This window comes from Hemiscyllium ocellatum, unplaced genomic scaffold (genome assembly GCF_020745735.1).
Source record: "Hemiscyllium ocellatum isolate sHemOce1 unplaced genomic scaffold, sHemOce1.pat.X.cur. R4, whole genome shotgun sequence".
NCBI lineage: Eukaryota > Metazoa > Chordata > Chondrichthyes > Orectolobiformes > Hemiscylliidae > Hemiscyllium > Hemiscyllium ocellatum.
The window spans coordinates 1,044,536-1,116,624 of record NW_026867631.1 but is presented as its reverse complement, the minus strand read 5'-3'; positions in this window follow the sequence as shown (position 1 = coordinate 1,116,624).

Below are 72,089 nucleotides of genomic sequence, written 5' to 3'. Positions count from 1 at the left end.
GATGCATGCTTGGGTGGGGAGCAGAGAGATCCGAATGCTTAGGAATTGTGCGATAGGTTTCGACAGTGGATTTGCATCGGTTCAGGCTTGCAGTGACGGAGGGCCGGTTCCTGGGCTGTATTTTTTCTTTGTTCTTTGTTTTATTTTTACCTGGGACTCCACTTTCGAGGATCAATAAACCTGCACTCCAAGTCTCTTTGTTTCGCAACACACCCCAGGACCTTATCACGAAATATATAAATCCTGCTCTGTTATCCCTTGTGAAAATGCACCATCTCATATTTATCTAAATTTCACTCCACCTACAACTCTTCGGCACATTGGTCCATCTGATCAAGGTCCCACGTCATTCGAGGTAACGTTATTGTATGTCCACTACACTTCGAATTTTGGTGTCATCTGAAAACTTACGAACTATGCGTCCGATGGTCATATCCAAGTGGTTTATGTAAATGAAGCAATGCACTGGAACCAGCACCCGTCCTGGTTGTGCACTATTGGTCACAGACCTCCAATCTGAAACGCAGCCCTCCATCACTATCCTTTGCGTTCTAAATTCGAGCCTGTTCTGTATCCAAATAACTAGTTCTCCCTGTATTCCAAATGATCCTACCTTGCTAACCATACTTCCATTGGAAGCCTGTCGAACACACTTGGACTATTGCGTGTATTTCTGCTTCCAGCATTAGAGGAAGGATGTAGAAGCTTTTGAAAAGCTTCAGTGGAGATTTACTGGGATGTTTTCTCGTGTGGAGGGAGGATGTTCCGACGAAAGTTTGTGGGGCTTGGACTTGTTTTCGTCAGAGAGAATGTTGAGAGGTCACTTAATTGAGACATATTAGAATATCAGAGAGTTAGATCGGGTGGACAGTGAGAGCCTTTCTCCGCGGATAGTGATGACTATTTCGAAGAGGCATAGCTTTATCTTGAGGGATGATAGACAGAGGAACGATGTCAGAGTTAATTTCTTTACTCAGACAGTGGTAGGAGAGTGGTACACCCTGAATGCAACAATTGTCGACTCGCCAAATTCACGAAAATTTGAATAGTCTTTGGATAGGGATATGGAAGAGATTGGCATGGTATAAGTTAGATGGATATCAGATTGGTTTCAAAGCGTCAAATTGAGAGCCGAAGGGCCTGCAATGCGCTGGAATGTTCTATTATCCATGTATGGCCTGACCGAAGTACACATAGATCACGTCCTCTGCCTCTAGCCTCTTTGTTACTTCTTCAAACAAAATTTAATCATATCAGTGAGACATTATTTCCCATGCACAAAGGAATGTTGACTATCACTAATCAGTCCTTGTCTTTCCAAATACATGTAAATCCTTTCTGTCAGGACCCCCGCCAATAAATGTCCCACCGCCAATGTCAGGATCACCGGACTATAGTTTGCTGGGTTTTCCTTAGCACCTTCCTTAAATATTGGTACCAGATTAGCCAACCACCAGTCTTCCAGTAGGTCACCTTTGACTACGGATGATGCAAATATCTCAGCAACGGCCACATCAATCACTTCCTTCTCTCCCCACTAATTTGTATTACAAGTGTTCAGTTACTTGAGTTTTATCCATTCTTGTGCATTTTAAGAAACCCAAAACTTCTTCCTCTTCCATGCCCTTCTCCCCAGTAAACAATGATGCAAAATACACTTGCAGTATCTCCCTCATCTCCTGCAGTTGCAGAATATGCTACCTTACTTATCTTTGTTGGCCACTATTCTCTCGTGTGAACCCCTTTGTTCTTTATATATTCATAGTATGCGTTTGGATTATCATTAACCCTATTTGGAAAGGCTACTTAATTTTCTTTTTTTTTGCCCTTTTCATTTCCTGTAACTTATGCTGCGACGACCATTATCCTGTTTTCAGGATGCGGTAGATCACTGCTGTCTACATCTAATATTGTATCCTTCGTATTCTTAAACAAAACCTCAATTTCTCGAGCCATCCAGCTTTCCCGACACCTATTTTCTTTCCTTTCAGCCCAACAGGAGTACACTGTGTCTGGACTCTCGCTATCTCAGTTTTGAAGGCCTCCCATTCTCCAGCTATACCCTTACCTGCGAATTTCATCGCTCAATCAATTTTTGAAAGTTGTAGCCTAATAAGTCACAATGGACCTTCTTCCAATTTAGAACTTAGACTTTTAGGTCTAGTTTCCATAATTATTTCAAAATTTTGAATTATGGGTCACTGTTCCCCCACTCTCACCTGACCTGACTTATTTTCCAAATGTCGTTCAACTTTTTACCTTAGCTCGTCGGTACATCCAAAACTGAATCAGAAAATCTCCTTGACACACTGAACATGTTCTTCTCCATCCAAACCCTAAACCCTCTGGCAGTCCTCGTCGATGTTCACGAATTTTAAATCCGCCACCATAACCTCCTTAATACTCTTTCAGATAATTAAGATCTCCTTACAAATGTGTTACTCAATATCCGACTAATTCGGGAGGTCTATAATACAATCCCAAAATGGCGATCATTCCATTCTTATTCCTCAGTTAATGCAAATAATTTGTTTCTATTCATTCCCAGGAGTATTCTTCCTCAGGGCAGCAGTAAAACCACCCCTTATCAGAAAACGACACACCATCTCCTCTCTTACCCCACTTTCCTATCACATTTGTATTCTAACATTAAGCTGCAAGCCCTGTCCTGGTCCATATAATTGCTATGATATCCACGTCTCATGTATGTAACCATACCCCGAGCTCATCTGCCTTCTCTGTTCGGACTCTTGCATTGAAATAAATGCAGATTACTTTATCAGTCCTACATTGTTCTCTCTTTTGTGCCTTATTGTCTTGATTTTTTTAGGTACTTTATCCATATGTAGCAGTTTATGTTTGCCTCACGACTTCCTTTGGCATCACCCAGACCACCTTTCCCTCTCCATTTTAGTAATTTAAAACCACATGAGCCTCTCGACCAAATCTCCCTGCCATAATTTATCTTTCCAATTCAGATGCAATATGAAGATCCTATAAAGGTGACTTCTAACCTGAAGAAGTTCCATTGATCCAGAATGTGTGAACCGTTCTACATTGCATTAGCTCATCAGCCATGCATTTGTTTGATGCATGTATCTCACTAGTTTGTATTACCGATAGTAATTCACATGGAAAACCCTATAAAACATAATTTTGAATTTTCTTCCGAACCTTTTTTTAAATATTCCTTCAGAAACTCATTATTTTCCCTTCCGATACCTTTGGTTCCAATGACTTCCTGCTGGTCCTCCTGCTCTTTGAGAACATTCTGCATCCTTTGAGAGATGCCTTTGATCCTTGCACTCAGAAAGCTACACTCCATTCTGATTTTTCGCTGCTCGCCGCAGAAAAGTCCGTATGCATCTCTGAGACCTGCACTACCTGTCTCCTTCTCCTAAATTTCGTGGTGCTAACCCATCAACATGACGGTACCTGTGTTCTATCTCGCTTCCTTTAACTGCTACATTTCTCACACCCAGATCCTGTGAATTCCTCATTGCCTCAAACTGCAGCCTCAACCGATCCATGTGATCTGATAGGGTTTGCAACAAAACAAACATTCTGCAGACATGATCTTCAATGACATAGAGACTCTCCCTTATTTAGAATCCATCAGGAAGTGGACATCACTGAACTAAAGGTCATCTTTGCTCCTTCGGAAGCCACAACCCAGGAAGTAGCACCATCTTATTGGTCTAAAAAAAACACTGCACCAGGTTCACTTAGTACTTATGGTTTATGTATTTACCATAAAATTAATCGACAGATCTCATCCATAAAGAACACATTCTGTCCATTATTTTAGATTTGCAGACATTTTACAATTAAAACCAACGCATGTACCTTCTCCTGGGATGTGTGAGCTCAGAGGTTCCTCCAAAGTCAGCCTGTGAATTTCGCTGTTTGTTATTTTTGTTTTAGATTTATTCTGATGTCCAGAAACGCTTGAACTCAAGCAGCAAATTCAGCACTCTGCACATTCATTGCTGTGTCAGACAGCAGTGTAAGACTATTTCTCTGACATGGTGGTCGCTGCCTTTGTCTCTCCTGTTTTTAAAGTTCTGGTGTTTTGAAAACAATGTGACATCTTCTTTATGAAGAATTGCTGCTCTTGAAATTCGAAGAAATAATCTCCATTACACGTAAAATACTTCAATAAAGCAGCTCTTTCAATCAAATGTTTTCCCTTTACCCATCTTTTATTCATTCAACGTCCTGCAGTTTGTCGAGTATCATAAAAAAAATACAGCCCTTCAAAACATTCCCAGAAAATCTACTGCCTCTTGCAGCTGTCAAATGTCATTAACGTTTACCGCTTTGGCCTATCCTACACATTGCACACTTTTGATTTATGGCTTGTTTGATTGATGATTTATTGATTTGATACGACAATATCAAATGCTGACACAAATCAGTGACAGCTCCGCAACACTCTGGAACCTTCGCAAGGAGATTAAAACTACAGTAAAATAACTAAAATCAATATGAATATCACAACATTAAAGTGTGTCATCGCAGTGGCGTTTTGGGACCTAACCGTGAATCTTCCCCAAACCTGTTGCACGTTTAATGTTGTGATGTAACCAATGAGTCGTGCCAAGTGCCTGTCTTCTTGCGATGGGATCAAAATTGAAACACACCCACAAATGATTAGCATTTTTATGCTTATGCTAACATCAGTATCACCAATAATTACAGTCATTGTGCGACAGCAGCGTCACATATATTGAACTGCGGCCTCAATATGTCTCCCATACCAACCTGAGGTGTGGATCCCCTTCTCGATGAGGGCTATTGAAACCTGAAAATGTCTGAGAGAATAGAAATGAAAGTGTCATACTAACTGGTTTTAGTCAATTCCTTTTATTATGACGCTTGGATTGTTCACTGGACTTTAATTTTATTTACTGATTCAGGTTTGTTAATTTGTCTTTTGTTTTACCCCTCCCGATCACGCAGATTAGTTCATCACCTAGCAGTAAAATAGCATCATACATGGATTGAATCTTTCCGCTGCTCTCTTTTTCTGTATCCGTTGTGTGCATAGCTCTTCATTAAGTTTCTCTTCTTGACAATTTTATGAATGGCTGTATCATTGAGCGCTAACTTTTTGCCAAAGCAAGTATCCACTTTTCAGTTACAAGGGACATTCTGTTAAACAATACAACACACACGTTCAGCGGGCTTTACTTTCAACATGTTGTTCCTGCATTTTATTCCCTTACCACAGACTGCGAAACTACCTGGGTCTCAGTCAGACGTTTTTCACATACACTAAATACATTACAATTTCACGTACTGGTCTAATCATTCAAATATGCAAGATGGGGACGAGCAGGGGAATCAGTACGTTATCCGAGGAGCTTCATCAACTAGTCCACCAGTCATCCTCCCAAACTGCATATTCTTTCGTTTCTGTAACATTTTGACCGAATGGCCAATAACACTTATTGTCTTGATTGTAATTATTTTGCATCCCCTTCACTTATACTATAGTCATTGCTTTAATGTCAGTTTCTTGACAGATTTTGTGTCAGTGTCGCTTTTTTTAAACTATGCATTTGCTCACTTCCGATACACATTTATCCTTTTGTCAAGTAGGTAAAAATGTCTGTAAAATGGGCTTCTGTTCATGTTTTCTACTGTAGCATGTTTGTTACCACCGAGATTACATTCATTGTTGCACACTTACATGGGATCAGCGACCATGTCACGCATTTTTGACCACAGCATGACCTCATCAAATGTTCAGATGGTTCAAAATATGTCTCCAAATGTGGTCCGCTCGCCTCAGATAGTGGTTTGATCACCAATTCAATGTTGCTTGTAAAGAAAGACAATGACACAAACATCACCGAAAGAAACTGGTCAGTTTGTTTTTCTCATCTAAACTTCCTTTTCGCTACAATTCATTCTAACTTTCATTAGATTTTAGCGCATTATTCTGATTTTTTTCCCACTGCCACGACTCTCCACACCGAATTACTTCATCTGAAACAATTTTGCAACTTAATTGTTGCCACCATATCAAATCTCTGAGATCTGTATGTATTCGTAGTCGGTGGAATATTTCTTAATAATATTTTAAAATAGAAATCAAACATTCATTTTGGATTCAGGCACAATATATATTACTTGCTCTTTCGACATGATGACCCACTTGGTTTTCTGGTTACCAAACAGTTCATTGACGATATTTGAAATGTCCGTTTGCAAATTTGTCCAAATACAATATTGTGCAGATTAAATCATTGATCCTGTGTGTATGTACATTATCATCTTCCAGAATCCCTTCAAATTATCAGGTAACTCTTCCACATAAATGTTTTAGAATGACATGACACGTGACACTCCTTTTTATGACCAAGTGTACCTATGTTAATTGGTTTCGATATTTCTGATATTGACGACAATTAATGCTTGTTTATTAATTCTCAACACTGAAATGCATTATTAATAAATGGCTTGATATGTTAAGATTGTCACATCCATCGTTGAATGTCTGCAAATGGGATTAGTCTTCATTGTTTCCAGTTCATGAAAAAAAAGACAAGTTCCTTCCACTCCTCGTCAGACAAAGTGGCTTAATTTGTTTTCAGTTAACACTGATTCAGAGAAAAAGGGAATCGGATGTATACTCCTGCATACAATTTCTTCATCCGTCTGTTTAGCCCATCCGTTTGTTAAATTTGGATTTCGCATTCTTGTTCCACATTAGAACATTTTCAATATCCCAGTGTCCCTATCACTTGGATATTTACAATGAGTCAATCATACCTTCAGGAAATAAAGATTCCCTCGTGTTCAAATAGTATTTGGAAATTATCGTTGGCCAATAAATGAAATTCCAAACATGGTAATTCACGGAATAAAAGTGTACCAATGTCCAAAACACCACTCAACCAATACAAAAAGATTATTTCTTTACCAATCATTACCAACCAAATTCTTGAGTCAACATTTCGCAGGGTTTTTTTTGCTTGAGCTGACGACTGATGATTTGTTCTCAGGACATTTCATCAACCACACATGTTTCACACTGATAAAGACACACAACACAATTTCAAATCATCAACATTCCCAAATTACATACTTTCTTAAAGGTATTGAGCTCCAGCGGACAAAACATTCAAGTTGTACATGCGAAATTTAGCACCAACAACAAAATGTGCATTCAAACCAGACCATAAACATTTCTCATTTTTCTCGGGTTCAATGCAATTGTGCAGCACCGAAAACTATGCGCAGTATTCTCTTGCTCCAATTCTAACTGTCCACCATTCTTTCACTGGTCCTAATTGTGATAACATATTTGATGCAGACACGAATCCAGTGCCCGTTATTCCATCCTGGAGTACGGAAGCTCTCTGACACCTATTTCCGAATTTCATACTCGTTGGCAAAACTATTTTGGATCACACGATGTATCGACGGTTCCGTTCAAATTCGGTTAAATCTATTGAACAAGACTCAGCAATAACAATTTGTGTCAACATGAATATTCACTGTGTTTCTGTGAAAGACAAGAAAATAAAGGAACATTAAAAGACTGAACAATGAACATCCATTAACTAAGAAAAACGCAAGTAAACGAAGGAAAAGAAAGAAACAAGTCACAAGTCCATCTTGCACGTTCGGGACCCGTCAACTAACAGTTGGTCAAGGGGGTGAGGTTTTTCGTGAAGCCGTTTTACGATCGGGTCTAAGGTGAAGTCCAGTTATTGGTGGAAACCTATCTCTCTGTCCCTTATATTTCGTAACAAACAGATTTTGCCAGTACAGAACATAAGTGCAGATTCACAGGACAACTTCAAGATCGTGCAGCGTGTCGAGTGTCATTAGTAACTTATGCATTTCAGCACAACCCAGAAAATCTATTGTCTCATACAGCTGCCAAACATCACCATTATTTTTTCACCCTCCGCTCATCCTACTCACTGACAAGGACCACAATTACCACTCTGCCATAACTGCCCAGAGAGCTGGTTAGAGACATGAGGGTTGTTATGGATGTTCAATCACATGGAGACAGACCAGGTGTTTATGACTGATTGTTCCACCCACATCTCCAAAAGTACTAATAAATGTAATTTTTCTTTCGTCATTATACTCTAACAAATGGCAACTGCAGCATAATCATTATCGGACACGAGAAGTCTTGATTTGAATTGAAATTACACTGTCTGCTCGGCTGGCGATCAGACCTGGATCTACAGTACATTACCGAGCTTTTGTCGTGACAATGCTGCTCTTTGAGAAGATTAATTTGCCCTTGGTTATTATTCAAAAAGAGTTGGAGAGGAAGAGGTGCTTCAATGGCTGAACTGGCTAATTGAATGGTGGCATACAGTATTCCACTATTTTTTTAGAACACTTGCACAATTAAAGAGAAGTTGCCATTTTCCCCATTTCCTGCTGTTTTCTCGGCTTCGATTAGTTTCAGCTGGGGACACAAAAATGCAGTTCCATTCTGATATCTCCCTCGCTGACATCTCCATCATGTATGAACCTCTGTTTCTATTTAACTTTTTGCGAAGTGATGTGGTTACCGGATGTTGCAGGAAATTGGAACAGCACTTTGTTCAGTTAAAAATCACACAACACCAGGCTATAGTCCAACAGGTTTAATTGGAAGCACATTAGATTTCGGAGGGACGCTCCTTCATCAGGTGATAGTGGAGGGCTCGATTGTAACACAGGCTGTATAGCAAAAATTTCCAGTGTAATGAAACTGAAATTATGCATTGAAAAAATGGTTGTCTGTTAAGCCTTTCATCTGTTAGAATACGTGACAGTTTCACTTCTTTCATATGTAAATCACAAAACTTTTTTTTTAAGTTGCCTTCCCGGGTTAGCTGTTAACAATGGTGATAGCTGGACAATATGTTCAACATGTCAACATATTGTCTAGTTATCACCACTGTTAACAGCTAAACCGGGAATGCAACTTTTTTAAAAAAGTGTTCAGATTTGCACATGAAAGAAGTGAAACTATCACTGTATTCAAACAGATGAAAGGCTTAACAGACAATCAATTTTTCAATGTATAATTTCAGTTACATTACATTATAAATTTTTGCTATAAATTCCTTGGGTCACAATCGAGCCCTCCACTATCACCAAATGAAGTAGAGTCGCTCCGAAAGCCAGTGTGCTTCCAAATAATCCCGTTCGACTGTAATCTGGTGTTGTGTGAGTTTTAACTTTGTACGCACAAGTGCAACACCAGCATCTCCAAACCATGTTTGTTAAGTTAGTTTTCATGTCAGTTCAGTTTTCAAATATCTGTGTTATTCTAAATTCAGTTTTCTTTTGTCTGTGTGTAAATGCATTCTGTGCTGTTTACAACCCAATGGTTTGACTAGCTGTGTCGCCCTTGGCGAATTCATTTCACATCTGTTGAAAGCTGAGAAAAATTAAGTTAAGCAATAAATTCATGAAATATTTTGAGGGGGTCGGGCCTGGTCCATAACATACTGGTGTTCCTTGCGGGATTAGTTCCGAAGTTCCGATTTGGGATTTGGAATGTTGGGTTCGAAGGAAACGAATAGCGTGTGTGAGTGTCTTTTGTTCCAGTTGGTGAATTTGTTTGGTCTGAACAGTAATTGTTGTAGTAATGCCTCTTTTAGACACTCTGAGATTTCGGAGGGAGGATGAAATGATGCTGGGTGTTTACAAAAGGTGAACAAAGCGAAACTGCTGGAAATGGTAGTTAAGCTGCAATTTGACTTACCTTCTTAACTTCATCCGTAAGACAAGGAGAGCTAATGAAAACAATATCACAGCATTTATATTTGCTGGAAATGCTGTCAACTAATTTGGAGGTGCCTAAACAACTATTGAAAATGGCGCAGATTGAGTCAAGACAAAAGAAAAAGGAAGAGTAAAATAAATTTAACTGCTTAAATTATGATGAGGAACAGAGTAAAGAAAAAGAACACAACCTAGTTTTCCAAACAGAATATGACAGAACCACGTTAGCAGTACGGACAGAAAAGGAGAGAGAAGATAGAGAAAAGAAGAGAGGGCAAACGCAAAAAGGCGAGCATTGGACTTCATAAGTTGTCACTTAGACATGAAAAATTGCAGGAATGGATCGAGATGAAGGCTGAATGCAAGCTCAGTGAAGAAGAGAGTGAAGATGACTAAAGCCCTGGTTGCCAAGATCGTTGTCTAATTTTGTTGAGAAGGGTGAAGAAGTCTTTTTCAGCTTCTTTGTGATGATGGCCGATCAAATGAAGTGGCCAGGGACCATGTGGGCTTTGTTGATGCAAACATAACTTCTAAATAAAAGTAATGAAGTATTTGAATTACTGTCAGACGAGGTGTCTGGACAGTATGAGCAGGTGAAGAAAGATATTTAGTTGCATATGATCTTGTACCAGAACCTACAGGCAAGGTTTCAGTAATCTCAGGAAGGGAACCTGACCAAACCTGTACTGAGTTTGAAAGGATCAATCAAAATAATTTTAACGGATGGATAAGCGCTTTATAATATAACAAATTGATGATACATTAAGAGAAAACATTATTTTTGAAAACTTAAGCATTCATTTCCTGGGGTAATGATAAATTTTATGGAAACGCAGAGCGTTAAAACGGCATGGCTAGCAGCAAAGATGGCTGATGATTATGAGTTGCTTCATGAATCAGAGATTGGCTTCCAACACCAACTTCAGTCAGTGAAATATAGGAATTGGCGTAAAGAGGAATCCTCAAGTTGTAAGGAAAAGTAGATCACGGTGAAGATCATAAGGGTAACAACACAGGTTTAAAACTAAACACTTGAAGCAGAAAACGAAATTATGAAGTTCTGCTATTTTAACTGCTCTGGAGCAGGTGATGTGAAATTGCAGTGTTTGTTGATGAGAAAAAATACATTGGAAAGACAAATGTAGGAAAATAGAATACGTCAGTGAACTCTGCTGGAATAATAACAGAATGCATATTGTAGGTGAAACATCTGCAGCAGAATGTACATCTGATGGAGGCTGATGAAAGAGCAAGTGCAAGAACTTAGAAAATAGAACATTACAGCGCAGTACAGGCCCTTCGGCCCTCGATGTTGCGCCAACCTGTCATACCAATCTGAAGCCCATCTAACTACACTATTCCATGTTCAATGACGACTTAAATGTACTTAAAGTTGGCGAATCTTCTACCATTGCAGGCAAACCCTTCCATACCCTTACAAATCTCTGAGTAAAGAAACGGCCACTGAGATCTGTCCTATATCTGTCACCCTTCAATTAAAAGCTATGTCCCCTCCTGATCGCGGTCACCATTCCTGGAAAAAGTCTCTACCTGCCCTCCCTATCTAACCCACTGATTATCTTATATCTCTCTATTGAGTCACCACTCAACCTTCTTCTCTTTGACGGAAACAGCCTCAAGTGCCTCAGTCATTCCTCGTAAGACCTTCCCTCCATACCAGAAAACATCCTAGTAAATCTCCTATGCACACTTTCCAAAGCTTCCACATCCTTCTGAAAATGTGGTGACCCGAACTGTACACGATATTCCAAGTGCACAGAGTTTTGTAAAGCTGCAGCATAACCTCATGGTTCCAGAACTCGATCCTTCTATTAATAAAAGCTCAAATACTGGATGCCTTCTTACCATCCCTGTCAAGCTGGGTGGCAACTTTCAAGGATCTGTGTACCTAGACACCAAGATCTCTCAGCTCATCGACTCTACCAAGAATCTTACCATTAGACCAGTACTTTGCATTCCGGTTACTCTGATCAATGTGAATCACCTCACACGTGCCCCATTAAACTCCAATTGCTACCTCTCAGCCCAGCTCGGCAGTTTATCTATGTCTCTCTGGAAGTTACTACATCCTTCGTCACTATTCACAACTGCACCGACATTAGTGCCGTCTGCAAATTTAATAACCCACCTTTCTACGCCCCCATCTAAGTTCTTTATAAAAATTACGAATAGCAGTGGACCCAACACCGACCCTTGCGGTATACCACTCTTACCTGGAATTCACGATGAACATTTCCCATCAACCAACACCCTCTTTCTTCTTTCAGCAAGCCAATTACTGATCCAAACTGCTATATCTCCCACAAACCCATTCTTCCGCATTATGTACAATAACCTACAGTGGGGAAACTTATCGAACGCCTTGGTGAAATCCATATACATCACATCAACCGGTTTACTCTCATCTACCTGTTTGGTCATCTTCTCAAACAACTCAATAAGGATTGTGAGGCACGATCTATCCTTCACAAAACCGTACTGACTATCCCTAATCAAATTATTATTGTCTAGATGATTATAAATCCTACTCCTTATAACTTTTCCAACAATTTACCAACAACTGAAGTGAGTCTCACTGGTCTATAATTACCAGGATTGCCTCTACTCCCCTTCTTGAACAGGGGAAATACGTTTGCTATCCTTCTGGACTATTCCTGTAGACAGTGACGATTTAATGATCAATGCCAAAGGCTCGCCAACCTCCTCCCTGTCCTCCCAGAGGATCCTAAGCTACATCCTTTCTGGCCCGGAGGACTGATCTACTTTCACACTGATTTCTAATACCTCCTCCTTGTGGACCTCAATCACATCTAGTCTAGTAGCCTGTGTCTCTTCGATATCATGTTTGTTTCCTGTTGAAAAGTATTCATTTAGTGCTTCCCCTATCTCCTCTGACTCCATACACAACTTCACACTACTATCCTTGATTGGCGGTATTCTTATTCTCGTCATTCTCTTCTTCCCTAAATATCTATAGAAAGCATCAGAGTTTATCCTGATCTTATTCGCCAACAACTTTCCACGTCTCCTCATGGCTCTTCTGAGCTCTCTCTTTAGGTCTTTCCTGGCTACCTTTTAACCCTCAAGCGCCCTAACTGAGCCTTCACACATCATCCTCACATAAGCCATCTTCTTCCTCTTCACCAGAGATTCCACTTCCTTCATAAACCACGGCTCATGCTCTCCGCAGTTTTCTCCCTGCCTAATAAGTATATGCTTACCTCAGACACATAGTAGATTTTACTTGAATAAGCTCCACATTTCTCATGTGCCTCTTCCCTGCAGTTTCCCTTGTTATCCTGTGCTTCCTAAATCTTGCCTAATCGCATCGTAAATGCCTTTGCCTCAGCTGTAACTCTTGCCCAGTGGTATGTACATATCCCTTTCTATCACTAAAGTAAACATAACAGACTTGTGATCGCTATCACCAAAGTGTTTACCTACTTCAAAGTCTAACACCTGACCGGTCTCATTACCCAGTACCAAATCTAATGTGGCTTCACTCCTTGCTGGCTTGTCTTATACTGTGACGAAAATGTGTTGCTGGAGAAGCGCAGCAGGTCAGGCAGCATCGAAGCAACAGGAGATTCGACGTTTCGGGCATGCCAGAAACGTCGAATCTCACGTTCCTTGGATGCTGCCTGACCTGCTGCGCTTTTCCAGCAACACATTTTCGGCTCTGTTCTGCAGCATCTGCAGACCTCACTTTCTCCTGTCTATTTCCTGTGTCAGGAAGCCCTATAGCACACACCGGACTAAATCTGACCCATCTCTCACACTCGTGCTATAGTGTTCCCAGTCAATATTTGCAAGTTGAAGACCCCAGGACAGCTGCACTGTCTCCCTCACTCCTATCGAAAATCATCTTTGCGACCCTTTCCTCTAAATTTCTGGAACTGTTCGGAAGCCTTTAGAAAGCTCGGAACAAGGCGACCTCTCCTTTCCTGTTTCTAACTTCAGCCCACACTACCTCAGTTGACGAGTCCATAAACATCCATTCTTCAACTGTATTATTGTCCTTGACCAACAATGCCACACCACCCTCTCTTTTTACCATCTTCTATATTCTGCCTGAATATCTAAATCCTGGAAACTGCAACAACCATTCCTGTCCCTGCTCTCACCATGTCTCCAAAATGGCCACAAAATCGAAGTCTCAGGTAACAACCCATGCTGCAAGTTCACCCACCTTATTCCGAATGCTCTTGGTGTTGAAGTAAACACACGTCGAACCAACATCTTGCTTGCCAGTGCCATCTTGCATCCCTGAAACTTGAATTTGGACCTCCCTACTCTCCACCTTTTCCATACTTGAACTACATTTTTGGTTCCCATCCCACTGCTGGATTAGTTTAAACCCACTCCAAAAGCATAAGCGATTTTCCCCTCTCCCCCAAAGATATTGGTACCCCTCTGGTTCAGATGAAGATCATCCTGCTTGTAGCGGTCCCACTTACTTCTTAAACTATACACTTGTGAAGGTTATTTTTACTTGCATAGGCCAGGAGCAGCAGGTATACAGGTGACAATATTAAGAGACACAGGATACTATCAACCTTTGATGTTGAAACATGAAGACAGATGTACCTCTCAAGGACTCTTATGTGGACAAAATGTGCATAAAAGTAATTCACGGTGAGAAAAGAAATGCTCGACTATGTAGAGTAAGGTTTGCGTTTCTCCTGCAATGTGGACAAGTCGTGGAAGGAGACATTGACCTTTTCTTAGCTCCAGGAATGCAAGTTGTCCTTGGTAATGATGTACCTGCCTCACAGTTAGCGTTGGTATCTAATGTGGTTGAAAAGTGTGTAAAAAATCAGGCAACTGATGTACTGCAGAAGAATATTCTTAAATATTTCCTGCCAGTGTGGTAACGAGGTCAGAAAGTCAAAAGTTGAAACAGGAGAGATCAAAAGGAATAGATAACTAAGTTGAAGTGGAATAATCAGAGACCAATTTGATTAATTGGGTGAGACAACAAAGGAGCAGATGGATGACAAAGTAAACATTTTTTTCTAACGGAAATTAACTGAGTTACAGCATGAAACTAACAAAAAAAATCAATCACATATCAAACACAAAGAACTGGTGTCAATGTATCTCTGAGTGCTATTATGTTGAAAAGTATGCCTTTTGATGAAACGCTTATCATCATATATTCAGCCAGATGATAAATTCGCAGAAGGTTATCATATCGTATTTCCATATCACTTATAAAGAAGGTGTTGTGAGTAGCACATGAAACGCCAATGGAAGGTCATTAGAGTGATGAAAACTCCAGCTAAAAGGCAAAAAGATATTATTGGCTGGACTCCACAAAGATGCAGTTGAATTTTAACAAACATTTCATACATGTAAGCTAATTGGAAAAGTATGGCAGCAATGAAAACCTCATCTTTAGTAACTTTTCCTGCGTTTGAGAAACATTTTACAAGGGTTTTAATTGATTATGTAGAACCCCTACCAAAAACAAAAAGTGCGAATCAATATTTGTTACCAATAATATGTGCATACTAGATTTCTAGACACCTTCTATCTGCAATACCTCAGCTGAAAGGATTGTTGAGGGTTTGCTCAAATCTTTCATAGGTATGGAGTTCCAAAGGAGAGAATATCAAATTAATGATCAAAATTTGCATCAGATGTTTTCAAATAAGTTATGGACACCTTAGGAAGGAAATAATGCAAATCTACAAAAAAAATCATGTGGGGATTTGATAGAATAAATAGACAAAGTCTTTTCCCTGGTGAGGGGGGGGGAGGGGTCCACAATTAAACAGCGTCTCTTTAGGATGAGACGGTAAAAATGTAATAGGGACTTAAGGGGCAGTCTTTTCAAGCAGACGGCGGTACATGTATGGACTGAGCTGCCAGAGGAAGTGGTGGAGGCGAGTACAACTGCAACATTGAAAAGGCATCTGGATCGTATGTGAATACGAAGGATTTGGAGAGATATGGGCCAGGTCCTGACAGGTTAGAGTAAATTGAGTTGGAATATCTAGTTGGCATGGACAAATCGGACAGAACGGTTTATTTCTGTGCGTTACACATCTATGACTCTATATCTCCATTCTACATGCCATCCAGAATTGCGGGGAGCGCTCGGAAGTTGGCATCCAACATTAAGGAACACGTTGAGGACTCATAGTCAAGACTATCGAGATGATTGCGATAAAGAAATCCTGTTGGAAATGTTTTCACCATCAGAGATGCGGGAAATGAATCGAACATTTGCCTTCGTGTTTGGAGATGGAGTGAGAGGAACGCTGAAATTAAGTAAGAAGCAATTGTGAAGTCATAATTAAGACACAACATATTTGAACTTCGTTTCAAATTTTCTGGAACAATTAAATTGCTTGGAGGAGTTGACTAGACAGAAATTAAAAGTATCACAGCATACAATGAAACGGGGAGCAGACAAGAAATCAAAAACTCGCAATTATGCTATAGTGTCCATTCTAGTGACCAGTAAAACTTTAGAAGCAACGTGTTTGGAACTTATCAAGTGGAAAGGATAGGGAAGGAACAGGTTCAGAAGATTCTGAATTGGAAAATTCACAAATTAAATTGGACAATGTGGACGCTGTCAAACGTTGATACAAAAATTATTCAATCACCTTTCAGAGGAAAGCGAAATTATTCGAAAGCGCTATTGTTATCAATGGGGGAATATGTGGAAAAAAAGCTGGGAAATATTAAATTTACTATGTATGATGTAGAAATTGGAAATGCCGCTCCAAGAACACAAATTTGATATCAGCTGAAACCAAAAAGTTGGCACAGGTTCAAAAAGAAATTGAACGCATGCTCAAGTGAAAATATTCGTAATGTGTTACGGTGAATGGAGCTCAATCCAAGTGATGGTACCAAACACCACATGGTACGAGTGGTTGTACGTGGACTATCGCAAATTCAACGCATATCCGATTGCACTTTTGGAAAACTGTGTTGAACGGAAGGAACAAGCAACTTATATTTATAAGTTGGACTTGATCAGACGATGCTGATAGGTAACTTTGTCCTGAAGAGTGAAGACAATTTTGGCTCAGGAAACGCGGAATGATTTAAATTCATGTCATTTGTCACGGAAAATGCGCCAGACACATTTAGAGACAAACCATCAAGGTCATTGGGGGATTACCCAGTTGTGCAATTGTTATTTATGACCGGGGTGACATTTAGATACACAGGAAGTAACATTTGCAACATATATCAGAATTTTTCAATTGACGATAGGAGGCAGGCTTGGTGATAAACCTGGCTAAGAGTGAATTTGCCAAAGCCCAAGTACCATTCCTGGGCCATGTTACTAAACATGAACAAAAGGCCTCATGGGCTGCAAACGTAAAAGTATTTTGTGAGTTTCCCACACTATCAACAAAAGGAACAGTACTATGGTTCCTGGCATTGAATGGATTTATTCGGAACGACGTACCAGATTTTAGTAGAGTGGCTGCTCTACTCTGTCAATTTTGAAAGAAAGGCAAAATGTTTCAGTGGACAGCAGACGGTCAGAATGGATTTGACACCCCGAAAGCTCAGTCACCACTATGCCAGGATTACCCACATTTAATTACGCAAACACTTTCTGGTGTCCACCTATCCAATTGATTTGGGTGTCGGTGCTATGTTTTTACAGGAAGACGACGAGAAGGTACAAAAACCTATCAGGTATTAGTCCATGAAATTCAACATTCAACAGCAGAAATAGTCGACAGTTGAGAAGGAGAGTAGAGGTTGGCGTTACAGCATTTCAAAGTTTATATTACCAGTAATGTATCTGAGACAAACATATACACTGATCCGAACCCATTGAAGTTTTTTTTGGAGAAACTGAATGTCAAAAATTCCAGAATATTTGCTTGGACCTTGTTGTTGCAGTCACTCAATTTGAATATTGTACTTGTGCAGGACGAGAAAACATGATTACGGACATATTGTCCTGACTTAGATGATAAAAGTAATTGTCTGCTGGCAGCACCAAACGGATTTAAGTAGGATGTAGTAGCGCATGTTTGCATGGTAAAAATCAATGCAATGTATATGCATTGTAGTGTATTAACACTGAAACATCATGGCGTTTTGAAATGAAGACGTCTTTCCATATTGATGCTTCGATTTTGTTTAGAGTGGTGAGGGTGACAAAGCTGCTCATTTAATAAGATTATTCTGACCTTGGTTATTTTTCGAGAGGGGTCTCAAAGGCAGATACGCGGCAATGTCTGAACTGGCATTTAATAAAGACTCATTAATGCTGCCTAAATCTACAATCAGTAAAAAGCTTCGAGTGTTGTTTATAAACGCTGGAGCAATGAAAGGGGAATGGCCATTTCGCCAAGTTCAGGATGTTTTCTTGATTTTGCTTAGCTTTCCCTGGGGTTCCATGAAACAGCTCCATGCTGATCCTCTTTCTTTCAGAAATCTCTCTCCTGTCAAATCCTGTGATTGAATTGACCGCTTTGCCGTGGGTGTGGTTATGGGATGACGCAGGAAAGGGGAACAGCTCTCTGTTAAGTTACGTCTTCGTGTCCGCTGTGTTTTCAAATATTTCTGTTTTGTTGATGTTGTTGTTTGAGAGTACATAAATTCCTTTTTCGATTACACCCAAGTGGGTTGAGCAATTGCATCACTTCTGAAAACTTTTCCTTACACCTTTGAAAACAAATGCGTGAGTTAGGTTCTGGGAACCTTTCCTAAAATGTTTTGCTGGGTCTGGCATGGTCTATAGCATTGTATGTATTGTGTAGTGATCAGGTCAAGAGACCATCATCTCCCCAATCTTTAGCGTTAGCCAGAATCCCGAGAGTCAGTCTCTGACGCCAAGCAAATTGTACAAAGTTTGGTTCTCCTCAAGCAAGCTGTCACATAATTCTGGTGAGAGAACATAGAACATAGAACAATTCAGATCAAAGCAGGTCCTTCGGCCGTTAATGTTGTGCAGACCTGTGAACTAATCTGAGCTCATCGTCCGACACTATCCCATCATCATCCATGTGCTTATCCAAGGATTGTTCAAATCTCCCGAATGTGGCTGCGTTAGCCATATTGGCAGACAGGGCATTCCATGTCCTTACTGCTCTCTGAGGAAAGAACCTGACTCTACACCTGTTTTCAATCTATCAACTCTCAATATGGAGTCATGCTCCCTCGTAGATGATGACGTCATCTTCCTCGAAGCAAAGACTTTCACTGTATACCCCATCTAATCCACTGATCATCTTGTATGTCTCTATCGAATCTGCTCTTAGCCTTCTTCTCTACAATGAGAATAGACACAAGTCTCTCAGCCTTTCCTCATAAGACCTTCCGTCCATACCAGAAAATATCCTGGTAAATCTCCTCTTCACCTTTTCCAATGCTAACACATCTTTCCTGTAATGGGGGAACCAGAATTGTGCACAATATTCCAAGTGCGGCCGCACTAGCGTTTCGTCCAGTACCAGTATGACATGACAGTTCCGGAGCTCATTTCTTCTTCTAATGAAATGGAACATACTGTATGTCTTCTTAAGAGCACTATCAACGCGGATGGTGACTTTCAGCGATCTATATGCATTGACTCCTAGATCTTTCTGCACATCCATACTACAAAGAGTCTTTCCATTGACGCAGAATTCTGCCTTGCTGTTATTCTTCCCAAAGTGAATTACCTCACATTTAGCTGCGTTGAACTCCATTTGCCACTTTCAGCCCAATTCTGCAGTGTATTCAAGTCCCTCTGAAACCTGCAACATACTTCAACACTTTCCACTGCCCAAAGACGTCAGTGTCATCTGCAAACTGAATAACTCATCTACCTATGCCTGCGTCTAAGTCATTTATAAAAATGACAAACACCAATCGTCCTAAAACAGATCCTTGTGGCCAACCGTTAACAGCTAAAAATGTGTTGCTGGAAAAGCGCAGCAGGTCAGGCAGCATCCGAAGAACAGGAAATTCGACGTTTCGAGCATAAGCCCTTCATCAGGAATGCTCATTCCTGATGAAGGTGTTATGCCCGGAACGTCGAATTTCCTGTTCCTTGGATGCTGCCTGACCTGCTGCGTTTTTCCAGCAACACATTTTCAGCTCTGATACTCCAGCATTTGCAGACCTCACTTTCTCCTCGAAGATGCCAACCATTGATAACCAGACTCCAGCATAAACGTTTTCCATCAACCACCACTCGCTGCCTTCTTTCAGAAAACTAGTTTCTAATCCAAAATGCTAAATCACGCTCAATCTCAGGCCTCTGCATTTTCTCCAACAGCGTACATGTGGAACCTTATCAAAGGCTTTACTGATGTCCATGTACACCACATCAACTTCCCTACCCTCATCTACATGCTTCGTCACTTTCTCAAAACCACAATGAGGTTTGTGAGTCATGCCCTTCCACTGACGAAACCATGTTGACTATCTGAAAACAAATTGTTGCTTGCTTGATGATGATAAATCCAATCTCTCAGAATCGTTTCCAAAACTTTTCCGACAATAGAAGTAAGGCTCACTGGTCTATAATTACCTGGGTCATCTGTAATGCCCTTCTTGAACTAGGGTACAGCATTTGCAATCCTCTCGTCCTCTCGTAATAAGTCTGTAGATAATGATGTCTCAATGTTCAAAACAAATGGCTCCGTTTTCCAGAGAATTCTCAGGTAAAGCCCATCCGGAAGAGGGGACATATCTACCTTGACTCCTTCGAGAATCGATAACACCTCTTCTTAACTAACCTCGATCATTTCTTATCTAGTACCTCGTGTTTCGTTTCTCTCCTCGACAATATGCTCAGTTTCCTTAGTGAAAAACGATGATAAATATTCGTTTTTCACATCTCTAATCTCCACAGGATCCACATTCAACTTCCTACCATTTTCTTTGACTGGCCCTATTCTGACCATAACCAATCTTTTATTCTTAACACAGCTATACAAAGCTTTAATGTAATTCTTTATTCTATCTGATAAAGAGTGCTAATGTCCTCTCTTTGCTCTTCTTAACTCTCTCTTTAAATCCTTCCTCGCTCATCTGTAACCCTCCATCGCTTCATCGTAACCATCTTGTCTCATCAACATATGAAACTCCTTATTCCGCTTAACAAGAGATGCAATTTCTGCAGTAAAACACTGTTCTCTTGCCTTATTACTTCCTCTCAGCCTGACAGGGGAATACCTGTCAAGGACACGCAATATCTGTTACTTAAACGACCTCCACAGTTCGATTTTTCCCAGTCCCTGGTTTTTGCTGCCCCATTCTATGCATCCTAAATCTTGCCCAGACTCATTATAATTGCAATTGTCTCATCGATAACTCCTGCCCTGTGGCATGTACCTATCCCTTCCCATCGCTAAACTGGACTTATCTGTCTCCAAAGGGCTCACCTACAACTAAATCATACAACTGGCCGGGTTCATTACCAATCATCAGATTCAGTGTGGCCTCCACTTTTGTCAGCCCTTCGACATACTGTGTCAGGAAAGTCTGCTGCACGCATTTGACAAACACTGATCCATCCGGCCTAGTAGAGATATAGCATTTACAGTCAATATTGGTGAAGTTAAATTCCTCAAAATGACCACCCTGTTTATTTCATTCCTACCCAGAATCATTTCGTCAATCGTCTCCACACCTCCCTGAACCTTTGTGGAGGCCTGTAAAAGACTTCCAGCAGCGTGAGGTTTCCTCTCCTGTTTCTAAAATTATCCCATCCTGCCTCAGTAGTCGAGACCTCGTCAAAGATTCTATGACGTCCATGGCGAACAAAGCCATACATGCCCGGTTTTTATTGACCTGCTTGTTCGTAATGAAAGGTCAAAATTCTGGAACCTGCAACATCACTTCCTCGCCCTGTTCTACTCATGTTTCTGAAATTGGAACAGCATCGAAATCTCAGGTATTTATCCATGTTGCAAACTCACATACCTTATTTCAGATACATCTGGCGTTAAAGTAGACACACTATAAACTAGCTTGTTGTCTGCCAGTACATTCCTGTGACCGAAAAATCCCGTCCATGTCGTCCCTACTCAACTTGCTGTGCACTGCAACTACACCTCAGATTCCCATCCCTATCCTGATCTCGTTTAAACCGATCCTAATAGCACCAGCAAGTTCCCCACTCAGATTTTTAGTACCCCTCTGGTTCACGTGATGACCCTCCTGTTTGTAAACGAATAATCCAGAATTATCCAAGCTCCTGAAACCCTCCCTCCTGCATCATCCCTGCAGCCACATGTTCAGCTAATATCTCTCCCTATTCCTTGCCTGTCAATCACGGGACATTCAAACCAGAGACAACAAGTCTGTTTATTCTATGTCTCATCTTCCACCCTAGTTCACCAAAATCCTGCCTTGTCTGTTTTTCCCTCCTTCTACCTGTGACGTTGGTACCTACGTGCGCTACGACTTGGGGCTGGTCACTGACCAAAAAGACATGATACGAGACATCACGGGCACTGGCACATGGGAGACAATAGATTAGATTCAGTCTTTAGATTAGATTAGATTACTTACAGTGTGGAAACAGGCCCTTCGGCCCAACAAGTACACACCGACCCGCCGAAGCGCAACCCACCCATACTCCTACATTTATCCCTTACCTAACACTACGGGCAATTTAGCATGGCCAATTCACCTGACCCGCACATCTTTAGACTGTGGGACGAAACAGTAGCACCCGGAGGGAACCCACGCAGACACGGGAGAACGTGCAAACTCCACACAGTCAGTCGCCTGAGTCGGGAATTGAACCCGGGTCTCAGGCACTGTGAGGCTGTCCGTTCCCAGCAAAACGTCTATCTAATCCTCGAGCTATTGAGTCTCCAATGACTAAATCTTTTCATCATTTCCCTCCTTGCGTTCTTTGCAACAGAGAAGGGCTCTGTTCCAGAGACCTGGACCCCACTGCATTCCCTTGGTAAGTGGTCTGCGCAAAAGTATCCAAAATGGTAGACAGGTTTTTCAGGACAACGACCACAGGGGAAGCCAGCACTGACTGTTAACTTTCCTTTGAATAGTTCCCCAGCTTTCTTCGTGCACAGGAGTCAGTGCTTCTCCGTAAATATTATTGTATACAGCCACTGCCTCCTGAATAATCCCAAGTTCATCCAGCTCCCGCTCTAGTTCCATAATACGGTTTGGAGAAGCGAGAATTGGGTGCACTTCCTGCAGATGTATATAGATGGGACACTAATGACGTCCCTCACCTCAAACATCATGCAGGTAGGGCACTAGTCTCCCTGCACTGCCATCACTGCGAGTACCCTTATCAGAAGTGAAAAAGAACAGAAGCTTACCTGAGGTGTCCCTAATGTTTAAGATCAGAGGAGTTGTTTAGGTGGATGGTCCATGATCTCCATAGAGAATGCAGGATAAAGAATGGAAGACTTTGCCCCAATGTGCGCTCTGAATCTGGGATATGGATCTATATTTACAGGGAGAGGGCTCAGGAAAGGAGCATAGGTGAAGGAGCCTCGATATGAGGCACGATGCCTTGCTAAATGCAAGATGAAGTGTCTGTTTTCTCAACAGGAACATTGCAATGACCAAACCGTTAATTCAAGTTTCATTTGAGTGGGACTGTGGTGCAAGGAATTGGACAGGTGGGGAGCGCCCATACCAGATATCCAAGCTCGTTTGATTGTGGTAGGTATTCAACGTGGGACGTGGTAGTTGGATTCATTGCTGAAAACCATTATAGTTCAGATAGACCGGATGGTCAAATGCCCTGTCACTTACTTGTTCATATTGTGGAAGTCATCCATTCGTATGCAGAGTAGAGGAATTCAGTAATTTGTATTGCAGTTCATTTGGTGTAGATGTACAAAACGAGACACCATCTCAACTGTAGAGGTTTCAAAACAAAATGCAAGAATTTTGCAACCCATGTAAGTGTTTGCTGCCTCCCATTCTTTATTTCAATGATGCTTGGTGCCTTTGTGTGAATTTTATTGCTTTATGAAAATATCCAGCCAGTCAGATTAATCAATAAATCAGAGGAAATGAAACACTGTCGACGACAATAAACCATATAATATCTGACCATATATTTCTGTATGTCATTTAAATGTACCAATGGATCATTTCGGAATGAAAATTTGTGGTCGATTTGTTCTCAGCTGCTTCGTCACCGTGCTTGGTGACATCATCAGTGAGCCCCTGTTGAAGCACTGGTGTTTTGACCCGTTTGCTGTTTTTGTGTCTTGAGTGATATCACTTTCGATTCCTTTTCGGCGAGTTTGGTAAATGAGGTCTAAGTCGAACTGCTTTTTGATAGTCCTCTGAACTGGGTGATAAGCCTCTAGGATTTCGTGTGCATCCCTAAGGTTAGCCTGTCCCAGGATGGATTCATTGTCCCAAAGGAATTGTTGTCACTTATTTTCTGTGTTTAAGGACTCCAGTGACAGTTAGTCGTGTCTTTTGGTTGCTAGTGGGTGCTCGTGGTTAACTTCCTGCCATTCTGTCCGGTGTAGTGTTCGACAAAAACCCTGCAGTGTATTCTGTATTTCAGGATAAAGTGGGACAGGTCACTAGCGTTTCATTGGACACTCGCTGAAGACGTTAGCTAGCATGGTGACAAATCGTCTGACAACAAATCTCCTCGTTCACAGAGCAACCTCACAACCTGAACCGCAATGTGACGTACAAATCTTCACAAAAATCGCTACCATTTCAAGAGTTTGGACTCTTTAAACTTCAAGAGAAATGCAAAAATAATTACATTTGTGTGAAAATCTATTACTTACAGTCTGATCTCATGCGCAGACAAAGTTTTATCAGTAACTTCAAATTTTATTTTTCCTTTCTCTCTCTTACAGTTAGTCTCCTGGTGATTGTGTTGCTGACGTGGGGTAACTGTGGTCTTTCCACATGCACCATTCGCTATCTGGTGGCCATGGCAACGTCTGACCTACTCTTCCTTATTTTCGATGTAGTATTTAAACGATTTCGTTTCTATTACTATCCAAACTGCTTCCTGGACATCACTCCTATTTGTAGTTTCATCCATATCCTCGGCCGTTTGACCATTGACTGTTCTGTCTGGTTCACTGCAGCTTTTACTTTTGATCGATTTGTCGCCATTTGTTTTCATCAGATGAAAACTAAGTATTGCACAGAGAAGACTGCAATGAGAATTCTAGCAACAATCTTCATTTTATTTTCTTTAAAGAACATTCCTTACTACTTTCGATTTAAACCTGGGAAGATCAGCAACAATATTCCATTGTATTGTTACACCAAGTCCAGTTATTTTAAAGACCGTCGGTGGGCAAGCTTTAAATATTTTGCACAATTTCTAACACCATTTCTCCCGTTCACTTTAGTTCTTTTTCTCAACATTCTGACAGTGAGACATATCTTTGAGACTATCAAAGTACGTAAGGGACTGAAGTGTCCGAGAAATATAGAGAATGACTCAGAGATAGAGAGCCGACGGAATTCTGTGGTTTTACTCTTTGCCATATCCGCCAGCTTCATACTTCTCTGGTTGGTGTACATTCTATACGTATTTGAAACTGGTTATTCCTTGAATTCTGATGCTTTTGATCTGTTTGAGCAAGTTGCATACATGCTGCGGAACCTAAGTTGCTGCACAAATGCATTTATTTATGTCATTACACAGAAAAAATTCAGAGGCCAGTTAAAAGATGCCGTGAAATATCCCTTTAAAAAATACTTCAATCGATGAATATATCCAAGTAACCGAGAGGCAACATTCGACACAGTACATAACGGAATGAGCAGGCCATGTGAAGAATGCATAGAAATGAGAAAGAGGAGCATCAACATGATAATATTCTTTTTCTCACAGGCGATGAATGACTCCGTCTGTGGAGCAAAACGAAAGTGATTGAAGGGGCAAAGTGAGTGTAAAATGCTGTCAGCAATGAATCACCGTTCGCTGATAGCTGAATACTAAAATCATAACCAAAAGAGTGATCAGGCATGTCACAGAAGCATTTGTTTCCAAGCAATCAGTTTTAGTCAGTCTATCAGTTCAAATGAACGGGAGTCAAGTAACATTGTTCACTGCAGGCCAGGGTGGGAAATTCAATTGTGTCTTCCTGACTGAATTATCTGACCCACGCATCTGGACAAACGTTTTAACAGTGTTGCGTTAAATAAATTAAATAACATGCTGTGCAAAAAGTCCGTCTTCCGATTGACAATGCATTTTCAGCTACATTCATCAGTTTGTTCCCCTTCAGCTCCCCGAACCTGCCATGATCATTTCCATTATTTATTAATTTCTTTCGACTTATCAGCTACTGTGTTGATGAAGTAATCCCATGCCCAATCAGCGGGCTCACTAACAGATGGAATCCGAAGCTTGGCATAGGGTCAGAAGTGATTGATCTGCCAAAATCATCAGATTTGTCCATGAAATGTTTTCAGACTCACCTAAGTCCATCGAGCTCAGCAGGAACTGTGTCTGGATGAATCCTGCTTGCTTACGGCTTCATATTGGAGTCTGAGATCAAATCAAATTGATACTTGCATCATCACCAACAATTGTTGTTTCCATCTGCAACACAGTTCCTAAACCCATCCCTGGCCCAGCTTATAATTAGTGAGGAATGCATTCATTCCATTGTTACCTCTGCAGCATGGTATTTTAGCACCATATCGGCCTAAAAACAGTTCAAAAACTTCATACATTTAGTTTGTCCAAACCTCTTCCATCCTCTGGTTTTCTTTCCCAGCGAATTCCATTTCCTGATCATCCACTGACCGTCATGATATTTGGGATGTTGGCATGTAAACTTCCGATTTTAATTTGTCACTCACACAGTTAAATATTTCATATTTATTCACTGATTTCATTCCTTTTAAGACTGACTTAGATCTTGTTTCATCAATGCTCGATGAATGTATTTCATGTTGTGTTGTGCTGTAAATGTCACGAGCTGCTGTAATGGGTGAACAAAAAGTTATATACTGCATTGCAATCATTCAAATGAAATGGCAGATAATAATGCCAGAAGCAACGGTAAGTCTGAAGGTTGGGAGCAATTTAGGACCGATCAGAGGAACGCCCAAAGATTGAACAGTGGCCGAAGAGAATATGAATGCAGTCTTATCTTGCAACCAAGATCCTTATCACATTCGCAGGCCATTTACAATCTCATTCGTTAATTCCACAACAACACTCATAAATCTATTTGAGAGGAAGTACATTTCAGTCATGTCAAGATGCAAACTGTCCATCTTGTTGAGGTCCAACCTGTTCTAGAGCTAGTCCCATTGCCTGTTCCAAAGCAGGTTTGCAGCCGCATTTCAATCACTCAATGCTTCTTTCCATCCTCACCAGCACATTAGACTGCTAGTAAGTCTGAGATCACTTTGTTACAGGTTCTGCTTTAAAATGCCATTGGAAGCTGTGTCAAATGTTCGTTTATGCATGACATCCCGGCCATTCTACTTAGTTTTTGCCAACAACATGGATCCTGCTCCAGAAGAATTTCCTGCAGCTGTTCTGTAATATCATTGACATTGCAGCATGTAGGTTATCAGAGCACGCTGAAGGTATGTTTATAGTTGTAGAAACTCCAGCATACTCTATCAGCACTGTGTGTCCACTCTTCTCCCTCACTTTCTGTCCAGATAAGCCGTACATGCTGTCATTGATATATCTCAATTTGCATTCCCCCGATGAATCCTCTCCATCACAATTTTCCAAAGTAGGAAACTGGGGTGTGATCTAGATTCTCTCTGGGTATCCTGGATTAGCATGTATTTCTTTTTAGCACGTACACCTCTAAACTGTGGTGTGACCACCTGTGCAAATGTGTTTTGACCGTCATCCTATCCGTGTATAGCGAACAGATGCGCCTGTTCCAGAAAGGATAGATCCAGTTTTTCCATACTAAGATATTTCCTGCAGATATGTTTTTTTTCTCTCGGATGTTAATGTCCCAGAATCCCATATTTAGTCTGCTGAACATTTATTATCGACGGGAGCTTTCTGAGCATATTGAAAAGTTTCTGACCAGTTATAACCAGTTGAACACATTCCCATTTAGTCTCAAGAAATCTCCTTCGGCAGCACCATATCGGATCTGAATACTGAGTGTTTTCATCCAATGACAAGACAAAATGAAATTTGTTTCCTCTTTCACCTAATCTCCCATTAATCAAACTCACTCTCCGCAAGATCACTGTTTTGATATCTGTTTTTCTCTTGTTGTTCATGCACTTCAGCTTCTCTGATGACACAGCACAGAGCTTCATTTTGCATCATAAACAAACAATCCTTGCCATTTGGAAAGTTTAGCGAAAGCTCCTGCCTTGGGAACGTTGGTTACGTCAAACCAGAATAGTTTCAAATGTTTATCCAACTCTGTGCTGTACCTTTCCTGGCAATGGCCTGAGAGCGATAGTGCAGGGGCAGTTATCCTCTGTAACCTGACATAGGATTGCTTAACTGGGAAATGTTCAGAGTTCTTGCTTTGTAAGTGACAGCTGTTTTAATTGGACTGGACATGTAGAAAAGGAGCTGACAGAGACAGTTAATTTTATCCTGAACCAAAGATCGCGTGAAATGGAGCAATGATGTATAATTTCTCTCTAAAGAACATTAATTGCAATTTTCCAGACAATTGCTGACTTGTAGCATGTTTTCTGTTCAAATTTTCACTGTGTCTTTGATAGTTACCTGATCGTCACGAGAGACTGTGTCAGGTGTACAGCATAATTTCCTGTTGAAGCCTGTTACAAAGACTACTGAAGGAAACTCTCAAATTTCACTGCTATCACTATGAAGCTGGTTTCTGAACACTTAGTTCAGATAAATTGTTCAGTGATCTACACTTCCACGTTACATTGATGACCGACAATTCCACATTGCTTTGATCATTATGAAACATAAAATGAAAAGCTTTTAAATTCTCAATTCTTGACAAAAGTTGAGACGGTTCAATATGACACAGAATGATATATAACTGTGTATGATCTTTGAGAATCGTGCTGGACCTCCATCTTTGGAACTCAACGCAAACAGTTAAATGTACAATTGCAACTGCGATGGAGGGAGAGACTGTAAGAGGGGGTGACACGGCCATATAATCACAGAGTCATTGAGCGTGGAATCTGACAATTTGGTCCAACTGGCCCATGCTGAACAGAATCCCGAACTAAAGTAGTCCTACCTACCTGCTCCTGCCTCATGTTGCTTCTTTTCTTTACTATTCATATATCAATCCAGATGCGTTTTAAATGTTGTAATTGTATACCCATCCATTTACTCCTCACGATGTTTATTCTAAAAGCAAACCAACCTCTGTACAAAACATTTACTTGTCATGTTTGCTTTAAATCTCTCTCTTCCCACCGGAAGATATGTGGCCGCTAATCTTGAAACTCCCCATCCTAGATTCATAGCTTCATAGAGGTGTACAGCACATAAAAAAGGACATTTCAGTCCAATTTTTCCATTCAACCAGATAGCCTCGACCAATCTAGTTGGATTTGCCAGCACTCGGCTGATATTCCTCTAAACCGTTCCTATTCCTGCAGCTCTCCAGATGACTCTTAAGTGGTGTAATTGTACCAGCCTCGATCACTTTTTCTGGCAGCTCATTCCAAACATACTCACACCATACAGGCATGGAAATCTTGCCACTTACATCTCTTTAAAATATTTCCCTCTCATCCTAAATGTTCTGGGCTCCACCATCCGAGGAAAAAGATCCTTCTTATTTGCTGTATCCATGTCCCTCATGCTATTTAAACTCCATAATGTCATCCCTTACCTTCCAACGCTCCAGGTAAAACATCTCCAGTGTAATCAGCATCTCCCTACAGACCAAACCATCTAGCCCTGGCAATAATCTTCCAAATATTTTACGAACTCTTTCAAGATTTGGAATATCTTTCCTATTGGAGGGAGACCAGAGATACATAAAATGTTCCAAAAAGTGGACATATAAAGCTGTAACGTGAGCTCTCAACTCTTGTACTCAATGTACTCAACATTAAAGGAAAGCATACCAAATGCCTTCTTCACTATCTATTCTACCGGAACTCTCCTTTCAAGAAACTATGAATCTGTCTCTAATGTTTTCTTTGCTAGCAGCACTTCACCTACCATTAAGTGAAGAAGTACTGCCCTCATTTGCCTTTGTAAAATGCAGCACCTCACATTTACCTTAATTATACTCCATCTGCCACTCTTCAGCTTAATGGCCCACCTGATGAAGTTCTCATTTTACTGCGAGTTAACCTTCTTCGCTGTCCACTAGAACTCAACTTTTATTGACATCTGCAATCTTACTAAATGGACCATCTGTGTTCATATCCACTGCACAGTGCCCCACCACCCCACTCTCTGCACTTCCTAACTCTGTAGCATGTGCCAAAATCTACATCAAAATCTTAATTCTAAGTGAGTTTCGGGAAAATTCTTAGTGAATTTAAGACAAGAATCTCACGTTGAAGTTCTGGATGGAAGTTTTCTCTCTGTGTTGGAAGACATCTTTTTCAGATGTTGCATCACCATACCAGGTAACAGCATCAGTGACCCTCAATTGGTGAGGAAACCTCTGGAAACCAACCTTCCAGCTCAGTGAACAAACTTACATCCAGTACCCCTTTTTTTCTGAAACTACCTCCAGCAACAAAAAACCTATTTCTAGAAACTCCCCCTTCTTCTACACAACTCCTCATCTCTGTAGCCTCTTCCTGCCTCTGTATCTTTCCAGATCTTTGGGTCTTCCTTCAGCTGTTGCGCCCCTCCCTATATCTGCCAACTCCTCCGATGCCTGAAACTCTCCCAAATTCTGTATCATGCTTTAGCGATGCTGGGACTGGCGAGGACAAAGGAGACGAGTGACATTGAGCAGTAAAAGTGCTGAACCATGTTAAAAAACAATTCTCCATGTTTTATCAAGTTAAATAAGAGTTAGACTTGCTGTGCGTAAATCGGTCAGTATCAGTTCCTCATTTTTAACCAAAGCCTCAAAGAGTGGAAGATGAAGAATTTTAGATTCGCCTTTTAAACTCGCCAGATTCTGCCTGATCATTTGCTGACAGTCTTTTCATGTTGGGTGCTCTCTTTCTGAAATGGAGCTATTTTGATCTTCTTCATGATCGCATTCAGTAACACACAGACAAGCCAGAGACACAGTGGTAGAGTGACATTGTCTTCCATGTGTTTACTCGTGCAGCCACGTGCTTCAGTCAAAGCCAGTTTACAAACTGGTTCTGATGTCTCATTTCTCTCTGTGACGTACACCATGAGGTCATACTAGTTCTGTGAGATCATGCTTTGACCAGTCAAGTTCAAGGGGCCTCACCGTAATCAAACCAGGATTTTTCTTCAAATTTCAACATGGTTATGTTCCAGAGTGCACAAAGTGGTTCCATCCATCGAAAGTGAAGTGTAAACGTATTGATCAGTAATGGCGCTGAGACAATTGTTTGTGTTTCTTGGACGTTACCAACTAAACATTTGCCACTATTTACCATTTACTAGTGATCAACCATGATTACGAGGATGCTCCCTGGATTAGTATGTATGAGCTGCAAGGAGAGAGTTGAAAAACCGGTTTTGTTTTTATGGTGAAACGGGGACTGAGGCGAGACTCAATAGAAGTCGAAAACATCATAAGATGCATGGATCACTTAACGATCAGAATATATGTCAGAGATGGAAATTTTCAAAGACGATGTGAGGGGCATTTTTATATTTGTTTTTATGCATAATGATACTAGTTTAGCATTTGGCGATCCGCATAGAGGTGGAGTATTTGTAGTATGTAGGGACTGTAAGTTGCACACGAATATGCAAAGAATGGACAGAAATGGACCAAGAGCAGGTACAGGAGTTTAGTTTCATTTGACATCATGCTCGTGTATTGTGAGCCGAAGGTCCCGTTTCTATATTGTACTGTTCTATGTTCTATGATCGAATTGTGTAAGACTTAGAAAGCCAATTTCTAAGATGTCACGTGCAGTTTAATGCCTATCATGTCATTGCATCTGCTCGAATAATACAAATGTGGGAAATTGCTATTGCCTCTCTCACTTAAAACAGAACTGACAAAACATTAACATGCTTATTGGTACGGCCCTGGTGATTGAGTCTTAGACAGAGACATTATCATGCCAGTACATTGTTCCGTCATGTTTGGCTAGTGAACAAATAATTTGTCGCGATTGCCTAGGTTGAATAAAAGATGTCTTGTTACAGTTGTAGAAGTCAACAGTGGGACCACATGTTGAGTTCTGCATAGACATCGGTCACCCTGCCATAGGAAGATTGCTATTAATTTTCAAAGGTGCAAAAAGATTCATTCAAATGTCACATAGACTCGAAGGTTTACGTCATAATGTGCAACTGGATAGGTTGGGTCTCTTCACTTTGAAAGTTGGAAGCAGAGTGGTGTCTTTAAAGCGATACTTAAAGTATGAGGATCACAGATAAGTTACTAAACAGACTTTTCGCCACTGTAGGGGAACATAGAACAGGATATACAGGTATAAACTGCAGGTAAAAACTGTTTAAAAGGGTACTGAGGGGGATACTTTTCACATAGGCGGTTGTGCTTTTTTGGTATGAACTGCCGGAGGAAGTGGTGAAAGTGCAATTTTGACATCTAAAAGATATTTGTACATGGACATGGATAAAAAATAGAATAGAGTGACATGAGTCAAATATTGGCAAATGAAAGTACCGTACTTCAGTTTAGAATTCGAGGGCAGAATGGGTAAGTTGGGTCTGTTCACATGTTGAAAGAATCTGAGATCAGACAGTATGCTCCGTGGACGGGGGAGCGCAACTCACTGGATTTAATTGTCTTCCTCACATCTGACGTGGTGTGTTAAATGTAACGTGTGGGAAATATTTCAAAACAGCGAAAAGCAGTTCCATTAACATGGAGAACGTTAACGGATAAATTAATTCTTTGAAAATCTCTTGTATCTTTTTCGATTACAGAACATTATCATTTTAGAAGACATAACATTATCAAGATTTGAACCGGAGATAACGTTCGAACCGTTCTAAAACATTGGCAATGGGCACTGAAGTTTTCGTAGAATACTTTGATACATCGTTTCAGTCCTGAAAAGAAAAGTTCCCTGGACTCGAGCAAGAACTTTACTTAAGAGGAGGCAACACACCAGGGGTTGAGCAGAAGGAGGAAACAAATTGACAGATTAGTAATGGCTGTCGCATTGGCTTATATAATCCTTATGAATCTCTGCAGAAGGTAGATTCCTCATGAGGAATAATCACAGTCACCAAGCACAACTTTAAGTAATTTAACTGAAAGTCCTTCCACATCTTCTTGGAGGGAACCTGACAGGTGAATCCATGTCTCTGATGCTTCGTCCTTCGCTAAGTGTTTGCAGATCTGGAAGTTATTGTCTCAGGTGCCTTAATGAGTTATTACAGTGGTTCTTTGCAATGGTGCACACTGCTGCCACTATTTTGTGAAGGGAATGAACTTTGAAGGTAGTGGATGAAATGGAGCAGGGCATGCTGATTTTTAACATTCAGATTCCAAGCTTGATGATTTGCTCTTCCAGGCAAGTTGGGCTTAATTTCATCACATTCCTGACTTATAAATTCGAAGTAGTGGATGCTTTCAAAATCTACTCTTTCTATCCATTGTATAGTATTGTATGTTTCTGAGAAGATTGTTCCTTCTTCTCATCTCCAGTGAAAACATGCGCAGTCTCCTCAATCTCGAACTTACAAGACAGTCCGACCAACTCAGAAATCATTTAGTTAAAGTCGCTGTACTTCCTCTTAGGAAATTATTTCTTTCCTTCGGATGGAGGACCAGAAGTGCCCACATCAGTTCTGTTGCGATGGCAGCTTGATTGAGGGAGCTCAAAACCTTATATACGAATTGCCTCTTGAATTGCTTTCTGCATCTGGTGCTAACGTTTGCTGCCTTGTTAACATGAATGCCTTTGCCCTTTTGAACCTTTGTTGTTCCTAAGGTTTACTCTTTAAGCAATGCTCAGCATTGTCAGGCGTCCAATCAAAGGGGATAACCTCATACTTATTCACATTCTTTTCCATCTCCCATCCCCTTTCCTATTCACTCAGAATATTAATGTTCAGCTGAACCCTCTTTTCACACTGCTGTATGCTTGCAATCTTTTAAGTTTTATGTCACTTTGAGTTTGGTCATATTACAAATGGAGCCCACATCGAAATCACTGTGAATAGCAGGGGACTACGCAACGATGCTTCTGGTCGCAGCTTGACAACCCGAGCATTACTCAGACATGGTTTTACTCAATAAACGAAATGCTTGAGGTTCTGTTCGTTTCGTTGTTCACATCTATTATGGCATTGCCAGGATCACGAGTCAATTTGCAATAAGATACCAGCAAATAGAGTGGTGTTTCATAATAATCGCCAGAGGGAAAGTATCGACAATGTCGAAAACTTCCTGTTGAGTGCAGATTAAGATCTTCTGAATATTGGAATATTTATTAATCATTGTCCACTTTTCAGTGCTTTCCGATAAGAGATTCGATGTTAATTGAGGCTGTAAATACAATTTGAAACAATTTATTTAATTGTATGTACTTAGTGATGAAATGGCATTGAGAAATTGTTGTAATGACATCACAGCTAGCTTTGCAAACAACTTTATCCTCTGTTCCTGTTGAAGGCACACACGAGAAACATAAGGAAATGCTTTGGATGCAAACCGAAAAGAAAACTGAGTGACAACTCACTTAATAAAGGATGAGGTGCAGAGTTTCCAGCCTGATGATTGATATGTTGAATTAACACTTGTCTATACTGCACAAGATAGGAAATTTTTAGAAGATGGATTGCTGGAAAGAGGCAGAAACCATGAAGCGCAGAGAGCTGAATATCTTGAAAAATTACAAACTGACGACTTGTTCCAGAACAGTGTGCTGAGTGTCACATTAGTTAGCACTGCTGCCTCACAGCGCCAGAGACGTGGGTTCAATTCCGGCCTCAGGTGACTGTTTCTGTGTGGAGTTTGCACATTCTCCCCATGTCTGCGTGGGTTTTCTCCAGGTGCTCCGGTTTCCTCCCACAGTCCAAAGATATGCAGGTTAGGTAAATTGGCCATGCTAAATCACCCATGGAGTTAGGTGAATGGGTAAATGTAGGGGAATGGTCTGGGTGGGTTGCTCGTCGGATGGTCGATATGGACTTGTTGGGACGAATGGCCTGTTTCCACACTGTAAGTAATATAATTTCTATTGGCACGTTAATCCCCGCTTTCTCTCTCCACACATCTTGTCCGACCTGCTGAGTATTTCAAACAGTTTCGTTTATGACTTCTATTTCAAAGTTTGAGTAATATCTCGCCATTTGAAAATTGAAATGAGCATCGTCGGGTAACCTCAGTCAACGTAAGAAATAGGAAACTGTTAATTGCAAAGATTCAGAGAATCTCAGTGAATCTGTGCAGCTTCGTCCTGCCTTCGCAGTACAGTTCACAGAGAAACAACATGATCAACAACAAAGAACAAGCCTAAGTTGTACTTTCAGTGGAAGATGAGTATTGTTTACTATTCTGTCATATAATGAGAAAAATACACAAATCTGTTGATTGGAAGCAGTGAACTTCAGCACTATAAGTTCAAAGCTCTGTGCTATAGGATGGCTGTAGGCATAGATCGCAGGTCCTCACCACCTGTGGAAGAAAGTATCAAGTTGTAAATGTCATAAACAGGTAGGTTTTGAGGACCACATTGAACATGAGAGCAAATTGTGGAAGTGGACAGGTTTAGAGATTGAGTTAAGAACTTTAGCTAAGCTCAGTTGAAAGCACATCTTTTTAATTTAAACCTGGTATCAACGATTTGTCAGCTACAGTTGAGGGTCCTTTACTTCTCTTATTCTTCAGATCAATCTCTCCTCTCTCAGTGATCTATCCGAAATATTCTTTGTTCTTCCCAGTCGTGTTCAAAGTGCCGAGTCTTCCCCAAAATGAATCCACTGCCCTCTCGCCATGCTTTAGAATTATTACTTCATTTCTTGGCACTTGTTCTGAAGAAAGTCTGTCACTTATCTGTGTCATTGCACATTACTATAAATGGATTCAGGAACTCCAGTCATGACTTGGGGGGGGGGGGGGGGGGGGAACAAGCCTGCGATAAACTCTATTTGAATTACTGTTGTTCTGTGCGTGAATTCCACAGGGAAACTCTGTGGTTATTGATTCGCCCAAAGCATCGATTGAGCTTGTCATTCTGTGATTGGCGACATGGGTATCCTTAAAAGGTGCTTTGGACGCGAAGCCAGTGGACGCTTGCACATTTGGAGAAAGTGAAGACTGCAGATTCTGGAGAGTTAGAGCTAAAAGCACAGCAGGCCAGGCATTATCAGAGGAGCAAGAGAGTTGAAGTTTCGGGTATACGCCCTTCATTGGCATTCTGATCGCGTGGCCTGATCGAAAATAATTCTGACTTTGAAACATGTCACGTTTTTCTCAACAGATTATGGATTTGATCACTTTAGGACACTGCATACAGTATCTCTGATTTAAATCAAGCTGCGTTAATGCTCATTCGCTGAAGTTTTTGTGTTTAATTCGAAATTTGTGATGGTTCACGGCAAAAATGTTTCTTTCAATCAAATTGTTTTTGACGATTAATGAACCATGTGATTCTCATAGACAGTCATATACATCAGTAAGTGGACTGCATTTCCAAGCTTTCCCATATGTATATATTTCATTTTGAACAGGAAAGAAGGTGGAAGATTAACTGCTTTTAATCCTGGGATCTGCCAAATGTGGATGAATCTGAAATAAAAATGTTGTTCTTAGATGGGGTTTGAATGATTGCTAATAATATCCCCCAGGTCCCAATCTCCCTTTCCCTGCTAGAAGGGGTACTCGAAATCTGCACAGTGCCATTTTCAGCAGCGCATGATGTGCAGGCGCGTTGTTAGAAAACACAGGTTTTAACCACCAAGTCAGGATTAAAGTAGTGCTGAAAAAGCACATATGGTCAGGCAACATCCGTGGAACAGGAAAATTGACAAAACGCCCTTCATCAGGAATGATCATTAAGTCCATCCAGGTAAAATTTGATATGTTTCTTAATCCATTTGTATAATGGATTAAATTAGTCTCCTTTACCATCTGTAACATGAAGGCTTGCTAAATACTTCGACTGCTACTTTCCTTCTGATGTTCAGAGTTATTTTTGAACATTCAACTGAAGATCTTGAATAGTCTTCCCACAGTCTCTATTGGATTTGAAAGTCTTCTATCACGAATTTCTGCTGTCCAGGTACGAGGGGATATCTTGTTGACAACTGTCATTGGTTCTGACAGCACGGAGACATGCCTTTTCACTCAAAGTGGTCCGTGCCAACAAAATGTCCGAACACAACAATCCCATTTCCCTGAGCATGGCCAATTTCCTTCAAGTCCTTTTCGATCCATGTATTTGCCAAATGCTTTTGGAATGTCGTTAATATACCCGTCTCAAGCGCTTCTGCAGACACCTAATTCCATATTCCTCAAGTTCCTTTTTATTCTTTCTGATCTCAACATAAACTGATGCCCTTTCATCATCGACTCCTAAATTCCGGGAAAATAAATGAGTGTATTCGCCAAATCCATGCCTTCTATGATCTTTTCCATCTTTATGAGGTCGCCAATCAGTCTGCTACACTCTAAAGAAAATAGGTACATGCTTGTCCAACCACACCTGGTGATTCTGTCCATGGAGTCCAGACAACATCCTTGAAAATGTCTTCCACACGCTTTACAGTTTAACAACATTTTTCCTATAACAAGGTGAGCAACACTGAACACAATACTCCAAGTGCATTCTCACTAAAATCCTGTATAATTACAACATAACTTTGCAACCTCTGTCCTCCGTGTACTGACTGAGGAAGGTCAGTGTTCCAAAAGCCTTCTTCTCTGTCAAGTCTACCTGTAAATCCACTTTCCAGCATATGTAAAGCTAAACTCCAAGATCCACCTTTACACTACACTCTTTAAGCTCTACCATTCACCATGAAAGTACTACCTTGATTAATCTTTCCAAAATGTAAGATCCCACATTTTTCTATACTGAACTTCAATTGTCATTTCTCAACCGACTTCCCCAGCTGATCAAGAATCTGCTGACATTTCTGGCAGTTCTATACCATCCACGATACTGCCTAATTTAGTGTCATGAGCACACTTGCTAATCATGCCTGGTGCATTCGCATCCAAAGTATTGATACAGATAGCAAACAGTAATGGACCCAGCACCGACCTTTGAGGCACTCCAATAGTAGAACGTAAGGTCTGCAGCTGGAGGTCAGAGTGGAACATTATGGTCCTCGAAAAACTCAACAGGTCAGGCAGCATCCGAAGAGAAGGTGAATCGACGTTTTGGGCATAAAGCCTTTTTCAATGGGATGTGCAGAGGGATGGAAGATAATTAGGAGTGTGGTGCTGGGGTCCAGGTGGTTGAGAAGGCGATAGTTAGCTGACGTTTGAGAATAATAGTGATAGGTCACACGATAGGGTGGTGTGGATAGGTAGGAAGGAAGATGGACAGACAGGACAGTTAAGGAGGGTGATGCCGTGTTGGAGGGTTGGATCTGTGTTGATGTGCGGGGAGGGAGATGAGCAACATGGTGAAATCAATGGTGCCATGTGGTTGTAGGGTGCAATGGAAGAAAATGGGGTTTTCTTACTCCAGATTTCGAGTGGCGTGATTTGGCGGTGTAAAGTCCAAGGACCTGCATGTGTAGTGGGAGGGGGAGTTGAAGTGGACATTAACCTCGCTAATCTTCCTGGGCACTTCATCAAAATAGTCAAACAAATTTGTGAGACATGATATCTCACTCACCAAGCCAAACAAGCACTTCTTTCTGCAAAATTGATATGGTGATGTTCTCTTTTTGTAAGGTTCATTTGGAAGAAAGGTTTGCAACCGTTTGATCGCTGTCTATTTTTAACATTATCTTTTTGCTCTTAATCTATTGAAACATTATCTTTGCATTTTTTAAAGTATTACTTGGTAATTACCTTCCTATCATCCCTTGGACGTTTGGATCTTTTTTGCAATCGATTTGGTTCGTCTGCAAGCCTTTCGTCAGTATTTCCCTTTTTTTTGGAATGATCAGAATCTTCCTTTCACTGATTCATCTCACCTTGTTTGCTTAGCGCCACCTATGGATGCATTACAATTTCTGTTTTCGGGTGATGTCGACACTGTCAATATTTTGTCATTTTTGTATGCGTCCGCAGTATTCATTATTATTTTGACTTCAAATATCTTCACCCAGTCCAACTAAACCAGATGCTCTCTCTGAGTCATAGGATTTATCTGCATCAGCCATCAAACTTTTAACTTTGTTGTGCTTCTTGTGTTCCATAATTATGGTCAATTTATTGTTCTCTTGTCACTAGTTCAAAATATCCTCTCTCAACCGACTCATCCACTAGACCAGCGTCATTTGAGAAGATTAAGTCTAGAATTGCTCTCATTGAGTGCTTGCGTGCTAAAGATGATAGTGAACTATGATTAAAGAATTGTGTTCTTAGTGTCTTTCACTCGATTCACAATGTCACGACACGGGGGTCGAATCCCTCTGTTAACGAAGACCAAACACCAGAAAAAAACCGCGTAGCCTCGTAATTTGTTGAAATGTGAGTGACAGATAACTTCTAATTTCCATTATGTGAATAAAATTTCAATTTATTTTCCAAATACTAACAGGGAACATTTAACAAAAACTGATCACAACGTCAAGTCTCCCTTTTTGTTAAGTACTTACTAACTGACACAAATTCTATTAAAGAAAATCTGCTCCAATCACTCAATAATTCAACATGACATTGATTAATCTCAAGGTCCTGGCACAGTCTCTACCTTATTCTCTGTCTTCAATCTTCCATTTCGTCTGCCTGGACCTTCTTTTTTTAATGTGAGCATGTTTTACTTGAAATATGATAGATATTACCTTCGAGTTTCTTTGTGAGAAAGACATTAGATTGACAGTTTGATCTCTGGCTCTGCACCAGTTTCCTGTTGTGCGATGGCACATGCTCTCCCTCTAATTTTCAATATACCAGTTTAAACACGCCCCAATTACAAAACAAACAAACCCCAGGTCTCCATTGAACAGACAATAGTTACGTTTGGAACAGCCTGACTTTTATCTGGCAGCTATGTCTGTACTTTTAATTCAGAGAAATGCTTTCTATCTTAAAGTGTCGATGCATGTTGTCGACAGCGTAATAAAAATGAACAATCGAAATGAAAAGATAGATGTTAAAATCTAATTATTTGTACCATTACTATGAAACACTTATGTCATTAACTGGAACTATACCTATCATATTAATTATGCACACATACAAATAAACTGTAATCAGTCACTTTTTCCTTCAAAGTTCACAATTGTGCATCTCCTATCAGATTCTTACGTGCCTCAATTTTTGAACTAAAATTCAGTAAATTACGTTCTAAGGAAATACTCTCAGTTTCGTCTTTAAGTCTTCCCAAAAATGTGAGAGGATTATATTCAGTGTACACATCCTTCTCCAACATAAAGGTTAAAATGTTGCAAATCCAGTGTTCGTTTTCAATTTTGGGGTATCTTCTATGGTATATTTGAACATGTTTTCCCAAAAAGTGCTCACTTGGCTGTTCCTGCATCAATACAGCTTCCAACGCATATATTGCTGGCATTCATCGAAACTTTGAACAGCTTCAAAAATATTTTTTGGAACTAAAACAGTGAGGCTAAATATGCGACTTTTACATTCACAAATGTATCATCTTATTCTTCTGTCTATCTAAAATTTGTGGTCTTTTAATCAATCCATCAGCAGTGTCAACATTTTGCTAACGCTTGCAACAACTGACGGCAGAATCCGCTCAATCCCAAGAATCGAAACATTGTTTCATTGAAAACGTTCACGGAAATTCCACGATGGCCTTCCTCATCACGTTTTTTGACATAATCCTTCCAAAATGGAAGTTATACACCAAGAGCATGATCTCTGCCTTCGTGAATTCTGTTTTCTTTATTATCGGCTTTGCGACTCATAATCATTCAAAGAGTTCTACCAATTGTGCCACGAGACCTTCCATGATTGGCTATAGATCGCTGCATCGTCGAGATAGAAAGCACAATTTGTTAATTCGGCTTTAATGCTAATCATGAGTCTTTGGAATGTGGCTATTGCGTTTTTCAATCCAAAAGGCATCATTATCAATTCTAATATCGCCTATTTGTGGTTAAACACGTCGTTTTCACTTTAAAAGACGCATGGGTTATGTTTTTATCAGAACAGCATGCCCTACTTCCATCTCATGCACAATCGTATTAGTACTCCCTGCATCTGTTCTCCTACTGCTACGAGAAAACTTTCAAATCGTTTCTTTGTTCCTAAGTCAGGTAGCTCAGTATCCTATCTCATTCCTTAATGACTTCGTGCTAAATAATGTATTTTGAAACACATCAAAATCAACAGCATTTGGATTTGAATCTTTCCTCTGCAGGGCACTAAGGAATATTTACTTTTCCAATTCCCTGGCTCTATTATATTAGTGTTTCAACATTGTTTTTCACATAAATTATATATCTGGCATCCTTACCACATGGTTTATATTGATATAGAACATAGCACATAGAACATTACAGTTAGTTACAGACCCTTCAGCCATTGACATTGCGCCGACCTGTGAAACCAGTGTGAATTCCATGAAAACTACAATGCTCCATTCTCGTCCATATGTTTATGTAACGATGATTTAAACGTTGGCGAGTCTACGACTGTCACAGGCAGTGCGATTCATGCCCCGACTACTCTTGGAGTAAAGAAACTACTTCTGACATATGTCTTCTACCTATTACCCGTCATTTCAAAGCGATACCCCCTCCTGCTAGCCATTGCCTGGACGGAAAAGTTTCTCACTGTCCAACATATCTCACACTCACATTATCTTATCTGAGTCAATTACGTTACCTCTCAAACTTCTGTCTAACGCAAACAGCCTCAACTCCGACAGACGTTGCTTATAAGTCCTTCCCTCCTAGTAAATCACGATTGAACCCTCTTTAACGTGTACACATCCTTCCTATCATGTCGTGACCAGAACTGTACACAATACATCAAATGCGTCTTCCCAGTGTTTAGCTGCAGCATGAGCTCAGGTTTCCAAAAGTCAGTCACTCTACCGATAAACGTTAACGCACCTTACGCCTTCCTAACCACACTATCAAACTGGATAGCAACTTTGAGCGATCTATGTAACTCGACAGCGAGATCTCTCTGCTCATCTACAATACCAAGATTCCCACCATTATCCTCGAACTCTGCCTTCCTGTTACGTCTTCCAAAGTGACTTACCTCCCAATTTTCCACTTTAATCTTCATTTTCCACCTCTTAGCCCAGCTCTGCAGCTTACCTATGTTCGTCTGGAACCTGCAACATGGCGGCACGGTGGCACAGTGGCTAGCACTGCTGCCTCACAGCGCCTGAGACCCGGGTTCAATTCCCGACTCAGGCGACTGACTGTGTGGAGTTTGCCAATTCAGGTGAATTGGCCGTGCTAAATTGCCCGTAGCATTAGGTAAGGGGTAAATGTAGGGTTATGGGTGGGTTGCGCTTCGGCGGGTCGGTGTGGACTTGTTGGGCCGAAGGGCCTGTTTCCACACTGCAAGTCTAATCTAATCCTCCAGTACTGTCCCCAACTCTACCCACGTTAATGTCATCCACAAATGACTCAATATTTCCTCAATCTGATAGGGAGAACTAAACATGGCGTTGACAGGATCTCCTATGGAGAAAGCGAGAACTGCAGACGCTGGAGTACAAGAGTTGAAAACTGTGTTTCTGGAAAAACGCAGCAGGCCAGGCAGCATCCGAGGAAGGAGAATCGACGTTTCGAGCTTAAGCCCTTTTCAGAAATGAGGATGGATTGCCAAGTGAGCTGAGATAAAAAGTAGGGTGGAGGGAATCTGGGGGAGGGGCGTTGGAAATACCATAGATGGAAGGAGGTGAGGGTGCGTGTGATAGGCCAGAGACGGCTGGGGAAGGAGAGTCGAGAAGAAGATTGCAGGTCAACAAGGCGGTGCTGAATCCGAGGTTTGGGACTGACATAAGGGAGCGGGAGTGGAAATGAGGAAGCTGGAGAAATCTATATTCATCCCGTTGGTTGGAAGAGTCCTAGGCAGAAGATGACGTGCTCTTCCTCCAGGCGTCGTGTGGCCACGGTTGGTTGATGGAGGAGGCCAAAGACCTGCATGTCATTGGCGGAGTGGGAGGGGGAGCAAAAGTGTTCAGCCAGGGGCGTATGGGTTGGTTGGTGCGGGTGTCCCAGAGATGTTCCCTGAAACGTTCCGCAAGTAGGTGGCCTGTCTCCCCAATATAGAGAAAACCATCGGATGGAGTGGATACACTAAATGATGTGTGTGGATGTGCAGGTGAATTTGCGACGGATATAGAAGGATCCATTGGGACCTTGGAGGGAGGTGAGAGCGGAGGTGTGGGCGCAAGTTTTGCTCTTCTTGAGGCTGCAGGGGAAGGTGCTGGGAGTGAAGGTTGTGTTGGTGGGGGTCTGGTAGACCTGACCAGCGAGTCGCGGAGTGAGTAGTCTCTCCTGAATGAAGATAGGGGTGGAGAGGGAAATATATCCCTGGTGGTGTGCTCTGTCTGAAGGCAGCGGAAATCACGGAGGATGACAAGATGTATCCGGACGTTGGTAGGGTGCAAGCTGAGGACCAATGGGGTTCTGTCCTGGTGGCGATTGGAGGGGCGGCATTCAAGGGCAGAGGTGCGGGAAGTGGAGGAGATGCGGTGGAGAGCGTCGTCGACCACGCCGGAGGGGAAATTGCCGTCTTTGAAGATGGAGACCATTTGAGTTATTCTATAGTGGAATTGGTCGACCTCGGAGCAGATGCGGTGGAGGCGGAGGCATTGGGAATATGGGATGGCGTTTCTACAGGGGACAGAGTTGGAGGAGGTGTAACCTAGGTAGCTGTGGGAGTCGGTCAATTTGTAGTAAATGTCTGTGTTGAGTCTGTTGCCCGAGATAGAAATGGAGAGGTCTAGGAAGGGGAGGGAGGAGTCTGAGACGGTCCAGGTAAATTTGAGGTCGGGGTGGAAGGTGCAGTAAAGTGGGTGAACTGTTCAACCCCCTCGTGAGAGCAGGAGGTTCTGGATACTTCAGGATCTGTTGCTACCTTTCCAGGGCTCCGTTGAATTCAGGATGGGATGCACTTGAATTAAAGTGGTGGAAACCTCAGCTATCCATGACTGTAATGGAATTGTTACTTTTGGGAAGAGAGGAAGGCCTGTAGTGGCGCTCACCAGACCTTGAGACCATAAAGCCATCAGACAAGTGATCAAAAATTAGACAATTCATTCCATAAACACAGCAAACGTTTAGCAATGGCCTCTGCTGATGAATAGAAATGTGCTCATCGAATACCACTTTCGAGTCTTCGGATACTGTAGCTTTTCCCATAGTGTAGATTAGATTAGATTCCTTACAGTGTTGAAACAGGCCCTTCAGCCCAACAAGTGCACCCTGAAACGCCGACTCACAACTCACCAAGACCCATTCCCCTACGTTGACCCCTTTACCTTAGACAATGGGCAAATCAGCACAGCCAATTCACCTACCCTGCACACATTTTTGGACTGTGGGAGAAAACCAGATCACCCACAGGAAAACCATGCAGACACGAGGAGGATGTGCAAACTCCACACAGTTGCCTGAGGCTGGAATTGAACCAGGGTCACTGGCGCTGACAGACAGAAGTGCTAACCACGGTGCTACTGTGCTGCGCTATGTTCAACATCGATGGGCCATTTATCAAATCAACAAGAAGAAGGAGAGGCCTCCTGTCCTATTCAACCTTTCCATATTATCCCAACAGATCTGATTCTAAGGTGAGGTCCAAACTCCGCTGATATTCCTTAATCCACTGGCTATTTAACAATCTTTCAGCTCCATATTGAAATGATTTGCATCACTGACTTTTGATTAGGAGAATTTCAAAAAATCACAGGCCTGTGAGGCAATAGCAAAACTTTTGATTATTTATTTCTTTAAGTGTTTTAAAGTTTATGGATATCTTCATTTTATATTATCTCAGAAGAGGACACATTCTCCCCAATTCTACCCAGTCAGACATAACCTGCATGATCGAATCTTGAAATGCAGGAATTACCAATAAAGTTGTTGGTGTTATTGCTGCGTGTGGCTTACCAACCATTTAGCATGTATGAAACGTACGGCAAAATTTTACCACATCCTTATGCAGTCCTAGTTAAGAGAATTATTTTTTGCACTTTGATCTGAGTCTTCCACTTTCTTAAGTGATCTCTGAGTGGTAATTGATGTGCAAGCCGAAATACTTCCAGTCTGTCAGCTCCCAGCAACCCAATCTGGTGCACGTCCGTCCTTTTCTGCTCTCCACTAACCTGGTGTGGTTTCCATTTTCGTCTTCGAATTCGATCCTTGAGATAATAACATTCAGGAATGTTTTCGGATTCCCGATCTGTATCGAGTTTATTTCACAATTTTGCATTGTCTCATCTGTTTATTGAAAGTTCGTTAGAGTTGCAGAACTAAACATCTCTGCCTGACCCTCTACCTGTTCAGGTTTTCCGGTACCATTACATCAAACGAGGTGTTAGCTGACTAAGCTTCAACGCCGTCGTCTTTCTCTTCAGTTTTTTCCTTCCTGCGGCAACTCATGATAGTGAAATCTTGTTACTACACACTCTGGAAAAAATATCCAGGGTGTTTTAACTCCTCAGTTCCATGGTTTTCCTCTGAATTCTCGGAAACAAGAAACGTCAATTCCATCTTGGACCTTGTTAAATCGTTCCCAAGAACAAACTGCCTTCCTGGAGCTGGCGGTCTGTCAATCACTCATACTATTACTTACACAGTCATGATGTGGCAATCAAACATGATCTTACACAAATTCCTGTCCATCTATTCCACAAATTACCACTCTCTCGAATAACATGTAAAAGCGTGCGCAAATACTTGGATCTCCTATGATTCAAGATTGATCCGTCCCCATCCCTCAAAATTGCAACTTCTTTCCCTTCTCCCACGTTCTTTGTGAGCAAACTTGATCCATTGTGGTGAGATCTTTACAGCAATAAGGAACTACCACCATACTCAGCCCCTGCCTTTAATCTGCACTCTCCTGCTGATCATCAAATTTTCTTGGAGTTTCCTTTAAATCATACTTTACTACCACTGGCTTCGCCTTTCTTAACATATCTTTTCCCACTGTGCCTTTTGTCAACACCAATACTGTGTCTTTATGTGTCCTACCTTATTGCAGTGAAGACTCATTTCCCCAGTCCCCTTCTTAAACCACCTGCACTGTACTTTTAAGTGTTCCAGGACATATCAATAAAAACATGGATTTTTTTTTGCATTTTCACGCACTTGGGATTACTTGTTCAAGTACGGTCAACCATTGCCGGTGTGATTGACACTTTGTTTTAGACATATGGATGTCCCAATCTTCCAGTGTCTATCCCTCACGGGATAATTTCTGTTGGGAGCTAAATTCCATCAAATGCACAATGGGTGTTTATCTGCCTTCTCTGCCACTGTTCTGAATTCTTGAACTTTCTGTTCATCCACTTAAATTCCCATCATCTTAGGAAATGTGTTTTTAAGGTGATCCAGCAAAATAATCAGTCTTGGAACCACATGTGTCTTTTTTTTTGAGTCTCAAGGCCATTTATTAAATTTGCTGAGTTTAAGTCAACTTAAGTCTGGCCTAGTTCTTTCTTTACGTTTCTGAACTGCTGTCAACACACGTCTGCTAAAAATGCATAACCACTCAAAATCAACTGTTGGACACTTGAGTGCTGCAGGCAGTATTAGCTCCATGTCTTAGCTTAGTTTGAACTTGCATTTCCCACAAGTTCTCTGGGCACTCCATCTGTCTCGCCAATTTTTCAAATGAAATAAAATCAGCTTTGCAGGTTTTTCATCGCTCTGTGGCAATTTTTCAACATGCTTGTTTACATTTCTACATTTCCTCTTCATCTCCCTTCTGTTACCTTGATTTTCCTGATTAATTCTCAACTTCTGAAGTTCAGATTCTATCACTCCTTTTCAGTCAGCTATGAATCTTCTGTCCGTTTTATTTTCCTCTCACGGTTTCTTCTCTTTCTCTTTTATCTCTCTTTCTCTTTTTTCTCTTTCTCTCTGTTTTTGCTCAGCTAAGAACTTTATCTCCCTCTCTTTATCTTTTAAATCCTGTAGTCTCATTTGCTAATTAATCTTTCTATCTCTATTGCACTTGATTGTTTCTCTGATGTACCGAAGCGCTTGACCAACTGTACTGCAATGACAGATTTCCTCTTACCCCTAGTGAAATCTAATTCGAAACGTTTATCCTTCCTCTGCCTTTTTAGACTTCCTTTCCAACTTTGGGAATCATCTTCTAACCCCTGACCGTCTTTCATAAATTTCTAGGTCATTTTCCTCAGAACTAATTAACCTAAGCACAAGTAACCAAAATTAAAGAAATTTTGTCACCTAAGTCTTATTTAAAGATGGAGATGACAAAATGCCAAGAGTTTAAATTTTATGAGACTTTTTGAAACGCTATCCATTCAAATGTGTCCACATATGTCCAAATTCTGGACGGTCAACCACGAAACTGTTATGACACGGATTCCTAACCCGTCTGATTATACAAAATCTCCCCGGCATTGAGAGGTATTCTGCTGTGATATACATGTTACCAGCTGGCGAGAAAGAAAAAAAATGTGTTGCGTAGAATTAATTCAAAGATGAAATGGCAAGTAAGAATTTCAATATCAACAGAAGGTCGGACAATTGGGTTCTTTCCTGTGCTACTGAGCTGTTTTATCTTTAGGGCTCCCTCTGTAAGCACTTCCCATTACGCAGCTCCTTCTCCTACATAAAACGTTACTTAAAAACAACCTGTTTGAAAATAAGTCTACTGACCTAATATCTTTATTAAATCCATTTAGTTTGTCTGTTTAATTATGTTTATAGATTGTCAGAGTTGTACAGCACGAAAATACACAATTGGCTCCTACATGTTCATGCCAACGAGTTAGCTTCAGCTTCGCAACAAATCCTCCCAAAACTCGCTACCCTCAATCAATTTAGTCTTAGTTGCCGTTATTTGGTCCATTTCTCTCTAACTCCTTCCGAATCAATACACCTTGTGATGACTTATAAATGGTGTAATTTTTCCCGCCTCCTCCACCTCGTCTAGCAACGCATTCCATGCATGCACCACCCCCTGTGTGAATAAAAGCAGCCCCGAGATCACTTAAACAACTTGCCCAACTAACCTTAAATCTATGCCTCCGAGCTGTGGACTCCCCCATCCTGGGCATAAAATCTTGTATCTCCTATTCCACGCCCGTCATGATTTTATAAAGTTCTTTGAGGTCACCTCTCAGCTGCAAACCCTCCAGGGAAAGTAGCTCCAGCCGATTTAACCTCTCCTTAGGACTCAAACTCTCCAACCTCAGCAATATCCTTGTAAATGATTTTTAACCTTTGCAAATTTCAGAATACCTTTCGATAGCAGTGTGACAAGAATGCTGGTTATACTCTGAAATATGTCGCTGCTTCTTCCTTTCTACATGCTGCAGATGTGCTCTGAAACCTGAGTTGCACAATTACATAATTATGCAGTTTTATCATTACATAATAACAAAAGTACATATTGTGATGACAAAATTACATAATTTTGTAATGATGCAATGAGAACATTACATGATTGTGCAATTATGTTAATTAGATTTGACAGCAAACATGCAGCGTGGACAAAGGAATAACTAGCAACGTAATCCACTGAATAACCAGCATTAACGACGTATAAAATAAACCACAACCAGAAAATCATGAATTTGACAGATATGTAAAAGAGGAAAATCACAGATTTCTTTTTGCTGTCGATCACTGGATCAATCTCTCGTTTCCTCTGCCTTCCTTGTTGCTTACACGAACTGTATAATTGAATCGTTTTCGCATGTAATATACTTTGGGAAAAACATGATCAGCCATTTGCTCCCAGAAACACGATCATGAACTCATTATTTTTGCGGTCGACAATTGTTGATTTCACCTGCTTTAGAGATTACTCTGACTGGTTGGAGTTTCCGAGAAGACTTTAACATACACATTAAAGCACCTGAGATAATTCAAGCAAAGTATGGGAGTCATGTAACCCAAGCATTGATTTCAGAATTGCTATAGTAAGTTTTAGAGTGTCAACAGCTCAAGTTGCTTCCAGATTTCAATGGCCACTATATGTAAAACAGAGTGCATGGCATTAAACCACTCCGCAGTGTCCAGGAATGGAAGTTTCATAATATGAAATAACAAATAATTGGGCACTGAGTCCTTCCCTCATGTACAAGACTGAACATCCTGCCATTCTGAATCCTGGAAGTGTTCATCAGTGAATCAAACAACTACGTTCCAAGTTGTATCCCCACCGCAATCAGAACAACTTCAATCATTGCCAGGCACTCCCTCCAGCTGTCCAAGCGAGTACACAACAGCCCACCCACAAACGTAACATGAAATGATGCAGCAATGGTCATTATAACTTTCTGGTTTAGAAATCTGATAAATTATCTGTGATGATGCAAAACTTCCCGCTCAAGCATCCACGCTTCTCTCCATGTGAACGGAGATCCGGTCCCAGCTGTGTAGCATACACTGGGTTAGCAATCCCCATACTTTAAACAACGTTCTCCATGGAGATCAGCAGAATTGTGCTGCAGCTTGTTATCAGAGGTTGCTTCTGTGGTAGCATGGAAGAAAACTTACAATGCATAAAATTGTCAGTCAACCCATCAAGTCTGCAGGGACACTTCGTAGAGCATTGCATCGCAATCAGATTCTCTCTACCGCATCTCACCACCTCTGAACCCCATGGACATTTGTTAAATCATGACAGCCATGGGAGGAATGTGCAAACTCCACGCAGATGGTCTGGAATGGCACCTACATCTCTGGCCACTCTGATGCTGTAATGCTAACTATCGTGGCATGGTGCCATCCTTAAATCATGATAGATTCATGCCTTTACTAAAGATGGGGGGTGATGATGGACTAATGGACCTATCACTAGTTGTTCATTCAGATACTTAGTCAAAGTTCTGTGGAGCTGGGTTCCAACTTCTCTTGGCAGATGGTGCACTTTTAATGAGAGTAATGATTACAATGAAATACTTGTAAATAATCAGGAAAAAATAAACAATCTCTTTCAGTAATACCGATTAGGGAGAGAAATCGGTCATTCTCACCTGATTTAGCCGACATATGACTCCACATCCACAACTACCTTGTTAACTCTTATCCCCCTCGTCGGCAGTTCTGTAAGAGTTGTGTGTATTGACCGAGCCAGCGACACATTCATCCTCCAACGATAAAAAGAAAATTGAACTCCATATGAAGAGCCAACTGACCACGCCAGATGACTGCTCCATTTTTAACATTTCTTGTGATTGTCTATCCCCGCACTGAATGCATTGTCACAAATATGCAATGATGCACTCCAGTTTTGATAGACTTTCGAAGATGAGGGCTCCTGCACTTCATTCAGTATGGTTTACTGGAGGAGGGCACCGCAATATATTGTCCGGTATCCAGCACAGACAATCGAGGCAAAAGGTTTTGTAAACTGGCTTTAAAAGCAGCAACAGTTGGGCACTTATTAGACTAAGCAAAATAAACCATGCCACAGATTATACGCTGGGGTAGATAATGCTCTTAAATCAGCAGAACGTCAGCACCAAGTATCCAGCCGTTCACCTTGAACTTTTCGCTTGCACCCTGTCAAACGGAACATTCACTTTGACACTCGTTAGGTCTCGGGTTCAAAGATATTCTCTTCCAGATTTAGGAACAGCGATCATTTTTTAATGTAATCATGGAAGGTGAGATTTATTGGCCATTTCAAAATTCTTTGTCCAGCTCTCATCGACTCTGTAATTGCATTAGAGAAGAGCCTACGTGAATGTTCGATTCCCTGGGTTGCAGGAAAACACAGAGTCTTTACGGGAGAGCTGCAGAATGTTTACCCAGCAGCAGTATTGGAAGTCTTCTTCCAAGTCAGAGTCAATCCAGGTTTTAAGGGTAATTTGCATCAGATTGCGTCTCTGTACATGTACTGACTTTTTTCTTCTAGATGCTGGATACCATAGGTTTGCTCGGCGCCGACAAAAGAGACCCAGTGTGTTACTGGTTTGCATCTTGGAGATGTTACTCATTGTGGTTCGTGCATTTCGTTGGAGAAAGGAGTAAGGACTGAATTTGAAGATTCGCACGCCGATTGATCAGTTGTTTGTCATGCAAAATATGAAGCTTTATGACTATTGCAGTCAGTGTTGCACTTAATCTGCTCTCAGAGAGCTACGTACAGTTAACACAATACCACTCCTGGGTAATGTTTTCTGAACGTTGAACATGGATTGGAGAGACAGGGAGGGAGGTTATTGACACAGCAATCAGACCCTTTGATGGCCACCACATTTACATGGCTGAAACAGGCCATTTTTGTGTCCATGGTTGTCCCATGTTGGTACCCATGTGTTCAGTGATGGGAATGTCTTAGTAAGACAATGGAAAATTGGGGTAGATTCTGCCATTTCGCGTTGACTGTCTGTAGCTTCTGTGGGCTGCGAATTGCACTTGTCAACTATCAGCCCAAGCTTGATGCCACGTCACTGTGTATGGACACAGATCTCTTCATTATCTAAGGACTCGTAAATTGCGCTGACCGTTATTCAATCATAGAAAACATCACACATGTGGACATTATGATGGTATGAAGGGAATTGAGGTCGCATGTTCAGATTTTGTGACCTAGCATATGACCTGGAAGAACCCTGGAGAGACGAACGATCGCTGAGTTGCTTGAAATTCAAAAGCCATAAGCTGGAACCAGGATAAAACAAAAAAGAATTGAAACCTCACTGGCTCCCTTTTGTCGACGGTTCTTATTGTCAATCTCAGTTCATAATATATGTGTTAGAGAGTTCAACATTTCTCTCAGCAATTCTTCTTTCCAAATATTGACTGGAAATACGATAGTTCGAGAACTTTAGATGGGTCAGTTTTGTCAATTTGTGTGCTGGATATATTCCCATCACGGTGTGGAGACAAGCAAACAAGGGCCGAGGCCACATTGGATTTGGCACTGGGTAATGAAACTGGCCAGGTATTAGATTTGAAATCTGTGGTCACTTTGGTGATAGTGACAGCGATTTGATTATGTTTACTTTAGCGATGGAAAGGAATAGGTGAAAACACAGAGAAAGTGGTGTTTTGAGCGTAAGGCAATTATGATGTGAATAGACAAAATTTGGGATGCATAGGGAGGGGAATGAAACTGCTGGGAATGGGCACAGTTAAAATGTAGAACTTATTCAATGAAGTGCTACTGTGTGTCCTTGATAAATACATACCTGATGGGCAGGGAGGAAGCAGTCGAGCGTGGGAGCCATGTTTCACAAAATAAGTTGAATCTCTTGTCAAGATGAAGAACATAGAACACAGAACAGTACAGCACAGAACAGGCCCTTCAGCCCACGATGTTGTGCCGAACACTGATCCTCATGTATGCACCCTCAAATTTCTGTGAACATGTGCATATCCAGGAGTCTCTTAAATATACCCAATGACCCTGCCTCCACAACTGCGGCTGACAACGCATTTCATGCTCTCACAACTCTCTGTGTAAGAACCCGCCTCTGACATCCCCTCTATAGCTTCCTCCAACCAGCTTAAAACTATGACTCCTCGTGTTCTTCATTTCTGCACTGGGAAATAGTCGCTAGTTATCGACTCTATCCATGCCTCTCATTATCTTGTATACCTCAATTTTGTCCCCTATTCTCCTCCTTTTCTCCAATTAAAGAAGTCCGAGCTCAGTCGACCTCTCCTCATACGATAAGCCCTCCAGTACAGACAGCATCCTGGTAAACCTCCTCTCCTCTGAAACCTCTCCAAAGCATCCACAACTGGACACAGTATTCCAAGTGCGGTCTAACCAAAGTTTTATAGAGTTGCAACAAGATCTCACAACTCTTAAATTCAATACCCCTGTTAATGAAAGCCAAAACACCATATGCTTTCTTAACAACCCTGCCCACTTGGGTGGCCATTTTAAGGGATCCATGTACCTGCACACCAAGATCCCTCTGTTCCTGCACACTGCCAAGAATCCTATCCTTAATCCTGTACTCAACTTTCAAATTTCACCTTCCAAAATGCATTACCTCGCATTTATCCAGGTTGAACTCCATCTGCCACCTCTCAGCCCATCTCTGCATCCCGTCAATGCCCCGCTACAGCCAACAACAGCCCTCTATACTGTCAACGACACCACCAAAATTTGTGTCATCTGCAAACTTGCTGACCCATCATTCAATCCCTTCATCCAAGTCATTAATAAAAATTACAAACAATAGAGTCCCAAGGACACAGCCCTGTGGAACACCCCTCGCCACAGACTTCCAGGCAGAATATTTTCCTTCTACTACCACTCGCTGTCTTCTGTTGGCCAGCCAATTCTGTATCCAGACAGCTATTTTCCCCTGAATCACATTCCTAATGAACTTCTGAATGAGCCTACTATGGGGAACCTTATCAAATGCCTTGCTGAAGTCCATATACACCACATCCACAGCTCGACCCTCATCAACTTTTCTAGTCGCATCCTCAAATAACTCGATAAGTTTGTGAGGCATGATCCTGCCCCCCACAAAGCCGTGTTGACTGCACTTAATCAAGCCATGATCTTCCAGATGGTCATGAATCCTATGCTTTAGAATCTTTTCTAACACCTCGGCAGACGACAGACGTGAGACTTACTCGTCTGTAATTGCCGGGGACTTCCCTATTTCCTTTCTTGAAGAGAGGAATTACATTTGCCTCTCTCCAGTCCTCAGGTACGACTCCAGTGGAGAGCAAGGATGAAAAGATCTTCGCAAGTGGCGAAGCAATAACATTTCTCGTTTCCAAAGCAGCCGAGGACAAATCTGGTCCGGGCCTGGCGACTTCTCAATCTTAATGTTTGTTGCCAATCATAATATTAATGACGAAGACGCATGTTATAATGAGATGTGAAGGCTGAAATAGGGCGCTTGAGAGTTACAAGTTTGGATAAACAGAGTTCTGCAGATTCTGGATATCACGGTAGAGAGTGTGATGGAAAAGAACAGCAGGCCAGGCAGCATCCGTTGAGCAGGAGAATGGACGTTTCGGTCAAAACCCTTCATCAGTTACAGGTTAGCGAGGAAAGACTGAAAGAGACATCAGAGAAGAGTAAGGAGTGGACATGAGAAATCATTGACAGACCAGTTCAAGGAAAATCTTGTAAGTATCTATAGCTACATCAGGAATAATATAATGACGAGAAAAGATTAGGGCCAGTCAATGATATTATTGGAAAAGATGAATTATGGAAAAGTGTCAGGAGATTCACTTTGGACCGAGCAACAGGAAAAAAAAAAGAGCACTGGTCGAATTGTACGGATGTTTGTTGTGTGGATAAGCGGAGAGATCTCGATGCCCTTGTACATGGATCCCTGAAAGTTTCCTCCTATGTTGGGACAACTGCTGAGAAGATAAGTCGTGGCTTAGCTTTTATGGGTAGAGAAATTGAGTTTCGGAGCAACGAGGTAATGGTGCAGATTTTAAAAACTCTCGTGCGGCCGCACTTGGAGTATTGCATACATTTCTGGTCACCAAATTATAGGAAGGATATGGGAGCTTTGGAGAGATTTCAGAGAAGATTTAATAGGATGTTACCTAGTACTGAGGAACGGTCTTAGCAGGAAAGCCTGAGGAACTTGAGGTTGTTTCCGTCAGAGAGAAGAAGATTGAGAAGTGACTTAATTAAGTCAGGTCAGATAATTAGTGCGTGAGATCGGGTTGAAAATGAGAGTCTTTTTCCTCGTGTGATGATAGCTAGCACGAGGGTATGTAGCGTTATATTGAAGGGAGATAAATATGGACGAGATGTCAGAGATAGCTCCTTTACAAAGAGAGTAGTAAGGACGTGGAACGCTGTACCTGCAAAAGGAGAAGTCCCTCCAACTCTAGGGGTATTAAATGGTCATTGGAAAGGCATGTGGTTGAAAATGGAATCGTGTTGGATAGATGGGCTTCACATTGATTCCACAAGCGATGCAAACACGAGGACGAAGAACTACTGCGCTGTAATGTTCTTTGTAATGTTCTATGTTCTAAATTTCGACTGTAAATTGGTATGACTGATTGAGAAGCAAATAATCAATATGTCTACAAATGCAAGCGGCAGAATGTTCGTGAATATCACACCGATGACAAATGCTTAGAATTCTGTGAATTCGATTCCTGAGCTGTGTTCATCACAGTATTAAAATGTATAGAGAGTGTGCATGTTTTGTAATACAAATATGGAGTTGACATCTCCACAAATAAGACAGACTGGAACTGGAGTATATGAACGTTGAATCCTCATACAGGTTGAGAGTACATAGTAATGGGAGAGGCTTCTCTAGTATATTAAAACCCAATGTTAAATATTCTGTATTCTGGAATGCTGATTATATGTCATGCTGCTCAGCTCAATTGTTAACCATAGATATAAAAAAAGTTGCAAATGCTAATTTCAGTTATTTGTTGAAACATACATTGTGGTTTCTTTCCCAATTCGTACTTTTGTTTGTAAAAATTGTCTTAGAACTGATTGATGAACCGTCCTCGCCAAAACCTGTTCCTCACAAGAAGGACGCACTTCACAAAGTGAAGAACGGTGTTCGCAAGGAAAACTTAACTGTGGAAAGATTATGAAGTACAGATTCACGAACTGTTAATCTAAATCTAACTAGATATAAATGTGAAATCATATCAATATTTTCAGCTTATATCCATCCTTATTAATGTACAGATACTAAGTCAGTATAGCCACGTATCAGAAATGTCCTAGCCTTCCTCGAGGAATACCAAAACATAAATACTATTTCAGACAACATAATATATCTATGGGACATTCTATTGAATTAACATAATTGCTCAACCAAATTTCATGATATGAAATCTGTTTTATTTTCAGTTGGGCATTTCAATATTTAAACTTAGCTCTAAACATATGCAATCAAGTGCAAATTTTTTCCATTTGCATTACACTGAGTAATTGTTAATTTCATTGATAACTCTTTTTGGGGTCAGTACATGAAGGAGGCACAACATGATTCACTTTGTTATAGTCTCTGTTCCCAGTGCGGTTAGATATTCCATATGTTCTGTTCCCCATCAGCAGTCAACTTCTGTAATCAGACATATTCCTACTTACATAAGACTGCTGGGGTAAGTCATACCTCTCCAGTTCATAACCAACACTAGTGTAATTTTACTTAGAGAGACGCTCCCATTAACATTTAAGCACTTGAGTTAGTTGTTCCCCTTTCACTAGGAACCACACACTGTAAAATCCAATTTGAAAGATGCTCACTATATGACATCGCCACTGGAATCGCGTGTTTGCTTCAGGCTATTGACCAACATGTGAAATAGATCTATGGTGAAAGTTATTCTGAGTGCAACTTCAAATTCGAGTCACTGAAATTTTCACGTTAGTGTTCCGCTCTTACTGCAATGATATATTTATGGATATCATAGAAAAGCAAGATCACTAGTTCCGAAGATCATACTTGAGTAGTTACTCACACTAATTACAATTTTACAGTGACACAACATCCCAGAAATATGAGGCCACGGCAACTCGAGGGCCCAGCCTGACTTTCATGATTTCCGTTAAGTACAATTCCATTGTCAGTAATGCCTTCGCTGAGAGTGAGTCCAGGTCATTTGGTTCAACAGTGCTCAACATTCCAGTCGATCCCTGGATAATGCAGAATGCCTGTGAGCTACAGCTCATCAGTTGCGTTATTACACCACAGAGTTAGCTTGGAAATGTTAACCGCATAAATTGCTATCAAATATTCGGAACTGATATTGCCCCAGTCCAGTGTTCAGTAAGTCAAAGGAAAAAAAAGTATGTATCATGCAAAGCTGTCGATCAGTATTTAGACAGAACGCATCAACAGTGAGTAGAATAATCTCGGAAAATAAAGACTGATCATCAGGATAAGAATAAAATTTGCCAAGGGAGTCCATTATAGATGCTAATGCGCCAGGACACTTCTGTGTTGTAATACTCTCTGGCATTATGGCAAAAACGCATGTGCTCTGAACCTTACAAAGCCTTACCGAATACGAAATTAAATTCAGTTTAAATCTTGCCACCGAGCACTGAAATAACTGTATTTTCAGCTAAATGAATTATTTTGAAATTGAAGAAAAAGGACATTTGTGTCAAATAATTTGATCAACTGTATTACTCCTCTGATGTAAAACATGCTGTGTCAGATATGTCCCAGCCAGCATATTGATGCAGCAGTTCTGACATTCATAATGTCCTGTGAGAATGTTCATCTCGGTGTTTTCGTTCCTGCAAGCACTTATAAATTTCCAAGTGCAAGCATGCAACAGCGAGTCCCTGCAATATTGCCTCACTCGATTGTTCACATACTTTTGAGTCCTCACTCGCCACAATACTGTCTGGGGTTATTCATTTCCTAACGGTGACCTCCAATAAACCACCCCAACCTGTAAAACACTCGACAGACAATCCGCCTGACCATCAGCTCAATGATGTCACACGACATATTCAAAGAGCATTATGTAAATCTGAGTCAATAGATGATTCATACACATTTAGTAGTGCGCTGCTGACGGATGATGGATCAACTGGCGTTATTGATATAGTTTTCAACTTATCGAGTCCCTCAGTGTTGTATATCAGGTCAAATACCGGTCACAACAATCGATCTGCCTTTGAGTCCATATGGCCAAATGTTCTTGAACGCGATTGGAGCCTTGGAACAGCACAATAATACCAAAGATCCTCCATTGCACATCAGTCACTCAAATAAAACTTGCCTTTTATTTGCAGTGAATGCTGTTGTATCACCTAGTCTCCACTGTCCTCAGCCATATGGAACAGGTACAATAACAGGCATTTCACAACGTTGCCAAAGAAATGCAATCCATGATGAATGCAATGTGATTAGTCGAAAAATGAATATCCAGGTGATGAATCTCCAAAACTTCTTTGCCAAAAATAATGATAATATAAAGAAGAATAATCATAAATACTTATTCAAACAAATAGCCAAAAACGAAGTAATAATCCCAAATGTCGGCAAAGGGGGCCATATTCACATACAGCATTATCTTTTAGAGAACATCAAATCATCCCAGTGTGAAACATATTGTTGACCAGAATTGTTGGATGCTCTGTGGGAGAGCTGTATCAACAAAACTCAACGTTTATCCGATTAAAGTCTGGGCCACAGCACTGTACATCTTATTACAAAAGGCACAACTCACACGATGTTTTTGACAATCAAACATTTTCACATTACACACCATAACACCCGTCACTGTGACGTGTAATCACAAACTTTATGCCACCACGCATCTACTGACTGAGGAAAATGCACCAGGATAATCGAAGCCATCTGTGCTGACCTTCAATTATCACTGCTTAACGACCTGCTCAACCTACCCCTTGGCTTGTTCTATCTGAGCTGCCATTTGGAACAAGCTAACTGAGCAAGATCCACCAACAAGATACCTTTACATCAAGGAATGGGAAACATCGGATGTCACTAAGAAGTACGTTATTACAGAACCCATCTGATTAACAGCAGGCTTGAACTACAATGCAGTGAAGATCGACCAGACTGAACTCTGGATTGACAGGGTTGTGTGAACAATGTTTGGGTGGACTGTGCCTGTATTGCATGAGGTTTGCGAAACATAATCGAGATCTAAGTGAAATGTATAAGTCATTGACAGGGCCACACAGATTCGAAGCTGGGATGATAATTTCCATTCTAAAACAAGGGGCCACTCTCTTACATAACGCAGACCACACTGCATTGAGACGAGGACAAATGTCTGCACTTAGAAACTTGCAAATTTGGAGAATTACTTACAACCTCAGGCTGTGGAAACAAAACACTGAATTTGAATGAAAAAGATTTCGAGGAAGAAACGTGCCGTGAATAGATACGGAAGGTGATGTGGGGATGAAAGATCAGATATTGTTATATTAATTGGGGAGGGGAAATCGATTACTCGAATCGACGACTGTAGTTCCTATTTTATGTCCCTTTTAATGGTTAATCACATTTATGGGTATGTACATACAGTGCTAACGCGGTGTTAATAATGTTTTGAAGAGATGTTCAGCCATCAACTAGAATGAGAAGAGGCTCATTTGTTTTAATGTCCTCCGTGCCTCTTTCTTTCACGATGTTCCTATGCAGTCTGTAGGAAAACTCTGTAAGTGTTGTCACAAGATCTCAGTTGTTAAGAATGAGGCCTCTGCAGTGTCGACAGGGCTGCATTTTCCGTTTGCTTTTCCAATACCTAAGCTAGGGCGGCACGCTGTGCCCAATGTTAGCCATGACGACGCCGGAGAAGTTCAGTAAAATTGAATGTATTTCTTGTATATTATTTTAGAATCTCTACAGTGGAGAAACAGGCCATAGTTGAACCATTTTCAGCATTACCAGATAGATGTCAGAGTTGGAGCCGGATAGAAACAGTTTTCCCTGGGACACGGCTTGTTGTGCAACGCATGTTGACAGTCCTATTTAACTAATTGTTTCAGGGACCATTGCCTTTGTCGTATCTATTGGGTTCAGCCGTTCCTGCACGTCAAGTGCAGCCAATCGATTTGGTTGACGACTGCAATCTGGCAATATGTCGACCTGACTAGGAAGGCATGGCACTTTCTCTTCTGGCTCAGGATGGTGCAGATGCTACATACTTCGCTTTTACATTGATATGCAAAGCTGGTCCATTAATTCGGATGGGGATATGTTTGGAGCCTTCTCCTCTAGTGAGATGTTCAATAGTCGATAATCAGTTAGATATGACGTGGGGGGATTGCAGGGCATGGATTATATGTGATGCGCTTGGGATTATTTTGCCCTCTCTTTAGTACGTTAGTTGTGCTGTTTGAAATGCAAGCAGTCAAGTGTGATACGTTCAACGACTTGTCATCAGTCTTAGGTACACATGATTCTGATCATAAGATGTTCACCCACAGACAGCACTGAAACATAAATCGACTTTAAGGAAATGTTGGACTGAGGGATTTTCCCAGAAAAAAAGAAATGTAGTTTGTTTTTGAACACTATTCTGCTTCTGCTGCTGTAGTGGCCTGTAGAATTACATTAACGTCAGGAAAATTCCATTCAAAGTTTATAGAACAAGATGATTTGAAGTACTTGAGGGGATTTTTCACTTGGATATAAATTGGCGCTAAAATAATTAGTCATGAAAGACAAGTGATGTCTTGCAGTCTTAGACTGATCCGGTACAGAAACAGAATGTTTGACCTATGCCGAACTTGTCTCTTAACCTAAACTCGTCCCACATTCCCACGTCTCATCCGCATTCCTCTAAATCCTTCCTATCCGTGTACATGCCCAAAAGATTTTGGCGGGCTGAACGAAGACAGAGGGAGGTGGTTGATGGGAAATCCTCATCTTGGAATTCAGTTACTAGTGGCGGACCACAGAGACCTCTTTTGGGTCAGCTGCTGTTTGTCGTTTCTATAAGTGACAGGAATGAGCGCGTAGAAGAATGGGAAAATAAATTTGCTTGTGACACTAAGTTTGGAAGAGTGGTGGATAAGGATGAAGGATGTTGTAATTTACAGAACGACGTAGTAATGTGGAAATGTGTGAGGCAATTCACCTTGTCAGGAGTAACTGGAATGCAGAGTACTGGGCTAATGGTAAGATTTTTCACAGTGTACATGAGCAAGGAAAATTCGGTGTCCGTGTAAATGGATCCCTGAAAGTTGCCACACAGGTTGACAGGTTTGATAAGATGTCATACGTTACGTTAACTTTAATTAGTAGAAGGATTGTGTTTCAGAACCATGAGATCACGCTGCAGCTGTACGAAACGCTGGTGCGTCCGCACTTTGAGTATTGCGCACAGTTCTGGTCACTGAAATGCATAAAGGACGTGGATGCTTTGGAAAGGCTTCAGAAGAGTTTGACGAGGATTTCGCCTAGTATGGAGTGAATGTCTTACGAATTAAGTCTGAGGTACCTGAGGCTTTTCTTTTCGTTCGAGGGAAGATGGTTGAGGGGGACTTAATTCAGAAACATCAGATGATGGGACGGCTGAGAGGGCGGACAGTGAGAGCCATTATCCTTGCATGTTGATGGCTAGCATAACGGGCACAGCTTTTAATTGACGGGTGTTACATACAGGACTGATGACATAGTTAGTCTCGTTTCTCAGAGAGTAGCAAGAGTGTGGAATGCTCTGCCTGCAACAGTAGTAGACCTGTCAACTCTAAGTGTATTTAAATGCTTACTAAATAGTTACATGGACGAAAAGGGAATAATATAGGACAGATGGATTCGATTTGATTTCACAGGTCGTCGCAACATAGAGGACCGAAGTGTCTGTACTGCACTGTTATATTCTGGTTTCTTTGTGAAAATTTTATAGTTGTGCTCGTCTCTCCCACGTCCTCTCGCAGATTGTACCACACTACTTCATCCTCTGTGTGAAAGGTTTGTTGCTGAAGTTCATTTTAATACTTTTTCCCATTCATCTTAACCCTGGTTTCGGACTCCTCTACCCTGGAGAAAAGACCTTGGTTATTCATCCCATCTCGGCCCCTCATTATTTTATTAACTTCCATAACATCTCACGGCAACCTCCTCTGCAACAGCAAGAATGCCTCTGCCTACATGTATAACTCAAAACCTTAAATCACATTTGGTAAAGTTATTTTCAATATGTTTGTGCCATTTCCAGGTAATAACATCCTTCTCAGCACAGTGTGATCAGAAATGCATGAAATCCTCCACAGTTCAAAATACTGTTGTTTTTTACAGCTTAAAGTCTGGTTGAAGATTTGTAGCTCGGGTGTCCGTTGTTGTGGTTCTGTTCGCCGAGCTGGAAGTTTTTGCTGCAAACGTTTCGTTCCCTGGCTAGGGAACATCATCAGTGCTATTGGAGCCTCCTGTGAAGCGCTGCTTTGATGTTTCTTCCGGTATTTAGAGTGGTTTGTTCTTGCCGCTTCCGGATGTCAGGTTTTTACAGCTATAAGAATAAATCTTAATGCCTGTATTCTGACAAATAAAGTCAGTTATGCCAAACATCGTCTTCACTACTCTGTCTACCTGTGATTGCATTTTCAAAGAACTATTCACCTGCACTCCAGCGTCTCTCAGTTGGAGGACACACCCCTTTTCCCTAACTTTAACAGTGTAAATTCTAGTTGTTGTGGTTCTGTTCGCCGAGCTGGGAATTTGTGTTGCAGACGTTTTGTCCCCTGTTTAGGTCACATCTTCAGTGCTTGGGAGCCTCCTGTGAAGCGCTTCTGTGATCTTTCCTCCGGCATTTGTAGCGGTTGAATCTGCCGCTTCAAGTTGTCAGTTCCAGCTGTCCATTGCAGTGGCCGGTATATTGGGTCCAGGTCGATGTGCTTGTTGATTGAGTCTGTGGACATCGACCTGGACCTAATATACCGGCCACTGCAACGGACAGCTGGAACTGACAACCTGAAGCGGCAGATTCAACCACTACAAATGCCAGAGGAAAGATTACAGAAGCGGCTTCACAGGAGGCTCCCAAGCACTGAGGATGTGACCTAGACAGGGGACGAAACGTCTGCAACACAAATTCAGAGCTCGGCGCACAGAACCACAACAACGAGCACCTGAGCTACAAATCTTCTCACAAACTTTTAAGTGTAAATCCTATTCTGGTTTGTCTAAGACAATGCAACGCCTTGCATTTGTCTGTAATAAACTACATCTGTCATCCCTCGGCTCAATGTCTCAGTTGATCAAGATCTGATTGTAGTCTGAGATAACTTTTTTTCTTGTACAATGTTTCACCAATTGTGCTGTCAAGTGAACACTGACGATGTGTGCTTTCTATACGCTTATGCAAGTCATTTCGATGCATAGTGAACAGTTGACCCAGCACTGGTTCTTCTGTTACACCATTGATCACAGGCCTCCAAACAGAACATCTTCATCTCTACCATCACCTGCTGACTACTACTGTCAAGCCAATTTTGCATTCAATTGGTTAGGTCTTCCTGGCCCCATATGATCTATTACTTACCTTTTTTAAAGAACTCACTAAAGTCCACGTGATCAAGAGCTTTGTCTTCATCTATATCCTGGTCAACTGTCGAAGACTCTATTTATTGTATGTGATTTCACACATTTAAATCCATGTTGACCCTCCAAAGACGGTCCTTGCTTTTCCATTAGCAGTCAGATCCTTGATCTCAGAATACCCTCCAACAACATACCCACCACTGACATCAGGCTCGCTGATCTGCCGTGTCCTGGAATTTCCTTGCATCCTTCTCTTAAATGATTTTCTAACATTTGCCAATCTTCAATTTTCTAGCTTATCAACCACGGCTGTCAAGAATGCAAGTCTGTCTCCCGGGGGGCCCTTTTTTTCCGTAGCTTGCCACAATGTCCTGAGATACCCATGGTCAGGTCCCCGGACTGGTCTACCTTTAGTATTTTAAGACCTCCAGCACCTTCTCGTCTGCAACGTGGACTCCTTTGAAAATATCGTTGTTTAGTTTCCTGAAACTTCTGAGCTTCCATGTCTTCCTCCGCAGTAAAGAATAAGGGAAAATATTCGTTTAAGATCTGACGATCTCCTTTGGTTCCACATACACCTGCCAAATACCATTAAATCTGGACTCCACAGAGTTTACAACTTTAACTTGTGGATCTGAGCTCACCTATTCTATAGATAACTGTTGTCCCAATAAAAGCTCAGCCACTTATCTTTCCATATTCCCGAAGAGGAAATAAAGTTCCGGCTTAGATCTGCTCCGTCATGATCTTATGAAGGGCACGGCAGGCTTGAGACTCGCAAAGAACTATTCCTACGTCTTATGTCATCATATTTTCTTTATTGGAAATTTAGTAATTATTATCTTCTTTTGTTGAATGGTGCAACTCGAGAGACCAGAAGGTTTTGTGAGTTCACTCTGGATCAGGTACGGGGACTGCATTCACAGTGGGTTTGAGTCTGTAACATGATCAAAATATCAATTGCAATTTGCAAAGAAAGATAGCTCTTTAACGAAAGATAAGGTGGCTCTCCCATACGCAGCGTGATGTTTCCAATGACATTTTCTAACCCATGGTCACTTTTATTTCTCGCCTTGACGGGTCAAGGAACAGGCTGACATCGTCATACATCTTATCATGAGAACTGATTCCCCTGTTTTAGTTTCCCATGCATGAGGAAACATCTATTCTCATTGTTCATTCTCATCTATATATATCTATGGATCAAAACCAGCATCTCTCATTCTCATGGTACATCTGTGCATAATTCATAATCCTTCAAGTTAGAAACAAGTAAAGGAAAACATTGAAAATATTCAAAATCAATTGCATCTTTCATTTTTCAGTTTAGGTGATCAAAGCTGCACGCGTGCATTTCGTGTGGTCGGAGTATTACTCTGTATTGATGACACAAAGTGATACTACGATTATATCTGATACACTTTGCAAGAAAAAGGCACCATTCCGCATACCTTGCTAACCATTTGTGAAACATGCAGACGAATATTGTGTAACCGGTGTTCCAGGCCACTCAAATCTATTCGATATCGAGTTCTGTAATCTCTCTACATGTTCCTTTTACTTCAGCATTCTGTCAAGGCGCAAATATCCCAGAACTCTCATTATACTGGATTTGATGAAGGTTTTTTTTCATTCACCACCACTATTCGTATCCCGTTGCAGTCTCCACCGCTCCATGATCATTTATTGACACACTATTTTTTTGTTCGGTGATCTAACTGAGCAGCAATCAATTCAGTCCCCTCTACAAATCATTAAGATGTTAATCATTGGTGAACTCACAGTGATCTCAGAGGCACTCTACATTTTATGGATTTTCAACGTGAAAATAAACATTAACCTCTACTCTGTGTTTCTTGTTGGGATAACTTGTTCCTGTGTAGCCAGCTAGAAAGGTGGCATGGACTTGTCCTGTGCTTACTGATTACAGAAAGTCCTGAACGACTTCATCATATTTCCATATAATTCATTACCTAGGCAGAATGCACTCCCCCCGTCTCATTCTGACTATCCTGACTGGCTGAATGGCTTCTTCCTGTACCTCACTAAAAGCGTTGAGGAAATGAGTGAGAGGATAAAGCAGGAGTTCGGACCATTAGATGACAATTGAACCCCTAGAACCTACTGCACGAATTAGAATGCGCATGGCTGATCTGAATGCAGCAGAACAGCCTTTTGTGTTTATTCCAAATAGTACTTGAGTCCAGTTTCCATCAAAGGCCAGTCCAGCTGAGCCTTGAATATTTTCAATGACCCAGACAACATTGTACATTGGGGATGGAGACACCACAGTTACCGCATCCCTCAGGGCATTGTGATATCCTTATCACAATGGCGATCCCAGATTTTTGAAGTGTGTTCATCTCTGTGGCATTACATCTCTGTTATTTTGGACTGAATCCAATGAAAGTAGGATCAATATGTAGTAATGCATTGCCAATCTTTCCTGGTACCGCATTTTACTTTAAAAACTAACTGGTTTTTAATGGTAAAATCAGAAGTTATACAGCATCCTCTTCACCTGACAAGTAGAAGCCCACTCGAACCTTGTGATTTCCAATAAATATGTGCGTATGTAACAGTGCTCATGTAACTTTTGATTTTGTCCTTCCCAGTCCAAAAGTACCATCTCCACGCCACGATTTTTATAAGAGAAAGCATCAAAAACTGAGAATTTCTTACATTTCACGATTGTTTCATTCTTCAAAGAATGGTTTTGGAGACTCAAAGCAATGTTGTCGGATTTGTTGCAATGCTATCCTTGAGTCATTCGCAGGAGCAGATGAACATGCCCATTGCTGGCCTGTATGCTGCCATTACGTTTGTTTCGAGACATTGAAACCATTTCCAATTATACTTTGGAATAATACATTTTTAAAAAATTCCAAGTTACAGAAAGTGCAATAGAAATCATCTCAATCTCTTCCAAGATACTTCACTAGTTCGGCTTCGGGCAGCCAACCACCTTGACAGAAACAATGAACATGTCACTGATACAAACTGTTGTGAGGTTCAGCCCAGTGATCAAAGTCTCTGCCGACTCCAGTCCTAGTTACAATGCTGCAGAACAAATGCTCTTTTAATCTCTCCATAATCCGAACCCACACCGAGATCCTATTCATGCATCCTTGATGGAATTATTGGCTAGTGTTGCAAGATGCTGTCGAAATGAGATCATTTCAGCATTCTGAACCCCGTGAACACATCCGCCAATAACATGATGTCTTAATCTCTTTCTTTCTGTCTCTATCCAGAAGCCATCCCATTTGTTGGTGTTTAAACCAATTCCCAGGACCTCTCTCTCTGGCATTCATTTTCACGCTCAATGTACCCCTTGTCAATACACATGGAGATATAGAGCTCTAAACGGATGTGAGCTGTACATCTATTCACTCCCAGCTGAACAGCGATATAACAAAGTGTTGTTGAGTAATGCATGGGGTTGTGGGGGCGGGGCTTTCTTTATACAGCTATACATATTGGATATATATTTCGTCCAGTTTTTTTTTAAATGTTGACACATTCCAGTGGTCTGAACAGTGTTACACTCTGTAAAATTTGCCGGTTTATGTAGAGAAGTTCATTCACCTCGTCTGTGAAGTGCTCCATGCTGAACAGATATCTTATCTGGGCATCTAGTGGCTGGGCAGTTTCTGTGAGGTGACTTGAGAATGTGATATAACTGAACATTTCTGCTGATTTTCCAATGTCTTTAGTTTCTATTCTCATTCTGATGTTTGGTCGCAATTGATGATTCATGTTCCGGTGTGATTATTTACAGTATATCATGTTGATGAATACCCACTATCCGGACAGCAGGCATAGTCTCGTCATGAAGAAGAAGTCCCTACGTAGAAAAAATAGGATTGCCTCTTAGATAAATGCATCCCCTCTATACACGGTTGAAAACACCCTGGACCCCACCACTCCCCACCGCCAAGCAGCCACATCAAAATATCCAATAGACCGTTCGACATACTAGCAGAAATTAGGCCATTCGAACCGTTGAGTCTGCTCCGCCATTTAATCATGGCTGATATATTTTTAAACTCCATTTTCCTGATTTCAACCACGTAAGCATTGATCGCCTTGATAATCAAGAACTGATTTGACATCACCTGAAATATACTCAATGACCTGGCCTCGGCAGCCATCTGTGCCTATGAATTGCGTTGATTCACCACTCTCTGGCTGAAGGCGTTTGTCTTTATCTCCTTTATTGTAAGACTCTCGGCTTAAGTCCTAGCCTCTCCTGCGAATGAAAACATTTTCCGAAAGTCGATTCTATACAGACCGTTCTGAATTCCGTAAGTTTCAGTCAGATTGCCTCGTCCTTCTAATCTTCATTGAGTATCATCCCAGACTTTTCAGACATTGCTCAAATGTTCAGCCTTTCATTCCCTGGCTGATTCTTGTGAAACTCCTCTGCACCCACTCGGCAGCCAAAACATCCTTACAGATGTTTGGTGCCCAAAATGGTTCACAATTCTCTAAATGTGATCTGACGGGAGACTTATAAAGCTTCAGAAATCTATCATTGTTTTTTTTTATTTTAGTCCTCAGAAGATTTATGCCAACATTGTAGTTGCCTTCCTAACGACCGATGCAACCTACATGTTCATCTGAGGAGAAACATGAACCAATACTCTCAGGTGCCTTTGCTCGTCAAATTTCTCAATTTTCTCCCCATATAGAAACATGTCCGTGTCTCTATTTCTCCAAACAAAGTGCATAACTTCACACTTCCTGCTGCTGCATTGCTTCTGCCAATTCTTTTGCCCACTCTCCTCACCTCAATCTCTAAATCTTTATAAAGTTTCCCCGCCTCCTCAATACGACTTGCCCCCCACCTCGCTTTTTTCTTCTGCAAACATAGGCATAATGTTCACACTTCCTCCATCCACATCATTGATGTAACAAGAGAAATGTTGTCGTCACATAAATTGCATTTGTGAAAAACCAGAAGCAACTGACTTCATCCAGAGAATTATCCCCTCTGTCTGCCTTCTCTCAGACAGCCAATATTATAACCATTCTCGTACCTTTGCTCTCAAACCATGGATCCCACCTGCTCAATAGCCTCAAGTGCAGCACTTTAGGAAAGACCCACTGGACGTCCACGTAAATCCTGTCCATTGGTTCTCCTTCGTCTAATTTTGTCCTACCTCCTCAGATAATACCATGCTTACTGAAAGGAATGGGGCCTTTGGGAACATCACGGAGCAGACCATTAGGGATATGGATCAAAACCTCAGATGTCTGATCAGTTCAGAGTGAATCCTCCAGTACACACTGTACAAATAATATACAGAATTCGGCATTTTGAGAATACCCAGAGAGAGTAAACTGCGAACTGGAGGGAGACGACGATTCAAAACACTCTCCATCGAAGGTAACTATTTCATATGAAACATAATTGCAGCAAAAGATCGAAGACGACATTGGGAGAACGAGAGGAAGACAGATACTGGAGATGACTGCCGTGGTCTGGATTTGAACTTATGTTGATGTAATTTTAATAGGGGCTTTTATTGGAACATTATTGTTGCGGGGTGGCGGGCAGATAACCTTCCTTTCAGAGTAACGACGCTTGGATTTGTAAATAGCAATCTTTGTTTTCCAATGTTCACATTTAGCGTGAATGAATGGTTTTCTTTTCTTAAAAATTAGAAGCTGGGAATTCGTTGTCACTCATACTTCAACAGATGACGAGGCTAGGTGAGCTTTCCTGGTTGTTTTATTTAGTTATTAGAAGTGTACATTGCCGTGTAATACTATAAGTGTCATTGACAAATTGAGTTACAATGCATTTATTCCATCTGTTTAAACCGTTAACATAGATTGCCAATTCTTGAGGACATGGCAATGGTCACTGGGTCACCATAGGCAGTACGTGCCGTTAAACTGATGAAGACTGATTGATGACAGTGGGCAGTATCTTCAATGTGTGGATGGACTTTACCTCAATGAACTGTGTGTTGGGTGCTCCTATAGGCAATGTTACATCTGCTACAAGTAGTGTTGGGAGAATGTTTCCCTCTTGTTAGTTCCCCCAACATTTCACACAGCCTGGCTGCTGTGAATTTGAGGCATTGCTCTGCTCAGTGAGTGGTGAGACTATGGTCACTCTTGATGATAATCATTGACGTACTGCACCCAGTGTATATTCTGGGTCTTTGACACCCTAAGTGCTTCCTCAGATTTATTCTCAACATCCAGGCGAACTGAGTCATCACTGAGGGGTGGTGAGGATGGTCGTAGATATACATTACAGGTAATCTTCCTTGATCATCTTTGACCTGTTACTATGTGATGTCTCGGATTCTGAAATCAATGTTGATCTCCAAGGTTACTCCTTTCCTGACTTTATCCGACGATACCACCATCATTGGTTGGTCTGTCCTGATAGTGGGACAAATGATATCAAGAAATTTTAACGGTGCTTCAAGCAACATTACCCATCAAGTCTCATTCTGTACGTATGATGATGTCTGACTGTTTGCAGAACTGTCAAAATGAAGAATTAAGGCAACAATGGAGAGGCGAGTAATGCCTTAAAAACGGATTGAAAGACAATCTATCTGAAGTGAGTTGTGTTCTCGAAACTGTTATACAGATTTATTGCAGAGATTGATGGAAATGATTACGATCCAATGACATTAGAGAGCCATGGCTACAGAGACCGATATTAGGACATGAACATCCAGAACATTTCATATTTAGGATTGTTATACAAAACCGAAAAGAAGATGGGGTAGTACTCTGAATAAGGGATGACGTCTATATGTTTGTTAATGAGGGCCTCACATGAAGTGCCATTGATTTTTTTTTGTTTGCAAAGTGCAAGTTGAGACAAGTTAGTGGTGAGTTTCCCAACGTTAGGCAGAGTGGATCTCAACACATTAAATCGACAGAAGGGCCTTTGTGATGCGGATCTTTATGAATCAACTCTATAACAGATATTCCTGGAACATCCTACAAACAAGTTTCACCGAAACATTATATAACTGACTTTCTATTACTGACATTATTTGTGAATGGCGGACATTGCTTAATTGAACAACAGACAATGTTCTGAGGGAAGAAATCGCATTCTAGGGCCCATGAGGCAGTTAAAGGGGTAAATACATTTTCCTTGTCTTTACATTTCTTCACAACTGAGGATCGACCACAATGTATTATAAAAGACAAAACGTTCCAACCTCCCTTCTCTTCAAGGAACTTGCAGAGAATCCTTCAGGACAGCAACCTTGTTACTTGCTGTATTGGGAACTGTAAAGAAGTGACTCGTATCTACTTTCGATTGATTGACTGTGTGAAATTGTTTTCAAAAGTATCTGTTCTTATAGATGTATGTCTGCGTGTTTGCGGTGGGTGTGTTTCCTGTGTTTTACGTCACATGTTTGTAAGCACTTCAGAACGTGTAATTTGTTATTTCGGATGTTATTTAAATTAACATCATATATATCATTGAAATGTGGTTAAAAAACAAAAAAAATGAAACCATCCATTTCATTGTCATGTTTCAGTATTTTTTTTTCTTAAGTGGGAAGGTGGTGAAGAGTTCAGCTGTTTACTGTACCTTATGATATTTTCACTGATATCATTGGGTTTCTTTGAAATGGAATGACTACCCGTTCAATTCAATCATCATCTTCCTGTAAAACAACTCTTCCTCCAACTCTCATGATGCTATTATCGATTGCAACTTTGAAGGGATTCAAAATGTTTGGTGTCTCCAAAACTGGTGTGGTGGTTCACACTGCTCCAAATTGTCAAGTACTTCCTGGTATTATTCGGTCCACCCAAATGACATGTTGTTTTTCAGAAAATCATGTAATGGTGCCAATGCACTGCAGATGTTTGCAACCAACTTCTGTTAAACTCAGGTTGCTCCCAAAAAACGAAACACCAACTTCTTCTAGGGTGCTCGTGGAAATTCCTTCCTTGACTTCGTCTTTGTATTTCTTGGGTTCAAACTAACATGACCGATTTAATGATCCAGGAACATCACCAATGCTATCCCGAATTTTGTTTTCTTAAATAGTATTATATTTTGTTTTTGTAAGTCTTCAGAAAGCTCAGCCAACTGTACCATGTGATCTTTCCATGACTCACGAACGATTCCCACATCATCCATATCGACTGCACAGTTTGTTAATCGAAACACAACTCTGCTCACGAGTATTTGCAAAGTGGCCAGTGTGTTCTTCTTTACATCGGGCATCACCTTTTATTGATATAGTCCATTTCAAGCACAAAAAAATCTTGCTTTCTTTCACAAATAAAGCTGCTGAGAAGCACGCTGGAAGTAGAATGTATGATATAACTGACTTAACCAACTTCCTCTCAACGGTCCTTCAACCTTACTAATATGAGTCTCATTTTTTTCCAGCAGCGAACTTCTGACAGTCCACAAAAAATCGATGAATCCTGTCAGGTTTGCGAACTAACAGGATCAGTCAACTCCACGCGATTCAACATGATTCAGCATTGCACACAATTCTTTTTGCAGGTGTCTGTCTTTGAAACGATTAAGACGGTAGGAGCGTTTCTGAATCTGAAAAAAAATCCCGACTTTTATCTCATGCACAATTGCATTAGTCCACCCCGACTGATTCCTGCATATCCCCATATATTGCCGCAATAAGCCTTTCAAATGAGTCTGTCTTTGCTACTGAGACAAATAGTTTACTTGCCTATCCCATTCCTCACAGGATTTCTCGTTGCTTTCCGTATTTTGAGGAACATTAAACACCACAAGGCCTGGCTTTGATTCCTCACACTTCAAGGCATTAACTAACACGGTTTTGCGATTTCCTTCTCTGAATTTCAATAAGGTTTCAACATATTGACATGACAGACAATGCAGTTTGTTTTTCTGTTCTATATCCTTACGAGATTGATTACCTAGCACAACTATTTGCTAAACTGAAAACCCTGGTTTTGAAGGGATGTCTTACACTGGCTGCCAGTTCAAATAAGTTATTACCATGGGGAAACGTTCGAGTGTTCGAGTGTTATATCTCCAACCTGCTTTATTCTATGCTTCGCTGTCTTAAGGTGATTGTTAGTCTGCTCACCTCGGCGATTTAATCTCTCCCTCACCTCCCATACATAATCAAAGTGCAAGGTCTCGATTTCGA